The sequence below is a fragment of the Lutjanus erythropterus genome, chromosome 14 (genome assembly GCF_056507025.1).
Source record: "Lutjanus erythropterus isolate fLutEry1 chromosome 14, fLutEry1.hap2, whole genome shotgun sequence".
NCBI lineage: Eukaryota > Metazoa > Chordata > Actinopteri > Lutjaniformes > Lutjanidae > Lutjanus > Lutjanus erythropterus.
This window is the reverse complement of record NC_139330.1, coordinates 13,697,350-13,754,790: the sequence shown is the minus strand read 5'-3', so window position 1 is coordinate 13,754,790 and position 57,441 is coordinate 13,697,350. Positions and strand designations below refer to the sequence as shown.

At 39.8% G+C, this 57,441-nt stretch overlaps 1 protein-coding gene across 1 annotated transcript; it reads right to left on the bottom strand.

Moving 5' to 3' along the window:
• Positions 1-17,829: 17,829 nt before the first annotated feature.
• On the bottom strand, positions 17,830-38,855 carry valopa (vertebrate ancient long opsin a). Its single transcript, XM_084735375.1, has 5 exons — positions 38,166-38,855; positions 34,676-34,886; positions 27,318-27,435; positions 25,923-26,156; positions 17,830-19,762 (listed from the first exon to the last, which is right to left on the bottom strand). Exons 1-5 carry the CDS (start codon positions 38,527-38,529, stop codon positions 19,526-19,528), a joined length of 1,164 nt encoding a protein of 387 aa, XP_084591501.1. The 5' UTR covers positions 38,530-38,855; the 3' UTR covers positions 17,830-19,525.
• Between the last annotated feature and the right edge of the window lie 18,586 nt (positions 38,856-57,441).

Genomic DNA, 57,441 nt, shown 5'->3' with positions numbered 1-57,441 from the left:
CACAACAGCCCTCAACATTTGCAAGAATATATTCAGACAGCCCCAGGCATTATGAATTCAAGGACAGAGGTTCCTCATTTAGCTGCTGCACTATATGCAGTCAGACACTTGAGAAATGTACACCTTGAAATGGAGAGTGAACCCAACAGATGGAGACGGTGAAACCAAACTACAGGAGCTCTCGAGCACCCCGCGCCCTCAATTTAATATAAACCCTGAGCAACATGCTCATTCCATCTGAGAGCAAGTTACCTGTTTACATTTACATTTTTACTTAGATATTTATGGGGTCCTGGCAAAGAAAAGTAGGTCATTCGGGATGCAATCATTTCCAAAACGCTGCACACAATAATGAGGTCATGATTTCTTCTCGAAATGATGCCTCATGCACAGTGGCCACAGTACTGTGCCAAATCAAATCATATTTGCTTGTTTTGCAAAATTAATTTTAGTAGAGGAGCAGGAGATAAAAATCTCCTAAAGAATTCTCCATAAAATCCCCTTTGGTCATTACTGAAGGTCAAATTAACCTGATGGACTGTGGCTGCAGTGCCAAAGCAAAATCACCGTCACACTGGCACATGAGGAATGAAACTAAATCAGTCTAATTGGGTTTATTTTTACACCCCTGGCCAACATTGTTCTGTTAATTTAAAATTTCTTTCTCTCCTGCACCCATGACTAGTATTACCTGACAAGAATGTGATAAAGAAAAAGTTGCACAGACACTAAAATCCTATTAAATACGGCATCAGTCATAATGCTACTATCTCGTGTAATGAAAAACAGTAAACCAGTCTCTGCTGTGTTAGCCAAATTTGGATTTTTTAAGTCTGACAAGTAACAAAATGGCAAAGTAAACCTAAACTAGTATATACCTGTATAGTAGTAGTGCGTATTAGGGCTGTCCCCTGAAAGTAAAAGATTCAAATCATCAGTCTGAAACCCCTCATTTAACTGAGACGCTTCAAGTCGGGCAGTTGTTTTTCTTTTTCAGTGTGGCATACAATAACATGGTAAAACAGATAGAAGCTTGTAAAAAGGCACAGGGGTAACATTTCACTGAGGAATTAGAAATAAGGGGAATCATAAATATAGTATTTTAATATTGGCTGGTACACTTATTTAAAATAAAATCCATGTGAAAACATTTGGCTGTTCAGAGTGACATGGGTTGGATTCCTGGTTCAATAAGGTGAAAAGGTTTTTCTTTGGAGTAAATCAACACAATTTGCCATCAATCAAAGAGCAAAATGTAAATTCGAAGATGTTGACAATGAATTCCATTTTCTTCTGCATTGTCCTTTTTATAATGAGTTAACCTACATTAAATGAAACGTCTGTTCAAAACCCAGAATGGTCGTATAATGTATCCTTTAATGCTCATAAACTGTTGGGGAAAAAGTCAGGATGGTTTATTTGTTTAATATTGCTTATAATGGTAATGGTAATGAACTGGTACATTTTTCCAAAATAATGGTGGGAGGGGAAGGAACAGAAACAAACAGTGGCAAAATCTTAGTTTGTAAGCAGGTCTGTGCATTCCACTTTCCCTCTTAATTAAGTCATCATGTAGGATTTAAAGGGATTTATAGGATTTGTAGGGAATTACTTATATACTTAGTATATGTACAAAATAAACATGTGTGTGCCACCCAGGTCTTGTAACCGTGGCAGCCGGGACAAAGTGCCAGTGAGCTGCTGATCCTCAGAACTGCTGCATAATGTTGCATGGTGGTGGTGAAACTGAACTAATGACACAGTGACCAGAGGCATCCTGGGACCTCTGACTCAGACAGAGCAAATGACCTTTAAAACACACACTCACACACACAAACAGACACACATGCACACCCCCTTGAGTTCCAACAGGCAGTCTGCAGTGCATGGTCTCGAAGCTGCATTTTTGGCAGTTTAGTAGATTGATCACTAAAAATGCATTAACATAACAATTCACTTACTGTTTTAATTATTTGCAGACAGACACAAAATTCTAAATGTAGCTTACACTTAAACTGATATTTTTGTTTTTGGCGGCTAAAATATATTTTGCTGCCAACCCTGTCCACAGCAGTACATTGCTTTGCTTTCTACATTCGTGCCGCTTCCCCAAAAGGGGGGGGGGCTGTCGAAATAATCTGAACTATCCCTTTAAACTCCCACATCTGTACTGTTTTGTCTCAGTCTCCCCGCTCTCTTCAGTCTTGTTTCCAGCCACAGCAGGGAGCTAAAACTCTGTGTGAATCGTCCCTTTGTTTGTTAGTCATATCAACTTTATAAGACCATATTATGGCAAATGCGATTATGATGATCCGCTTATTGTGCAGTTCTGCACCAAAGTTGCCAAAAAAAAACAGACATTGCTTTAATACAAGTGCCACATGAAGAATTTTAAAAATGTCCTGAGAGATACAGGACATAACTTACATCAAAGATTTAAAAAAACATCTTATTCTTCCTTGTCTTTGTCACAACATTTTTGTGGGTGACTTACTTCTAACATGGTGTGATTGATTTTCATTTGACATACACTTAAAATTACAATGCCTTTTCACATTTACATAAAATTATTTAGAAAAAGAGAGTATAACAATTCCATTTGAGTCTTTTTATTCTTGTTTTCTGCTAGCTTTGGCTGTTGGCTGGTTTCTTTTGTGATGAGAAAAGAGATCAATATCATGTAATCAGCTTAATGATGTAATCCAATGATCTATTATCAGTTTAAGAGGAGTTTCCATTGACTTATTTAATTTGTGTACAAGAATAACACTCTGCAACATAACAAACAAACCAGACTGGGTTTAAAATCTCTCAGTAATACTTTTACTTCTGCTGTATGCTTCTTTCTTAACCCAGTGTTCTCTCTATGATAAGATTCACTTTCAAATAATCAATCAATGGCATTAGCTTAAGAATTCCATCACGCCAGCAAGTCCAGCTGCATTACTGATTAAATATGGGCTAGATGAGTCTGGCCTTGAGTCTGCCATGTGGAGATTGCATGGTACACCGTCAGAGTCCAACTCATTACACGCCTCTCTTTGGTGATGAGAAATGAACACAGTGTGTGGTGGCACCATTTCACCTCATCTTGTGCCGTCTTCCCCTCACTTGCCACCTGTCTTGGTTTCAGTCTAGCTCTGTAAATGGCGTGACACACTAATGGCAGTCTGTCAGAGATCATCCTCCACAGCAGTGAGTGTTAGTCAGGCCACCACGCCATGGCTAGTAAAGTGTAGAACCTCCCTGGTTTCTGAGTGATTCTTTCATTCTGTAAAGTTTGTGTTGATTGTAGTATTCCTTTTATATTTACATACATGTAAGCAAATCTACGGGTGGTGTTGGGAAACAGGAGAAGCAGGAAGTGCTGAGATCACTAAAGCTGCACATACACTGCGCAATTTCTGACCGGAGTCATTTTAGGACTGGATCGAATTTCATCTTTATCAGGCATCGTTTGCCGTGTAGTGTACAGGCAGGAGCAAGGACCAATCAACTTCTGCTTCAAGTCTTATTTTTGATGGTAGTGAAAATCATACTGTCAGGATTCCTGATACCCTGATGTACTGTAAGACCTTTAAACCTTTGGTCTAAACTCTAATCTCTGGTTGGTGTTTAATTTCACGTGTTTGTTTGGCTCCTGTCTGACCCTGTTTTGTACCTGTATCCCAGGTTCGTTCCCTGTCAGTGTATTGGATAAAGAATTTGGGCAGCTCATCAGCATCAATGTCACATCCATAAGGTTATCCAGATTGCAACATCACTATGTATTTTATAGTGTTAAGTGTTAATGCTAGCAACAGTAAATGCTCATTTTCACATGTGCGTCCAGCAGTGAGTATCACACTTGAATGATGTGGACAGGTTGAAATATCATTAAACAGTTGGTTGTTGACATTTCAGTGTGTGTACGGTTGAACTCCTCCACCAATGCCTGAAGGATCGCTCATACACCATAACAGTCATAATGATCCTTTTTCCCATCGATGAGTCAGTGTTTTCCAATTACAATTGCAATTGCAAAACACTCAACGTGTATCTCCCAAAACAGCACTCAGGACTAAATGAATGCTCAGGGAACACACATGACTTGTCAGCCATGTGCGTTCCCTGAGCATCTTAAAATCAATGGTCCACGATGGTGAAAGTGTGATTTAATAGATCTAAAGTAATTGTGTTTCTTTAATCATCTGTAAGACATGTTATTCTTTAATAAAATACAGTAGGAAGCACAACTGAAACAAATAACGCAACAAAAGCAGTTACATTATGAAAATGTCGCCTAATCCTCAGCCGTTTAGCAATTCTTGCTTCATTTCATGTCATACCAGCTGGTTAAAGTAAATATAATTAAATATAGTCTGAGGCTACTCTTGGATCAATTTGGCTGCTGCTCGTGGCAGGTGTTGAAGCACAAATTAGAAACTTCAAATCAAGCAGCTAAAGACAGTGGAGGCACAGGGATGATGAAGGAGCACAGCTGTGCAAACACAGTTAAGTGTCACCACCCGTATGCTTGGAACGCTGCTTCAACACTGTTATGCTGCTTTGAATGACACACATCAGGATTTCACTGAGATCCACAACCGCCGTCTACTTGACAACTGGTTACAGATGAGTTACAAATTGTTCAGTCCATCAGACTTGTATGCCTCCTAGCTAATCAGTTCCTATTATGCTTTTCTACCAGTTTTTTCTGGCAACGGTGACGTCGAACTTATGCATCTACGCTGCTGGAAACTGTCATCTGCCACTTATTAACTGTGTTTCTACGCTGTGTTAAGAGTCAGAGATGAAAAAAACAGCTGCATTGATAACGAAAACCTGTGTAGGCCTGTTTCAATGCAGAAAATTGATCAAGACATCATATATATCTTGCTGGCTGCAATATAGGTCCTAAACCCCGCCCCCTCCAAATTAGTAGATGGGACACAGGCCAAACTAAAAATTATATGTCAAATAAAAGTTTTATTCTAGGTAGTTCTTATAACACTAAGGTTTGTTTAAGTGCTCATTTATCTGATCAGTTTGGTTTTAATTCATTATTTGATATTATAAAAGTAGGTTTCACGTGGTGATTGACAGTCGGCTGGGTGAATGGTGAGACTACAGTACTGTGGCTCCAACCATGATCACTACTGTTATTACTCTGACTACAAATGTAGTCACCAGTGCATTTTTTGCTTTCATTTTTTACATTGAGAGAAAATGGAGACATGTCGTCCATCTTGGTCTATGGTCTAGCCTCTCGCTGATGGTTTACAAGCGTTTACATTAAAAGCAGAGTGAGCGACTCTGGAGGAAATTAATTTGTTGTTGAGTCTCATTCACAGGTTGTCAAATACCAACGTTTAGAGTTGGGTTGTTTGTTGACTCGCATTGTTTTGTTGAGTTGCTCCGCTCAAGCCACCAACTGCCTATGCAGACTTTAAGGTGCGTTTGATGGTTTATAAAATTGCAAAGTAGCGTGGCCCCATGCTCTCTGCACTCAGAGTACACGGTTCCTGTCCGTCCCCAGATTTAAGAAGAAGTCATCGAGCTTCAGGGCCTTTTTCCATCGTGCCCCGTTTCTCTGAATAACCTCCTTGCTGACATCAAACAGTCTGACTCTGATGAGGCCTTTAAATTCAAACTAATTCATCTCTTCACCTTAATTTTCAGTTAATCCCTCTTCAAATACATTTGGCCTGACACCTGTTAGCACTGAAGGAGAACTTTGGTATTTTTCAACCTGAGCTCTATTTCCTCATGTGTATGTGTGTGTGTGTGTGTGTGTGTGTGTGTGTGTGTGTGTGTGTGTGTGTGTGTGTGTGTATGTGACTGATGGGGACAACTTGTTTTGAAATCAGTCCAGTATTCGGGGAGACCGATGCAGGCAAGAAACGAGCTGCAACGTGATTCTTGGGGATTCTTGGTATTAGGCTATCAAATAAAATTGATTTGACTGGACACTGAAATGACAGCAAGGAGCCGTTAAATGGTATTTCAATTTGCCTACCTGATACAAGCAAGATTACTGAGTGACAGAACGCCTGAGCAGATAACCAAGTGTATTCATGGGGGTGATAATAATTATAAGCCACAGACGTGCACATAGAGAATGATAACGTCAAACAGATTCTCTTCCAGCTCAAACTTTTGCTGTGAACTTAGTTGTAATCAAATTGATAACAAACCAATTACAGGGTGGAATTTATTTTGTAATCTGTAATCTCTGCAAATTGATCGAAACGTACACAAATACTTAATTAACCCAGCAGAAAACCGTGCCAAGGCGTACCCGCCTCCCAGCAGGTGAAAGAGAATATTCATATAATCTCTCAAGACTAATTATTTTAGAGCCCAATTTAGCAAGTATTTAAATTCATTACCTATTTCAGCCAAAATCTATCACTGACATTCAGATTTATTTTTAGTTTCCATCTGAGTCACCCAGAGGTACCAACAACACAGGGCCTTTTCATTCAGGCTCATTTCATCAGGAGTCACAATTTTCTGCCTTTGCTTTTTTTTTTTCTCACCCGAGATAAAATATTAACGCCGAAGCTTTGACAAAATGATGACATCTTATCAATTAATGATGGGTTTAAAAGTGCAGGGGAAATAGAAAGCCCTAATGTCCTTTTTCATCTTGTGGAAAAAAGACTGATGTTGTGGAATATTTATACACCAGCAATTAGAGCCAGCCTTTTAAAGAGTACCAGCTCTGACAAATCACTCGTCATGTGAAAACGACATTCGGAGTGTTGTTTTGTGCAGCTGGGCTGCCTCCATTTCTGACTTATGAGAATGACATAATTTCCAGACCGGGTCTCCCATGCCTTTCTTTCTGTTTTACTTCCTTCTGTTTTTCACCCGACTCATCCCGAATTAGCTCAAATAAACTTATCATGTTCGGGTTGAACAAGCAGGCAAATCTGTTAAATATTACTAATACTTAAATGTTACTGTATCACCATCAAAGTGATGAATGTAGCTAGTAACATCTGTATACTACCAACAACAGCCACGGCAGCCGTGCCCCCTCTGTTTGGCATTATGTCCCCTCAAAATATTATATGCCCTGCTGCCACGGTGGCCTTGATGCCCCACCTGCACTGCCCCAGCTGATTTCACTGGTGTCTCCTCTGCCTCTTTCCTGTCAATACAGTTTTCAGACACCAGTGTTAAGACTCAGGCAACATCAAGTGAATTTCTCCTCATACAACCAGTGGTACCACTAGAAAACTGGTGATTGAACTGATTTATGATGATAGTTTGGCATGCAACTAGCACCAAAATCATTGTTTTATTTGATGGCCCTGCTGCCCTGGCATTTGGCCTCCGTGCCTTCAAAAAATTTACAATACCAAAGTCCAAATGATCTTACCTGTAAGATGATGAAATTACAGGCCTGTCTATACAGATGTGATATAATTGTTCCCAAAGGTGTCGCGATGCACCAGTACCAGCTGTAACTGCAATATTTTAAAAATGAAATGAAATGCACACCTTTTTACTTAAGTGTAATTGCAATTTTTGTACAGTTATGGTTAAAGACTCTCCACCTCCCTACACTCGTATTTAGAGTGTAATTCATTTGCCAAAAAACAGACATTGTACCGTTCTTATGTGACCTGGCTCAGGATTTAAAAAATTGTGTACAGGAAACTGCAGGGAAGTAGCAAGGTCCTGTTTTGGTGCTAATAAGGAACAATAATGAAACATTTTGATCTGTGTGTCTCTATGAGTTATGTAAGTTATTGAGTTGGATTCTGGAGCTTCTTCATTCGCTGCAGCTGTTTTAAGAAGGCATGGAGCTGTGCCAGCTAATTTGATGGATGTTATGTTTATTCTGCTGTGCCGACATGTGAACGACATCAGTGTTTCAGTACGTATGAGTTAATGCAGTCAAAATTTTAATTGCATGCACTAGTCCCCTAATCCTTTCCCATTATATCTTAAATTTTCATTTTCAGAGTCTGAAGATTAAAATGAATGTCACTAGCTGACTTTACCAGTCTAGTGACTGGTAATCTATTACAGAATTACAGAGAGTTGAACTCACTCCCAACTAGGTACTTCTATACTTATGTGGATGGTAATGTAGTTTGTCAGTTATATAGACCCAGTTCAAGTGTTGCTGTGTGCTGTAGCACAACAGTTTCACTCAATTGAGACTCGTAGTCAAAAATGCCAATGAAGCACAGAGAGAATGATGGAAAATTAAGTAGTTCCTGCTGTATATCACTCATCTTGACATGTACAAAATTGCTTTCACCATAGCAAATTTCGTTAGCAGCGGGGGATGAAAGTGATTTCAACTAAAGGTGAAATGCTATTTTCTGTGACTGGATTTTGCTCTTGAGAACAGCAGTGACCACAGTAATCTGGAGAAAATTCAAAACATACATGAAGCTCGATAACTAAAAAAAAATATGAATAGTGCACTCATTTTCCACAAATTACAGTCGCAGGCTTCGCCAGCTGTAGTAGATGTATAGTAGATTCAGTATGTACTTCAGAATCCTGCCTTTTGATTCCCATTTGCTGTACTTTTCAGCCTCCTGTCATGCTCTTAATTTGTTATGTGCAATTCAAACCCAGATTAGAGCATATTATTTTGCCATCAATTTCTTGATGTCTCTTTCACCCACTCTTTCACACACACACACACACACACACACACACACACATTTAGCCATCTTTATGAAAGACATTTGTACAGTGTATTTACCGTAAAAGCTTAAAATGGGAAGCTCACGTTGAATCTTCATCTGTTGGATGAATATGTCAGTCTTTTTCATTTTGCCCACTAGTTACCTCAGTTCAGCTGCTTTGTGAATAATGCCCCCCTTGACACTTCAGCAGCACTCTGTCATCTGCAAGATACAGTTTCATTTCGCTGGCAGTGAAGGATCTGTCGTGCCGAGCTTAGTGGGGAGACACACATCTGCCAGGAGGGCATGAACATAGCAACACAACTCCACAAGGCAACCAAACAGCCATTAGGTGCAAGTCTGATAGTGACCATCGTAAAAAATAAGTCTTCAACAATTCTGGCCCAATCAACGGAGAATTCCCTTTTGGCAGCTAAGCGCCACAGTGGAAGGAAAAAAAGAAACTTTCACAGCTCTAGAAGAAGCAATACAATTTGTCCTGTGTCATTCTATTTAGAGGGTGAGTCTGAAGCAGTGAGGAGCAAATGGATCCTAAATCACCTGTGAACTGCAGGCTTGCAAGAAAGGCAAATCCTACAGCTCCAGGCTTTGGTGTTCAATTGCTCAGTTAGGTCTTTGGGCTCCCGCTGAGAGTATAATGACACCCACGAAGTCCGTAAATGCAGCTATCAATCCATTGTTACTGTAAAGGGCAGCCCCATAATTAGTGAACCAGAAAAGAACAAATTGCCTCTGATATTTCCCTTCTACTTAAGCTTACTGATTGATTTTATTGATTAGCACCCAGGTTTTACAAGATCATGCTCTAAACATAGCTGGATTTTGTCTTCTTCATTTCTCTATCCCGTCCAACTGGGTCTTGAGGTCGAGCTCTCATGGAGAATGATCAATCACAGAGTAGATAGTGGCCCGTGCGCAGTGGGAGTCCCCTTGATAAACGATGAGGTATTCGATTTTGTGTCTTGACAGCCCCAAGGGTGCACCCAAGGCAGACGGCTATGAAAGATGGGATGGCCATATGTGTGCATGAAATGAGAGAAAAGTTGGGTGTCAAACTTTTTGACCCATCTGGATTTATTTTCAACAGTAAAACATAGATGGTAGAGTTGTTTGTGCAGAGCTAGAGAGACAGTTCGGAGAGGCCAGTCAATAATATAAAGAGTGATTTAGTATAGATTTTTAGTCATGGTTCTTCGGATGGCATTGTCTGCTGTTCAACTGCCGGTTGTCCGCTACTCAGATGGATTTCCATTTGTACATGTACAGATGGTCGTGGTCTCTTAATGATGAATCCTAATAACTGATTCCTCTAGCATCACCAGCACGTCTGTCAGCAAGTTTTCACGTATTCTCTGAAATATCTCAACATCTATATAACTCATTGGCACAAAACATTATACAGACATTCATGTTGTGTAGAGGATGAATCCTCATGACTTTGGTGGTCTCCAGTTTTCCTTTAGCACCACCATGGGGTTGTGCTTTTAATATGCGGTGTATAGCTCCACCTCACTATTTGGACTGTAGCGCTCATTTTTGGACATGCAGTTGTAGGTTTTTTGGCATAGTGGCCACAGTCAGAACTGCAGCTCACATGATGTCATCTGGTCCAGAAAGCAGCTGCTAATAAACCAAGCAGAAACCCTCATATATGTTGTGTTAGCCGAGAAAACTGAAGCCTGGAAAATTCAATATATGAGCTGGATGAGCAGCCTTCATTGGGATAATTTGGAACAGTGTCCAGTACAGAAGACTGCTGTTTTTTCTAAGCCAGTTTGATGTCTCAGCACCTCAATGGAGAAGACAGATGAGTTCAGAGCGCTGTCTGTAGCTCTCACCTTCATTCTCTAGCCACCTCTTGTCACTGTATGCACATAAATGATGGACAGCACCTGTCAATGTTTTGACTAGATGAGAGTGTGAGCCCTTACAGTGATTTATGAGAAGGTTAAAAAGTTCCCTGTGTGTGAATTATTAAGTGTGTGGAGAAGGTTTGAGTATCATCATGAAACAAAACACAAACACAAAAGATGTTGACAGTGATGATATTTTTTTACTTGTCCATGTTCATATTTACATGTGGATGACATGTCTATAATATAGTGCCATTAGCTTTATGAATCTGGTATCTCAACTGTCCCTTATTCAAACATTTCAAGGCATAGCACACATACATTTAAACAGCACTATTCTTGACTGTAGATCAAATGACTACATGTATGTGAAAGGAGTCGATCATAATGAAGATTTAAGTTCCTCTCAGCTCAGGGTTTTAGCCTTTTTCAGCTCAGTGTTTTGGTTTCATGTCCTTACAGTTTTGACGCAGTGTCACTGCTCTCATCATCTTAATTTCCAGCAACAGCATGCAGCTGTTTTCAATGGAAAAGCTCTGATAAACCAACAGTGTGCTGCCTGGCACAAAACAAGGAATGGACAGAGTAGCAGCTAGGTGGTGAACATAGTAGAGTGTTTAGAAGCTTAAGGAGTTGGTGGAGACTAAAACAGAGCTAAAAGGAGAGTGAATATCATAACATATATAATACATATTTGCCACAACAACTTCATTAGGCGATAATATGCCAAAGTTGTATTTACAGCTTGTTCCGCTGCCCCAATGTGGCTACAAAAGGTTAGGGCAGCTTAAAAAAAAAGAGCATTAAGAAAACCTGCTCCAAGTAGGCTCTGATTTATAGTTAGACAAAAATTTGAACAAATGGTATCAATGGAACAATAGCTGCATCTCCAACTGAGAACTAACAACTCATTTTCACCACTGCAAAGTAAAAAGAGTTAAGTATAATGAGATGAATATTGTGCAGCACCAGCATCATATCTGTAGAGAAGAACCATGAGGAACTTTTTTGTATTTTCCTCTTTGCAAAGAGATGCATTTATTTAGCGTAACCATATTTTATTGTTATCAACATACAGATGTCCTCTATCAATACCAACCTTTTTTTAAAAAAAAACTGGACAAATGAGTCAGATGCAATCCACTGTTTGCCCTAGGATGGGTCTTTACATTACAACTGTAAAATAAATGCACTTAACATCAACAAGACAGAGCAACATCATGAAATAAGAAGAGAGAATTGAGTTATTGTGCTGCATGAACCTGACAGCACATCGTCAGTGACTTCTGCACCTCAGCAATGGCAGAAACATGACAGAGAATGTGCAGAGCAGCAAGAGTCAGAAACAAGCACAGTACCTTGAAAATAATATTTTATAAAAAAATCTCTGATCATAAATCAGCTTTTTTTCTTTAAGTGCAGTGTTTACTGTGTTTGCAAGGACCATGTGATGACAATGTGATGTAATCTATTCCCAAATCACCAACTAACAACTGGAAAGCCCCCTGATGTTGCTTCTTGCTGGACCTCTCGGTTATTCACCTCTGGGACCACAACCTCTTTGACAATGTTTTGTGTCATCCTCCTCTCTGTCTTCGCCTGCATCTCAGCTGTCACGCACGGCTTGTGGTTTGACACCCTTTGTAAATATTTACTGTTTCTTCTGCATGATGGATACGGAGTCACTGGTGTCACTATTACTTCAAAGGATGGATTGAAAACTTTCCAGCGGGTGGAGGAGAGAGGAAAAGGCCACTTGAGAGCAGCAGAGATACTGATCAACAAAGACCCTTGAGCAAGGCACTGAATCTCAACTACTTTCACACAGCAGTTTGCTTCCACAGAGCAGCACTTTCATCCCTGCACTAGTCCACAAACCAAAAACAGACTCAAGCCACCAGTGACCCTTCCTTAGTCCCGCCCCTTTTTGGAAGTAGCTAACTAACTGGCTAATCAACATCGATATTTAGCAAGCTAGTTAGCTAGCTGGTGTTTGCTAACTTTACATGACTTAAGATACAGCCATACTGTAGCTAGTGTTTTGGCTACATTAGTAACTTAACATATGACTTTATATTTGTGGCATTTACAGGTCCTCCAGCAACATCTTTTAACCATCTTGAAAATGTGGTTCTCCTTTCAACGTAGACGAGCCCAGCACATAATCCAAGTAGCTGCAGGAAACAGGAAAGGAAAAAGTTGACTGGTTCTGCCATGTTCAACAGTCATTGGCATGTGGAGCAAAAAGGGGTGGGACTTAGGAGGGGTCAATTACAAGAAAACAACAAAAACTTGGAGATCTAAAAAGCAGAGAGAGAGAGATGCTTGATAAACTAATATGCCCTCAATCAATCCTCTTTTCAATTTTTTTTTTCATCCTGGCGATTCTGATATTTGATGGCTAATGCAGAGAAAAGGTAATTTGGTAAATATATCCCAGAGTTCAGTCTGATTTCCTGCATAAGTCTGTGTTCAGCAGATCCAAATATTATTCCGTCTTTACAAAATCAAAATAGTGAGACAGTGAATGAAAATTATAAAATGGTAAGTCAGAATTTTAAGATTGTAAATTGTAAAAAGGTGTTAAACACAGATAAAAAGGAATGCAGAGAAAGTTAGAGAGAAATTACCTAAGTCAAACTGGACTGAGTGAAGTTTATGAGATAGTAAGTCAGTTTTTTTTTTACTCATCCTGAGAGATTTCATTTCAGTCATGTCTAACCTTTCTTTTTTTCAGTGATGATGGGCTTCCATTTTATTGAGAAACACGTGGAAGCTTGCTCTTCCTCATTTAGATTTCTTTTTTTTATTAAGAGCCCAGTCTCTACAGTCTATATGATAAATATACACTGAATATATATTAAATATATATTCTATGTATGCTATTGCTGCAGTTTGTATTTGCATTGGCTGTGGATGTGAAGAGGGAGGAGAAGAAGGAGAGGGTGGACATGCCTGCCTGCACATCTGTAATGGACATAACACTCTTTTATCTACAACAATTTGGACACAGTATTATTGATGTTTCCTAATAATATCACCATAATAGGAGATGTAATGGGGTTTGGAGTCATTTCACAGGCCTCCCAGTACCTGCAGCATTACAGGGTCCGTTAATACAGTTCATGATGTGTGGCACTGGGTTTGGAACATGCATGTGGTCAAACATCCATCATCACAAGTAGGTTTCAAATATTGATCGCTTCAATGTGGCAGCAGGATGAGACCTTGAAAAGAGTGATCTTGAGAGAGAGCGAAGATGGAAAATCTTGGTTAAGTTTCAAAGCAGCAACCTTGACATATCAGAAGGATTATGCTCACACATTTCAAATTTTCTTTCTTGCTCTATCTGTTGTTGATGCCGTCCAGCTTTGTGATGCACTGTACAAAGTGTGTGCCCAGTACAGTGTAATGGAAAAAAAATCTATATCGTAAATAAATTCTGCTAATGTGATCTGCAAACACTGCTCGTGAGCCCAAAACATGAACTACAACATCTTATCCTATTTGTTGGGCAAATTTCCATGTTGGATCATCACAGATCAGCTCACAACTTGAGCTGCTGACAGAATTATACAGTGCAGTAATGACATGTTTAATTCTGAAACGTTAGAAACATTTGAACTTTATAAAAACACTTCAAACCACTATTCATTCATCATTGCTTACAGGCACAGCTGGCAAACACTGTGCCTGTACCTGCCAGCCATGGAGGGGTCACCATCAGTGGTGCATGCAAGGATGTTGGTGATTGGAATTGTCTTATTCAATCTATACGCATAAAGCACTTTAAAGTGGTCAGACTCTTGTCTGTTTCAATGTTCTTCACCATTTCCTGACTTTCAGCAGAGTATTGCTGTCAGAAGTGATTGTCTCATCCAGCTGAAGGCTGAGTGGAGTCCCACAGGATGGCACATAGCTGCTCCTCTGTATTGCTGCATTGCTAGTGGGATGGACCTTCACGCTCGAGATGACCTTTTTGACGGCAGGGAACACCAATGTCTGTCTCACTGTAAATGGCTGCACACATTTGGCTACCAGCAGGGAGATGTTACACAGCACTAGTAACCTACTATCATTCTGGCTGGTCTACATAGCAAAAAGACTGCTGTTGGTGCTCCTACAATGAGAGGGGCTTGGAAGAAGAGATGCTCCTTGTCTGCCTTGTCTGAGTGGATCTTCCTCCTGGATGCCTCCTGGACTTTCTTTGCATGCCCTCTTGGGGCCTGCACTGACCCTATTAAGAGGCGGTAATCCAGAGGAAGTTTAGATGATTGACTGTTGATAGTCATCCTGGAATTTTAACTCATTCTTGCCAATAGCAACACAAAAAAACAGTCGACTGAACCCTTTTAGAAATGTCTGTGCTCTGGCCTGCTTGTTTGTGTAGTTTGTCCCAACTGTTTTGTTTCCACTAATGTCTGCCTAACATTACTAACAGAATGTAACTTAATGCAAGATGCTTCCTATTAGCAGTAATGGAACGGATGAAGTAGCTAAATCAAGTTCCTGTTCCTGGACTGTTTCAGGAGCTTGGCTACAGATGCAGATCGTTGAATAACACTCATGTCATTGTCATTTTATTCACTGGCAAAAAAATGTAATACTTTTGTAATAGTTCTCATTTTCAAAGGTTGCTTTTCATTAAGTTTTAGTCTTGTTCTTGCCATAAAAAAGTCATCAATGAATAATTTTGCCATATTTTACATTGATGAAATTTGCACTAGCTCCACTCTTTAATTTGATCACAAAACTGCCACAGATTTTGATTAAAGTCAAAGTTGAATGCTCAGCATGCTGCTATAATCTTCCACAAGGATATTTATGGAGCAATTTTTTACAAACAATTTTACAGACCCCTCGGCTAAATCTGTGTGGACTGAGGACAACTGCGTGTAAAAGTAAATTGTAATTTTATAGTGGGACAACCCTGATCCATTTTTTAGATTTAGCGTGAATTCCGCATCATCTGTGGTGATGGATATTTTGATATTACATCAAACTGTACTGTGTTTAATGGAGCACAGGAAGAGGTGGAGTTAGTCCTGTCCAGAGCCTCTAATCACACCATCAATCAAGGTAGTTCCCATTTATTATTATTATTATTATTTTTAAGTACTGACAGAGAAACACAGTATAATTGCTTTTCAAAAAATATACTTTAATACAGACATTTTATACCCAGCGTGCATCTATGATCTGTAAACTCATGTAAATAAAACTTGAGACAGAAGTACTCATGACACAAAAAACATACAGCAGAACAAATATTGACATGCTTTTGTAAGTACAACACAACAGACAAGTGGAGCAGCTTGATATTCAGAGTTGGGAGATGTGAAATAGGAATTTTAATCCATCTATACATGTTGGAAGTGTTCCCTCCCCTTATTAGCATGCAGTGCAGTCTGTAATCCACCAAAATATAATACTGGCAAGTTTGTTTGATTTATATCCTGTCCGATCTTCAAGGTGAAGTCACTACTTCCAAAAGCCCCTACACACCTTCTGTATCTACGCCTGTAGATGGTTCTGTGTTTTGAGTGTGTGTGTGTCAGTAGTGGAAAGGTTTGGGAAAGGTTAAATAAACTGGTACTGACTGGCAAGGACAGTGTGAGTAGACACTTAAACACAAAGTATGGAATTTGTTGACACACCAGTAGATAGTCCGGTATGAGTCGCGGACCAGCTGTGATATTGATGCATGGATGTTAGCTTAGGTAGGCAGTGCTGTGGTTGTGGTTTTCCAGCAAAACATGGCTTTGTTATCCAAAAAAAAAATCTTCTCTTATTGATTTCCGCTGCTGGCTTTTTCTTTTAGACTTCACAGTATCTTGGAACAGTTTTTTTTTTTTTTTGTTGATGTAAACCAGTGTATTACTACACACTGAAAGCTGGACCATGCTGTGATGGCAGGGTGCTTGGAGCATTCACATGTATTTGCTGGCTGCTTGTGTGTGCTGCCGGCTCACTTTCGGATGAAAACCCTGTCTCACTGGGAGATCTGCAACCACAAGCCCGCCTGAGCTCATGTCCACACACTGATATACCTTAAACGATCTGAACTATCCATCTGAAAAGCAATATAGGACATTTATGACATGACACTTGTTATTTGACCTTACTGTAGAGGTCGGAGTAGAAGTCATACAAGCCAGAATTTATTGTAACTTTTACATTTGGACTTGACTTGTCTGTTTAAAACAATTTCCCCACACTATGGTGGTTGTACACTGCACTTCTGTAATTGTTTAGATTTTGCATTTTAAAGCAACAAACAAACATTTGGAAAAAATGTTTTTCCCTGCTAACCAAGAGGTTACATGCTGTCAAATTATGCATTTAAAAATTGTGCTTATAGAGTTTATACCCACACTCAATCAAGTCGTCAACCACTGATTTTTGTCCCATGAGGCTGCTTTATAGATCCACTTGTAAAACAATTTGGGAAGAGTTGAATTTAATTCTTATAATTCCAAAAACCTAAATAAATAAATTTTAAAAATTCAGATAATATAATTAGACGGAAAACACTGTCATACAACATTGTACTGCTGGAATTAAGCAATTAAGCACAAGGAGAAATGTGTCTTTTCTCTTACTTTTGCACACAGTTGCAGCAAGTTCTGACTGACTTAAGATATGGCTTTTAACATCAATAAATAAGTAAGTTAATGTTGAGACACTGGTATAATCACCATAAAAAAAACCATCTCTGAGAAATTTCTACTGGCAGCTGAACCACATTTCACATTATGTTCCTCTGAGTTGACTATGCAAGATATCTGGATTGCCCTGTGCCACAAAATATGATGTTTCTGGTTGTGTGAAATGAAAGCTGCATATACAAATTGATACATTTTTGTCCACTTGGGGGCAATGAATTGCCAAAACAAGTCGGCAGATACGCAGCAACCACTACAGCCTATGATACTGTTAATGGCTAATGTGGTTGCAAACAGTTACCTCCTCCCTACAGAGGAAGGTTAGCATTTGTTTGAAGTTGTGTTTCTGGTCACTTCACTGATGTAAGTCTAAAATGCATTCTCATTCTATTATCTGGGTCTTGCTAAGTGTTCAAGTTTCTATGGTCGCTAGTCACTAGCTTTGTATGTCCTCCATTTGTTGCTGGGTAGGTTGCACACATTTGGTTTCCTGATGTGTTTCTTGCTGGAAACAGCTGCAGGAACTGGGCTGAGGGGACCAGCGACTCTGAACCATACATTAAGTGTGCAGCTATAAAAGCAAAATTATTTGCTAAAGAGGCTAAAAAAAATCATCTGCTGAGAGGTGTGATGATTCTCTGTGACTTTATGGCACACGGAGGCATCAACGGCTAATACAGAAAAACACTGATTAATGCAGGTTTATAACAGTTATTTATAAAGTGTGGTTTTCATAGTTAACAAACAAGCAAAGCAACAAGGTGCATGAAAAAAACGAGCTCTTAGTTCAGGGACAGACTTGTGTGAGATGGAGGCTGGCTTGCCTGTCGTCTTCATCATGGTCTCCTGTTGTTATGCTAATTATAACAAGGCATCACAATTAATTTGGCACAGATGCACTGATGCTCAAAGATGCTAAATGTTACTCCTACCAGACTGGCCAAACATGATTGGAACACACACTCAGTACATTGCAAACAGACACCATACTGTTACTTTTTAACATAGTGAATCACTGTGCAGCATAAAGAATACAACAGTGCTTTGACAATTATCCAGTAATAGTGAACAAACATGCACCACAAAGTCAAGTAGAAGACATTTTAACACTCACTGCTACATCTATTGTAGCTAACATTGACATATTTTACTGTGTGACAGTATTTAGCTTTAATATTGCTGTTGACCTGTGCTTATAATGGGGATGCTCATTGCTTTTGTACATGGCTGCTTAGCTAAGCCACTCTTGTGCTACGATATTTATTGGTGCATCGTATCATCTTCACAGTGCCTATTGAGGGCTTATCATAATACAGGCAGTGAACTGTAATCTGTCGGTGTGTATGCATATATAGATATGTGCATACATGTGTGGTGTATGCATATGTGTTGCTGTTGTGTGCATGTTTACGTGTTTGTTGACACCCCTGCTTGCACTTCATGAATATGTTGTCCTCTTAAGTCTGCAACAGGGGCAACAGGAGACTGGCATCTCCAAGTCCCATTGACCATCTTCGCTAAAGATGAAAGCTTTGACCCAAACTAGTCTATGCAGGATAAACTAAAGTAAAAGTATCCAAATTCAGAAGACTGCGGCTGTCCTCTTGACGAGCGGAGATGAATGAAGATGCACTGCCAAAGCAAAGTACTGAAACAGCATAGAAAAACAACGCTTTCTCTACAGGCGCCATCACAGGGCTTCAAAGGAGAAGGCGAGGACGAGATGAAAGCATGGATGCATTGTGGTATTTGAAAAACACTGGCTAGCCCTCAACTAACTGATGTCAAGGTTTGCGTTTTCAGAAGTGTCTTTTTTCATTGGGATATGAAGGCAAATGCTATCAGGTTGAATCAAGTGCCCTCTGTTGTGACACACAACCAGGTGTGCAGTGATGATCAAGAGAACATCCAAGATATTCTCCAATATCAGGACAGAGTCCAGCAAGCAAATATTTACAAGACATCTAGCGGGTAAAGCTCTGAGCTTTTCTGTCTGTACAGTTCCTTCTTGTTCCCTCTGTTCTTTAAGCAAATATTGAACAAACTACTGAAACATGCTGGAGCGCAAAACTTTCTCTAGTTTTTGATGATTTAGGTCTCTTAATTACTTTTTCAAGTGAATTATAAAAAAAAGTGCTCAAATCATCAACTTTGAAAACCCTTCAAAAGTTGATTCTGTTCTTCACACTGCACCTTCCATCTCCGCAAGAAATGAACAAAACATTTAAAGTTCTTTCGTTGTCCACGAAACACGTTCTGAAACACACTGTATCTAGATTACAGAAGGTTATTATGGACTTTGGGGGTTAGAGAACAGTAACAGAACACCTATTGGGATGAGGTTCTGTTACATTGGACACACTTTGTTCTCTGGGATGGGCAGCTGCGCAAATGAGCCACAGTCGGTGGGAGAATCGTCAGACCTGGGCGACGCAGTGCCACCCACGGGGATGCGGGCAGCGATGGCTGACATTTCTCCTGTTTGGCTCTCTGCAGTAATTCCAGGCCGCTCTGAAGTTTGGTTCAAGTTACCATCCGGGATGGTCCCCATGCCAGTGAAGAGTTGGATTAGGCACTTCCGGAACTGGACAGAAAACAACAATAACAACATTTGCACTTAGAATGACTTAGTGACCACATTTGTAGAATTGATACCACTCTCAGTATAGAGTAGCTTAGCATAAAGACTAGATGCAGGCTAGCCTGGCTCTAGCAACCCTAAAGCTCACTAATTAGCATTTTGTGTCACTGATTTGTTTAATCTGTACCCAAACACAAAAAAATAGCAATTTCATTTTGGAGGCAGCTTCATAGTGTCATAGTGACACAATGCCTGTAAAGTCCATGTAGCCAGAAGCAGCAAATGAAATTGTAACCCTCGTTGAAAAACTGGTGCTGCAGTGCAAATTCAAACCTCAGGCAGGCTGCAAGGATACTGAACCTACATGAACACAATATTGTACTTGATGGCAAGCGTCATGTAATCTTTGATGACATACATGGTCATTTTATGATTTTGTGCAGTACTAGTTCATATTTTTCCTTTAAAATGTTCTGTTAAGTAATTTATGTTTGTAGCACGTTTCTCCCTCCCAGTCTTTATGCTAAGCTAAACTAATTGTCTTCTGTCTCCTGCTCCAAAGACATGAGAGGAGCATCAATCTTCTCATCTAACCTTTGGCAAGACAGCCAATAGTTTAATAGTCTCAAAATGTGACTGATTGTTACATGCCCCTTGCAGCCTTTTGGAGGCATGGTAGTGTCTGCAGATGCACACGACACACTGGATCAGTATCATTTAAAAAAAAATTTGTGCTGGTGTAGAATATCTGTCTCTACATCGACGTGCATAAAATCTAGCTATGTCTGCATTACCCTCTCAGATACACATGTACACAATGGCAGTGACAGTGAGCCCTGTCAATAGTTGTTCTTGGAAGAACAAAGCCATTTTAAGCCGGTCCTCACTAATAGCCCCACAATCATTGGTTTCCACATTACTTTAAATCTAAAAACACTAACTGACCTTTTTTCAGTGTTGAAGCTCCCACTCTGTGAAGCCCCGGGGAGAAATCATGACTCCTGACCCTTAATGACCTGTCTAATTTAACACGCAAGCCTCCTAACTGTTCCCCTTAAACCAGTAATGCTTTCAAAGAGAGGCAATAACGCTTCTGTTACAGTCTGATGTCATGAAAAAGCAAAAGGCTGCAATGTTGCAGACTGTGGCTTTGTTCACTCTGGGACACTAAATATGCTGTTAAACCCCTTACATCTGATACTTGTATAACATTTCCATCCAACTTTGAAAAACAGAAATTAAAAAAACTCCTGCACAGAGAATAAGGTCATAAAATGTCATCTTAATGGCAAAATGAATAGCCTGAAACACATTTACCCTGAACATCTACAGCAGATACCTCCATCAACTCTGTGATTTGATCACACAGCTTTCCCTATCCAAACCTTAGTATTTACCCATTATCCATCAAAGTCATTTTCATTATTGTGCAGACTTTCTGCCCAAAAGTATAAAATGTTACCCTGTGGCAAAACTATTCAGCAAATTAATGGAACAAATTACTGGAACATGCTGGAGCTTTTGCAAGTGAAATATCAAAAACTGTTAGAATCATCGACATCAATTCTTTATGGGTTTTTCACTATGCGCGACACCTTTCATGTTGCGCATTATATAATTTTTTTGTCCATTAAAAGAGAAATATGTAAAAACTGGCCATCTGTCAAGGATAACTCACTATATACATTGCAGTAATTATATTTGGTCGTGTTTAGTCTACTGGCTGCTGTTAGCTCAGTTTGCCCTGTAGCTACTGGTCCTTATTTGACCAGAGTTTGGCAGGAGATACACCTCAGAGAACTGGAGAGTCTTTCTAATCAGTGCAGGCAATGAAGCCGGGATCAGCAGTCTCTCAGTAAACACGGCCGGCCCGGGACTGACCATGGACCCCGAGAACGATGGAGGTCAGCTTGACGACAGGATATACTGTACCAAGGTGATTTAGAGTGGATTCAACCAGGACTCTGACTCTGGGAGCAATGAGGTGGATAGGAGCGATACGGTGGAGCCAGAATTTTTTCATATCTAACGCAGTGGATTCTGGATTTATTTTAAACCAAACCAGAGCTTGTGGTTGCTGAACAGAGCTAAAGACCAACATGAGACTTACCATTTTCTCATACTTCTTAAATTCGGCCCCTGAGAAACAGACTTTGTTTCATCTCAACCCAAGACTAATTTGAGCCCAGTTGAAGATCTTAAAATGTTCTTTTTGTCTCACTGCACTGATCTTAAATTAGTCTTTAATAATCAGCTCCTGAGATAACAGTAAGATCTAAAAGAAAACTTGGTGGTCTTAAATTTGTCTCAGCGGTCAAATTTTCAAAAACAAGTCTTGTTGCTTCATATGGTGGTCAAGGAGGAACGTCTGAGATGCCTATGAGCTCAGTAAAAGATCTGCTTTTCCTTTGTTTTGCTACTTTTTCCTCCTAAAGGGGGGTTAAGGAAAAACAGATGAGACTTCAGTAAACTCAAAATAAGATTCTCTTTTATTTTTCATAAGACAAAGAAAAGACAATTCTGAGGAACACAGTTTCCTTCTGGGAGCTCATCTTAGTTTGGCAAAAGAAGAAAGTCTACAGTTTATCACAAAAGTATAAGACATTGACCTTTTGTGAGTTTATTTTGTTTATTTATTCGACTATAAAAGCTAAGAGAGCTTGTGAAAGTAGCAACTATGCATAAATCTCCCACCTGAGACTGGACTGTCGCCCCTTCAGGCACAAAGTGGAATTACTAGACAGGATGGGACAGCGCTAGCTGGTTAGCATGCTCCCTTTTGCAACATGTCTCTGCAACACAATACATTGATTCATTTGACATAATGTTAAAACTGTTACTTCTTTACATACTGTTGATAATGTTAGTTCATTTTCTGAATGTTTTAAATTAAAATTCTGTTACACATTGCACCTTTAATGACAGAAAAATATTAGCTAGTGCAGCTTTAATATTCTTTTCAGACTACAAATTCACATTGATAATGTACTTTTAAGAATCCTGAATATTAGAATTTTTTCTGGCTACATTTCACAGAGCGCTGACTGTCCATTATGTTGTATGGATAATTTCCAGTTCCGGTGTCCTTTATGTTTACATGATCTTTGTTTTCTTTGTAGTATTGCAGCTCTTCAGGTTCATTGAGTACAGCCTGAGAAAAACTGACATCAGCATTTATCATCTATAGGTTAAATTTGCTTGGCTGAATTCAGCTGTCAGTGAATATGGCAATTATGAGTTTGCTTTCTGAACGTAAATAAGTGGAGAGCACTGAGTGCTTATATTGTACCTTTTCATCTTGTGAAAAATATCCAAGGACACATGCACTGGGACTGTAATGCTTTGAGCCCATAGATGTTTATGCATTGAACATCTCTACAGCAGTCATTCAGTCAGAGTCATTGGTGCTTTTATCAAATACAGGTTTGGGGTATGATGGGATTGTAACTGTAAACATTACAGTTGCTTTCAGTGAAGCCTTTCAGCTCTCAAACAGCTTCACTTACGTGTGACATTTAGAGAGCCAAAGCCAATGTAAGCATCATAAATGGATTTTCAATGAATTGAAGTGGCAAATAGACATTTCTACAAAGGGGTTTCAACCTCCGACCTTTTGGCCTGAAAGACCCCAGGCGATTGTTTCCTGCTAAAATTGTTACTCCAAGTGGCAGTAGCCATACATCATGGAAATCCCCTTAGACTCTGGATCACTTCATCTTGTTATGTAACACAGAGAGACGGCGAGAGAGAGAGAGAGAGAGAGAGAGAGAGAGAGAGAGAGAGATATCACAAGCAAGCACTAGAGGTCAGCTGACTTTTGTAAGTACCAGCAATTTGGTTGCTCTGCTCAAATCAGAATCTGCCTGCCAGTCGTCCCTATTTACATCCAGTCAGTGTTAGTGGAGATCCTCGTTGACCCATTTAAACAGTGAGTGAAGTTTAGGATTGGGGCAATCAGATGGACACGCAGACTGCATGTGGCTCCCTGGCGAGAGGTCTAATCTAGGCATTGTGCAACACATGTACGTATAGATGGACTTCTTTTCCTCCTGTCTGAAAATAGATCACTTTAAATTGTACTGTAGGCAAGTCTCATACTTAGTCATGTCGGTCATAACTTCCCTTGACAGTTTTAATGTTCACTCTACTGCCTGGATGAAAGAATCGTATTGAAAAAATAAAACCTGCCATGTATGATATAACGTTTGGCAGTGGAGCAACAGAGAGGAATACATGTTAACATGAAAAGGTTGTTAAAGAGCTTCAGGACTTAAGTTTTATATGAAGTGTGAATAGGGCTTCACAGGACAGTGACGACTGCAAATTGCAGTAAGAGGCAAAGAAATTAAACACAGCACATTCATGTTGGCCAGAGACGTTGTTGGAGTAGCTGTGCAGATCATCAGTGGTTTGCTAACGGACACTGTGAGGTTAATTTCTGCACACATGAATTGTTTTGGCTCAGAGTAGGATGCTGCTGAGTCTCCTTCATGCCCTGTGATGCATACGTCATTTTCACAGCTGCCATAGTATTAGGGCTGCCCTCTAATGGTCGACTAAACTATTAGTTGGTGAGAAGAGTCTTAGTCAGCCAAGGTTTTATTAACCTGTTAGTTAGAAACAAAACGCGATAACAAATGGAATCTTTGCTATTCTAACACTGAAGTCATCGGCGCACTGCTGCTAGCTGTGCTGAAGCTGCCATTAGCCAGCCAGGTCAGTTAACAATCCTATTAGGGGACACCCTAAAAACCTGGTATGTCACCTGGATGTGTGTTGTTTTGCAGGACATAGCAGTGCATGCTTTGGTGAACCATTTCAGCCTGTGCTCTGAATACATGAAAGAGTGGCAAAGTAAAGGCCAATTTTATTTCTAAACCTTGGAAAATTAGCAAAAACTAGACTGAATAATACACACATACACTATGAGATTAGTTGGGTTGTTTATAAGTTTATTTGGGCAAGATACTACACTGATATAAGAATGCAGACATAAATATATTTTTATTGTTGGACATAATTTAGTCTTGCACTATTTAGAACTATTTAGTTCAGGGGTGCAGTGGAGGGTAAACCCAGGTAAACTTAATTCATCCACGTCTTTGAAATGAGGCTTGAAATGAGTGTAAACACCTATTTTAAAATGAATTCAATCATTTAGAGGAAAATGTGGGTCAACTACAGTTCAGGTGACCCAGTTTATTTACTACACCTCTGATATAGTTACATTTTCCAGTATAACATTATGATTGTCAATTTGAAAGTCTAATGTCACTGTTGCAGCCATGCCAGCAGTACAAGGAGCTTGCTTAATGACTCCAACCTGTTGCTTAAGAATGATCTTTTATCAGCATGCATAAACACTTGATCTACCAAGGCAGATATTATGATGTAACACAGTCAAAATACATTAAAAACTTCAATTAAATACCTTTGTGGTTTCTTATGCCATACAAGCATGTAAGAGTCCAATTAGGCTGTCATATTCGTCAACTGTTGGGTATGCAGACTGCTCCTTTGAATAAAAATGTTTGTTTTACAGCAGAACCACTAAAGGCAATGTGGCTTAAATGTTCAAAAAGAAATTCAAAAGGAATCTTTCCCTTTTGACCAGGCCTTTTAACCGCAAGTCCCGTGTCACGTGTTAAAGAACTGCACATAATCACTCTTTCCTAATGGCTCCTGTCATATCATCAATATCTGCACAATCAGTAACGATTCTTCAAACAATGCGTGTCTCACTTACACTGAGAAGACGCGCTAGACAGCACAATGTAAAATTAAACAAAGTAAATGGCATGAAAAAATGTCAGCACTGGCCCTTTCACAATTGCAAGCCTCACAAGCATACAATAGGTGGCTAATGTATTTTTTAACAGAGCCACGCATGGACAATTGTACTCTGTGGATTTCTTTTATTCATACACCATGCATTATTAAGAGACAGGCTAACACCCAACAACAACAGAAAAAAACACATCTCAGTATTCTGCTCCAGCTTTCATCTGCTGCATACAGTGATGTGTCTCGACTCTGGCAAAGGAAGAAGTTTAGCTACCCAGCCTCCACACGGCTGTAACTAACTTGGGCAGTACAACAAAAAAGTAACCGAATAAACCAAGCAAGCAGGATGGAAATGCCTGAATCAATTAGCGTGGTGTACCTGTTTGTTCATGAAGACGTAGATGATTGGGTTGTAGACAGCAGCTGTCTTGGAAAAGAAGGCGGGGATGGAAGCCAGCCTGGGGTCGAGTTCAATGGTTGGATGAGCTGTGACCAGTATGGAGAAGGCTGCGTATGGCGTCCAGCCCACCATAAATGCCACAATCATCACCACCACCATACGGGTCACCTGTCGCTCTGGCTTCCTGGCAGTGGCCAGACGACCGTGAGATACCTGGAGGAAACAGAGAACCATGAGCTTTTCTATATATTGTAATTTAAAAGTTATTTATTAGGATATGAACAAAGATGGACTTTCAAGATTTTATTTTAATACTCCAATAGCCTATATATATATGATTTTTTCAAAAACAGTTACTGAGCCCCAAATTGCTGCTGATGGCGTGCTATGTGAGTGTTTGTGTGAATGGGTTTTTTATAGGTGAAGGTTGGCAGCATGCCATTAGTCTATGAATGTGTATGTGAATGGATGAATGCTGACATGCAGTGTAAAGTGGTTTGAGTAGTCAAAAGACTAGAGAGGCACTATACAAATACAGTCCATTTACCATTTGCATAATTTTGAGCATCTCTCAGACTCCCATGAGGCAATAACAGCTCTTATTGCCCTTATTGAACAGCTCCATCCACGTAATGCACTGTCACAAAAACTGTTACAAAAAGTCACCAAAACTTTACAGTTGGGGCCCTGTGAAGTGAGGGCTGCCCATTTTGCCTGGACGGCCATCCAGCCTTGAGTGCAACCGCCATCAACTTGTCTCTATATCCTGCATGATGGGTCTGATCTGAAGGCATCAGAATGCTCTTTTGTCTGTATACATGAACAATCAAAATGGAGTCAACTTAAAGTTTAAATACGATGTTTCTTTATGCCACATGTCAATATTCACATTACAGCATGCTTACTTTCAGCACAGCATGGTCAAAGCAGTGAGAAATGGAAGAAGCATGCAAGGAACATGTGACAAAATGTGCATTATTGGGAGTTTTGTGAATATAGACATGTTTTCTGGGGAAAAAAATCTTATGTCTATTCTGTCTATTCTATTCTTATTTCTATCCTTCCTAAACATAACTTATTTTTCTCACTGTTTTTTCAGGTCACTCTACGTAATAGTAAATGCTGTGTGATATTCATGTTTTTTTCATTATTAAGGCAGCCAGGATAATGTAGTTGTTTGCAAAAAAATATACAAGGTTTTAAGAACGTTATAATAATGCAACGCAGTGACTGATGTTTCAAAGGAGAGAAGCGTATAACTGTTTGTCACTGTTAACAGAGACTCCAGTCTGCGGTGTGGTTTATACTTAGGATTCATGATCAAATGTGTTTTTTCGATCCTGTCATGTGTGTTGTGTTAGAGCTCATACTGACCTTCCTGAGCTTCCGCAGGAGCTTTCCATAGCAGAAAAATATAACTCCGAGGGGCAGAATGAAGCAAGTGGTGAAGAAAGTGATGATGTAGCTGTGATCAGTCATGTTGGTTGAATACCTGATCAGAGGAAGAGAACAAAGATATTCAAATCTTATGAGCTTGACCAAAACCATTAGAAAACAGTTTTTAATATTTCTTTACTTGAATTAAATTTAATAACATGTATTGTAGTGAACTACCAATAAAGAGGTTGATCGATAGGTTGATGCATACACCCAAAAACATGCCAAACAACTGGTTTGATAACACTTGTGTCACAGTGGTTAACAGTCCTGTAATTTCACAGCTATGAGCTGCTGTCTGTGAAATGTCATTTTGACATTCAGAGGCTTTTATCTGGCTGGAGAGAAAGGCGACAGTTTTGCACCTCATTTGAGCTTCTGTTAAAAGGGAAATTTCACAGCTGAGACAAATCTCTGTGACACAATTAGGGGCCCAGAGGCCACTAATTTAGTTTAATTATGTCATTTCCATGAGAATACCTAGCATGGCGAAATGAAATAAGCTCCAGATTCATTTGTAAGAGACTACCTGGCAGACAGTGAGGTGATTGCATGTGTATGTTTTGGGAAATATTTGGCATTAGCCTTGATGAGCACACATTTGTGATCAGGGGATTCATACCTCACAATTTGTTGTCAAATGTTGCTGATGATAAAAGTTAACTCATGCTCCATAAATATTGCTTTTTATTATATTGCTTTTTACAACAAATCAGTTGAGTGGATAGTACAATACGGTGATTAAAAAGACACTGCAGAGTTTTGAGGGATTTGTTAGGTGCTGTATTTGTGCACAGAATAGCTCTAAGCAGGCAGCTATTCTGGGCCCCTTGACAGCAGCTCACTCGAGGCCCTGAAACTGTAACTGTAATCCCTGACATGTAGGACCCATGTGCAGCTCTGCCTGAATCATTAATTTCCCCCTTCGTTTAGCACCCCTGAAGGCACCACATGAAAATGCTCATTTTCGCTCATTCTTCTCCTAATTGCACCCCCACAGACAGCCATGCGCCCTTTGGTTGAGCTCAAGTGGCTCCGCCTCGTCTCCCCACATCTGCCTTGTGTAGTTTTATTGAAACATAATCTACTGCTGTGTCAGCCTCATGTCATTTTGTCTGTCTCTGTGGTCCTTGTGAGCAGAAAAAGCCCTGAAAACTTGGGGGTTAAACCCATCCAATTTGAAGGTCTTTGGGCTGTAGATGTACTATACATAATTGTATAATTGCACTGACTTAATATGTCACCAAATGCATCAGATTAAACCAATCTGGTCTCTGCATTTTACTGTATAAATCACTGAAATGGAGATCTGACTCTACTGATGCACTTGACCAAACGAAGCATTCGGTTTCCCCAGCAGCTCCATCTTTTACCCCAAACAATTCGAGAATTAGTGGCACAATGAGGCACTTTTTTCAGACATTATTTAAATCATATCCATGAGAGCTTTTGCCAGCCAAACTGTGATTTCTGATGAGGTGACTCACATGAATTGGTCCAGCCGATTCAGTCAAATGATCCCAAAAAGTCAAATTATTTCCAAGAATCAGTCTTCCTGCCACCAGCTGGTGTGCCCCTGCTCACCAACTGCCTGCTTGACTGTCAGACTAAATCAACTCATTGAAACTGGGGAGTTCAGTTATGCTTCACATTTCAAAGTTAAGGCAACACTGAGGATTTGGGAGGTATTTTATGATACTACCACTCGGGGGACACTAAAATATGAAATGTTTAAATTCTACACAGAGTGACTTTAAAAATGCAGATTTATATTGCAAATGTTTTAGATGAACAACATTAGCTATTTAAAGCTATGACAAGCTACTACTGCATCTCTGGACCCATGTGTCATATGCCCCTGTGTCTCTAATAAGCAGCAACTTACAGTATGTCTCTCCCAATGTTACTTGATAAATTTGCACACTTAAATTCATCTACAATTCAGCTGAACATTAGCCAAGTGGAGACAAAGCACAAGAACATGCAGGCCAGCTCACATTAACATTAGCATAACATTACCACAGTAACATTATTTGTAGTTAACATTAGTGTTACTTTTAGGTAGCTATCTTTTGTGTTCACAAGAGAATGTATTCTGAGGGTCCTATGTTCTATGCTAACACTAGCTCTATCCCATGATGTGCTATGCAGAGCTGGGAGACCCTGGGAACAGAGGACCCTGGGAGAGAACATTTGTAGAACTGGGGAGCCTGAAGCCTTTTATCGTGTTTCCATTATATTTCATATGAATCTGGGAATTGCATGACCCTGGGAACATAGGAAAGACCCTGTTCAGAGGCTATATGGTAGGAATGAGTGAAGGATTAATGGCTTTAGCTGCATGCTTCAACCTAAACCCAGACAGTGAATACAGGCTCTTCTACAGTGGAGAGCACAGGTACAGTGGCCGCAACGGAGAGCAACTCTGCACAAACAGCCACAGTTTATTTTTTATAGGGCAGTAGGTCTCTTGAAGGCTAGTAAAATCTTATATACAAGTAATGTGTCTTTTTGCTGAGTTTGTAATTACAAATAAGCATGGCAGCTGTGCACATCAAAGATAGCAACAGCTGTAGTCTCAGACTGTTCAGATGACAATAATGAAAAAGCAAATGAGACCACAAACTCACTGACAAACACCAAGCTACAATGTCTATAGCTTTTATTGACCCAAGCAAGACTAAAACTAACAATCAACAAAATCAAATCAACACTGCTAGATTGAGCTTAACTATTTACTATTTTACAGATGTTGCCAGTTGTTGCTTCCTCACTCTTGTGATTATACCAGTCATATACATACTGTATGCTAGTGTCTATGCTTCAGTTAACAAAGAGGCTGAGAAAAAGGTCAGCCTCCCAAAAAATGCTAATTATACTCTAATGAGTGCAGGGTAGAGGGTTACTGGTTTGTTGCGTAATTTATGCACATCCCAACAGCATCTGTGTGTTTTCTGGCAGTAAATGACATAATGCCTGAACACCGGAAGGGATTTGAAAGAGATTGGACACAAATATAGCCTATAGAAAGATATAATATAGCCTCCTGTTATTAGACTAGTGATTGTCTTACCCCTACAAAGATATCCCTATAGGGATAAGACAACAATTATGTAGTATATAGTTTATGTAGTTGTACTTGATTTAATTAAATAATAACTAAATTACTTACTTTACTTGTATATTATATATTTTTGGTATGTATCTATTTCATTATGTTTTATTTTATGAACTACTGATATTTAAATTATTATCATTAGTTTCCTGTGTTATTGTAATTGTGCTTTGGCAACACGTGAAATGTCACGCCAGTAAAGCCTACTGAAATGAACTGAAAGAAAGGTCAGCCACATACTGGCAGTAGATTGTACTCCAACCCCTCACCAAGGACGCAGCCACCTACTGACAGTCCACTGACACCAACTTCTTCTGCACAATCCTTCAACCTTGCGTGTATGCTTTTTAACATTCAAAAGCTGTCCGGTGCTGAATATCTGCATGTATCCGGAGATAAAAAGATGCACATAAATGAAGCTTTTAAAATGCATTAGGCTGTGCATGTGGTAACATTCTGGACCTCGAACACCTGTGCTGTTCGCGCTCCTGCTGTTAACCAAATGTTTTCTGACAGAGCTCATGCTGCATGCAGCCAGAGGTGGATCGGGTCATCTATACGCTGGGTATCTCCATAAGGTGATGTCTTAATTGTATTGTCTCAACCATTCATTCCCCTGTGCCTCATCTGAAAAATGGTTCCCTTACAGGGCTTGAGGCAAACACTCAGCCCCCTATCTGCACGCCTTTGATCAAAGCAGCCAAATAGCATTACCCAGATGACACCCTGAGGGCCAAGGTCAGAGCTGACCTGTTTCTTGCCTTTTTCCACGAGACACATTCACACAGTGTGAGCTAATACAGCTGAAGTCACAAGGATGAGTGTAGAATGTCTATAATCTTTATCTGTTTGTGGGCGAGGTGTGTGGTAAGAAAGATAATTAATACGGGGTTATTTCTGGGCCATGTTAGGTTGACTTACTGGGGTTGACATAAGGTTAAAGTCTGGCATTAAGCTTAGAGTTAGGAGTTATTTTAAAGCTGCTTAACATTTTTATTGTAACGTTGGGTCAAATGACTACATGTGACATAAAGGTGCTGCTCATAGTGGCAAACCCACAGAGAATTCTGCAGTTCCCTTCAGATCTACATAGCATTTTAGCCACTTCAGCTTATTGTTTTGGTGTTATCACCCACAACTTCACTGTTTTGGTTTAATCTCACCGCTTTCAACAACCTCATCGCCAGCCGCAGCCAGCAGCTATTTTCAGGAAAAAAGCATAGATAAACTCATACACTACACATCCAGTACCAAACAACAGGCAAAGTTGCTGGAGAACACAGTTGAGTATTTAGAAGAGCCAGGTATTTCCCAATAGAGTTGGTGGAGACCAAAACAGGGCTAAAAGAAGAGTGAATATTGGACTTACATTCCTAAGGTGGAAGACACACGACTCCAAATGAATGCTAATGTTGCTCCGTATCTGCTGAAAGTGTAAGCAGCAAACTGTTTGCTACCACATTAGCCATAAAAAACTTGATAATATGTGATGTTGTGTAGATTTCTGCAGAAGATGTAACACATGTAGACATGATAGTCCAGTGGATCCCTGAAACTTCACAGCATTTTTCTTACGTTTGTTGGTGTTAGCAAAGCAAATACTACCTATAGCAGACTAACACTCATCAACACTAGAAAAGGAAATGCAGGCATTGCATTAAGTTAACCAAGGTCTAACCTAAGAACATCCCACTACCCAGACTATGTCTAGCCAATGCCTAGTTCCAGAACAATAAAATGGATGAAATAAGTCTCAGACTAATCCAGCAACGGGAAATCACAGACTGCTGTACCCTCATCTTTACAGAGACCTGGCTCTAAAAAAAGCACTGATGGAGTGATTGCACTTGACAGACGGACCACACGTTGCACACCGACAGAACGGTATTTATATCAATGATGCTTGAAGATGTATTATTTACTTAGAGAAAGTTTTTCAGTGTTGTCATTGCTGCTTTTCACTTCCCTACATAGATTCTAAAAATGCAATACAGGAACTGTATGAGGTCATCAGTACTAACATGACAAAACAACGGCACAGTATTTTTGATTCTGGTGATTTTAGCTAAACAGACCTCAGAATTTCTTCAGCATGTCTTCACCCCAACCAGAGGAAATAATATCCTGGGCCATGCTTACGCAGACATTCCTCGCAGCTACAATCCCAAACCCCAACTTTGGACAATCAGACCCCATTTCTCTGCTTGTCCTGCCAATTTATACTCAGCTGATTAGAAGGATCAAACCATCAGAAAGAGTGGTTTAAGTGTGGAGAGATTAACCTACAGCAGCTGTGCAGGACTGTCAACCCCACTCATATGAAGTGCTTTGAGAAACTGGTTCTCATCCCAGCCACCCTAACCAGTTTGCATTCAGAACCAACAGCTCCACAGAGGATGCCATCTCTACTGCCTTCCACTCACTCCACTCTTTACTTACCTTAAAAATAACAACGCATACATCAGAATGCTGTTTGTTGATTATAGCTCAGCGCTCTGGGGTTGAGTGCCACACTCTATACACAACTGGATACCGGACTTCTTCACAAACAGACTCTGGACAGTTTGGATTGGCAGTCACCCCTCCTCCTCTCTACTGCTGAACAGCAGAGCCCCCCAGGGCTTTGTGCTCAGCCCCCTCCTCTTCGTGTTGAACATCCATGACTGACATCGCCGACATAGAGAGAACTGATTTGTGAAGTTTTCAGATGACACCACCATCATTGGTCTAATTACAAACAAAGGCTGGATTTCACACTGGGAGGAAATTAACTTGCCGAGTGGAGAACAGAGAGCAGTAGGTTGTCCATTGCTAAACAGCAGCAAAACTAAAAGCCTGATCCATTAATTTTCAGAGGAGAGAGGCAAAGACACACATCCCTGTCTACATCAGTATAACTGAGGTGTAACAGGTGAACAGTTTTAGGTTCCCAGGAATCAACATCACAGAGAACCAGTAATGAACATCACACATCTCCATCCTGGAAAGTAAACTCAGAAACATCTGTATTTCTTAAGGGAACTTCAGACAGCAAAATTCTTACACCAAGTTCTTGTAACTTCTACAGAGGAGCAATTGAAAGCATCCTGACTGGAAACATCACAAACTGGCATCATCAATCTGGCACCAGGACAGGAGGGCTCTACAGGGGGACATTTAACCTGCACACAACATTATTGGTGCCCATCTACCAAACATTAGTGATACTGGGGAGGTGAGGTGCCTGCACAGAGCGATACTAAAACACAATGCCCAACCTGTCCACAACCTGTTCACCCTGCTGCCATGGGGCAAGAAATACAAAGTTATCCACTGCCGTACCATCAGACTGAAGACCAGCTTCTTCCACAGATTTTGAGACTTGTCTCCTCCACAACATTATGCTACATTATGAAAACCACAGCTCTTCAGTTACCTTTGTACTACCTCAAGTTTTTGCACTATTTGATTGTTTTATTCTAATTTAAAATCTTTCAAAATTTGTTTAGATATTTTGTGTGTTGCATGGAGGGGACTTGATTTCATTGTGTATTTTATAATGACAGTAAAGCTGAACCTTGAGGCTTACAGCTTCTTGTGCAGCCCCCGAGTGGCTAAAAATCAACTACAACTGGTTTAGATGTTAGGTTTAAAGTTTGGTTTTATTTGAGATCAGGGAAGCATGATTTCATTGATTGATAATAGAAAAAATCTGGGTCCTAGCATGTTTTATAGTGTGAGAATAACAAGTTTGCTTCAGCACAAACAGCTGTAGCTCTAATTCCTCTATCCACCAATCAATATCTCTGAATACCTTACATAAAGACCTTATTTTTTCTTAATCATCCTACAATATTAACTAAAATAATTAACCACAAATCACAAATGTTTTTTCTAACTTACTCATTGTGGTATTGATACTGAGCCATTTTGTGTCCCCCAGAAATTTTGTTTGTCCCGATCAAAGCAATAAAATTACATTTTATCAGTTCCAATCAATAATCCACAAACCTCACTGTCACCAGCTTTGCTTGGGCTAATTTCTCAGGTCCTAAGAAATCTCAGCAAAAAAAAAACGCTGACGGTGAGGATGTGAGAAAACAATTTTTTGTGATTCAGGAAAACAGACTCTTTAAGATGCCACTTTAAACAGACATAGCTCTTTGTGGGTTACAGAGATAATAAAATACTCCTTTCTCACCAGTCAGGCTCACAGGTGGTTCCAATCCTGCTTACAGTGTATCTGTTCCACCCCAGCACCGGAGGGAAGGTCCAGATGAAGGAGAAGGTCCAGACGAACAGCAGACCCACGACCGCATGCTTCGCTTGCAGTCGGATGTTTCCCAGAGGCCGGCAGATCACAAAGAATCGTTCGAAGGATAGAACAGCGAGGGACCACAAGGCCACGATCCCTGAGGCAGACAGCAGGAGGTCAGTGTTTAGGAACTCAGTGGGTCAGAAACACACACCATCAAGTCCTGGAATTCATTTTTAATAACTATGAAAATCACAGCCACATGTTTTTCATTTGTTATCTGACAAAACGATAAACCTAAAGAAATTGTTTCTGGAATGTAACAATATTTTAATACATAATGTGCGTATTTGCATCTCTTTTTTGTTTTGTTTTCCCTCTCTCAACAGAGTATGAAATCTAATTAGCTTCTTTATATCTGCACTTTTGTAACTTAATCCAACTATGATCTTCTGGTTAAGATGTTCCCCTATACTGTATCCACATTTCTTAATTTTTGACAAAGTATCCCAATTCTGCACTGTACAGAGGTAAAAGTGGCGACACTGTTGCCCAAAATAGTTCAATGAACCCTGGTAGATGCATTAGGCTGCCTTCTAATGGGCTAAAAAAAAGCCAGCTTTAATTATGGTAATAAGTCACTCTCACAGACCGGTTAATTACATATCGCTCCACAGCCAGGTACTCCGAGTGTGTCTCTACTAGACTCACAGGAGAGCACAAAAGAGAGAGGTGGAAACCGGGTTGTTCAATTATGTCACACACATTTAAACAAGAGCCTCTGCAAAGGCTCAGTAATAAAATTAACAACAAGACTTCAATTCTGTTTTTGGAGCTTTTTTGAGTGCACTAAAACTGACCATCAAAGAGTACGCTTTTCTTGAAAACCGTCAACCCAATAACTATTTATCTGTAGAGCACAGGTGAACATAGATTGGAAAACTAAAAATAGCCAGAAACAGAAATTTTCTTACCCTGAGCAGAATATTAAGTGGAGCATTGTTCCTGCTCATCGAGAACAGCTACCTCAGCTTAATCGCTTTCTAATTTACTCACATACTCACACACACACCCCCCTCACACACACACACACACAGAGGTAATACCAATGCAGCACAGCTGTCAATCACTGAAACTGCAGCTGAGACCAAAATTGGAGTGGCTTTCCACCACAAAAGCCCCTTGAAGATGTAAGCTTCACTTCAGTGAGCTATTGATTATACATCAGCATGGCTTCCTCGATCATAAGTTAATATGTCAAACGGTTTCTTTTAGTGCCATGCCAGCTTCTCATTCTATTCACAGAAGTGTTTTTGTCTTGCAGTGTGCTAGAGCACTCTTTGCCCTGTGATATTTGTTTTCGTACGGTGCTTAATCATAAATAATTGCACTCTTTTGTATGGTAATTCATAATGCCCAATACACCAGGACCCACCATGTATCATATCCACAAACATTCAGACTTAAACACCATATTATAGCGTATGTTATGTCCTAGGGATTTTGTTGTTATTTAGTATTGTTATGTTAAGTCTATTTCCCACGCTAACACACCATGTAATGCAGGTCTGGCAAAGACTCATATGGGATGTTGTAACTCATAATAATGATCAAAGCTGTCTCAAGTCCCACAAGTTAAACCATTTCCAGTGAAAGTAATTTGATGATAGAATTTTTACGAGACACATCATATTCTCATGAACATTCATTATAAATGAATATTTTCTCATGGTATTAAAATTGGCAGTTAGAATAAAGACATCCTGGGACTTTCCATGTCACTTCTCTGTAAGTTGTCCAAGTTGCCAAAATTGGATCTCACAAAGCTTGTGACCAAATCCAATAAGTAGCCTTTGCCTAAACTAATCAAGTCTTCTCCTAATTTTTTCTCATACTGCAGGCTACTCACCAGATGCCCAAGACTCCACTTTGGGAACCTCTGTATTCTATCTTTAACAGAGCTTCAGAGGAGACCTCAAAACCAATCTTCTGACTTAGTTAAATGTTATTGGTGGTCACGGTGTTGGTAACCTACTTATGGCAAGTCATGCACTGCAGTGTGTGAGGAGGCTCCTGAGCGTGGCTTTGAATTCTGCCTTAAAGGCTCACAACGGGCTTTTGTTACTGATCCTGCAATATGTTTTTATGCGCACATGGCGCCAGAGCAGCAAATATCATGCAGGTACAGTTGTCAAAAATCTGTCACATGAGCTCATAAAAATACTTAACACTGAGTCAGACACTACACAGGCTTTTTCAGCTGCTGCCTGGACTTGATCAAGTTCATTTAGAATCATCCAATTCAGAGTTCAACACTAATGTTTTTTTTTTTTTACTTGCCCAGTTGGACAGATGGGTCAGAGTTGTGAATTTGCCCTCTACTCCTGTATATATTATTTTATTTATTAGGGTTTATCAAATAACAACAAATCTAGGTTAATCTAGGTCTGCAATGTCAGGAAATTGTTAAAAATGTCCATCCCAAAGTCCAAGAGTATGTCTTTAAACGTGTCCTTTGGTCAGTCTAAAATCCAATGACATTCAGTTTAATATGTTAATAAATGAAGACAGGTGGGAAATCTCCATTTTTGAGATGCTGAAAACAGCATTTTCTGTCATTTGCGGAAAATTTTTAACAATTAATAGATTGTCAAAATATTTTAATACACAAATTATTTCTTGGCAAGTGAGTTGCCAGATTTACTTGCCCAACATGGCATTTAACTTGCCCCAGCCCACAGATTAATGTTAGTATTGGTATTATTGCTTTTGTCTGATGTGTTTTTAATGTGTTTGTATTTTAATTGTGTCTTTATGTTTTGTACTGAACCACAAATTCAATCTCATGGGACATTAAAGTTTGTCAAAGTATAAGTCAGTGATGTCTTTGCTCCAGTTTCAGTTATGCTACATAATAAAGATTACATTTGCAGAGCTGATTATGGGTGGTAAACTTAAAACGGCTTGAATAGACTGACCAAATTATTTTCTGGAGCTGATTAGTAAAATCATATGTGGTTACTAAGATGTTTTTGCTGCACTTTTACTTTTTGAATTGCACTTAATGTTCTTAACGTGTACTCAAAGTATTACTTATTACTGTATGTTCCTCTGACATAGTAAATAATTTCTTATTTTACACATAAATAATAATTTCAAGAAATTAGCTTTCAACTTTTTCACTTTGGTAACAGCTGTAGTGAAACTTATTTGTCACTTTTATTTTACCTCCCAGATGCCCTGATTTATGAACAGATGTTGAAGTGAGTGCTGATGGATGAGGATGTGCCATGTGCAGCTCACCCTACACTCAACACACATCTTCACCACATGTGCAGAAAAAGCTCCAACACTGACACCTGCAGTTATGGAACTTGCCTTTTGCAGTTGCGCAAGTAGAGTACCAGGAAAACAGAGGAAAAACAGACAAACCTACCGAAAAAAGTAACAGCAAACCCCTCCAAGACGCAAGCCCACTTCCCGAGGAAGAAATAACCCCTGGCGTTTGTCAGGAAACTTATTAGTCCACCGGTGAGAGACACCAGAAAGTCAGCGATGGCCAGATTGACTATGATATAGTTCAGGGGCTGTCTGAGTTGTTTGTACTTGAAAGTGACAAACATAACGAGGAAATTCTCGCTCAGAGACAGCGAGGTGACCACGAACATGAGCACGGCCAGGACCGTGAAGTTCCACGGCGCGATGTTCTTGATGGGTCCATTAAATGGATCATCGGTGGTGGTGAGTTCAGCTGCCACAGTGTAGGACACAGCGTTCACTGACAGACTCAAAGTATCCATTGTCCATGCCCAGAGTGGAGCCTACTTGCTTGGTGACCCTAACAAAGAGAAAAATCCTGTTCTTTCTCTTTTTTCTCACACTCACAACTTCACGTGGAGTGTGCGTTAGACGCGCTGCTTGCGCTGCGGAGCATCCTGCGCGCCCTGGGACTCTTCTTTGACAAAGTTCTGGTGTTGAAGTCCGCGCATGGCTGGAGGACGGGAGCGAGAAATCCGACAGAAATGTTGAGCTGAGCTTTGTGAGAGCGTGGGTCTACATGTGAGAGCGGAGTAGTGGCGGAGCACGCGTTGAAAGTTGCGCGGGCAGAGGGAGGCGATGTCTTGAAAAGCGCTGGCAGCGAGTGCATGAATGACCGATCAGTGGCATCTTGGAGGCTCTTATATAGGCGGCTCACTGCACCGCTGCCCCTCAGGAGAGGCGACCTCTTCCTTTGCGCTTCTTTGCGCGCTGCGGACACCGACGAGCTTACAGCCGCGATCACTCCCACAGTCGTTTTATCACTAATCAATTATCACAACCTGTCATCATTCATACACTGAGCAACGGTCTGTTTTGCGCGCGTTGAGATCTGCTTTGCCTTCTCCAGTACGCAAACATCAATCATGCATAATTAGGCGCACTAGTCTGCTGATTGTTTGTATTAATCAAAATTAAGTATATGTCCACTTTTCACACATTACCTGCACAACTACAATCTACTGCATATAGGCAGCTCTGAGTGATATGTGTCAGACACCATGCAGGTCGCTTCAGTCAAGCCTTTCAGTCAGCTTGTATGGTCTCCTCTGCTCTGTGCATGTCTTTTCAGTCTAGTAACGACACTGTATCATATAGCATAAGTATAAAAATGCATTGTCTGCCTGCTGTATGATCATTACAATCAATAGCACTTATGCAGCAGCTAAATGTGGCATCAAGAGGTCAAGTCTCACACCAGGCTGGACTTTGATTATGTTAGACTGACCCCCCACCCATCCCGCAACCACACTTAAACACACCACCATAACCACCTGCTCACTAATCATCTTACAAGTTTTATGAGGGGACACACTTTACATTGCAATTCCTCTCCTGTCTTTCTGAAAATCTAAAAATGTAAAAAAAAACAAAAAACAATAATTTCTTCATGTTCTCCAAGCAAACATCAGAGTCATTATTCATTGACCGCTGTTCCATAAGCTTGCTAAGTAATGGATGAATGATATTCATGTGCTGAAAAGATGATCCACTGCACTTGTTTTTAAAGCTGTGGGATGGCTGACTGAGCATAAACACTGCTTCGCTCTGCACCTCACATTCACACCTTGCAGCTGCACGATATGGCCACCATTGTTGTAGAAAACTTTGTGCGATGAGCAGAAATTCTAAAGCAAAGACAAAAATCATAGAAATAATTTTAAAACTGCATGAAAAGGTGCAGCAAATGCATAACTTGGACACACCAGATCATCTGTTACTTAGTAAACTGATAAATTCAGACAAATACAAATAAATACACTCAAGATTAAAGATTTAGGCGGGTAAAATTGGTTAGGAAAAGGTTATGGGAAGGTTAAGTGTCTATTCACATGCCTGTCCTCACCTTCACCTGCTTAAGATACTAACGGCAAATTCTAAGGCAACTAAAACACAACTGTTCTTGTTTTCAGGTAATTATACACTAACAAAAACATACTTGTGAATATTATATTCAATTTCTGCAATATTCTGCCAATAAAACACTATAAATCTTACACACTGGACCTTCCTTCCTCACTTTCTGATGTATCCAACACAAAAAAAATATATAACATATGTCTAGTGTTTTTAGATGTTTTAATGTTGTTACATGTTATAGCTTTAAATGCATCATTTCACTTATTTGGAGCCACAGCACACTGGTGTCTCACTCAAGAGCATTGGCAGTATATTTTGGTTGTTCAGATGAAAGGGAAGGATTTTTTATTTAGACTCCTGCCAGCATTTCCAACCCTTTCTATGTAACTTTTTGGCTACAGCTGTCCAAAACTGCTCCTTTCAAGACAGAAAGGAAAAATGTGTAGTGTCACTGAATGATGTGAATCATACCGGGAATTGTCTCATCAATAACTCCAGTGGCCTGACTGGAGGTTAAGACCCTGAGACATTATTAGTAGCTCAAAGTTTGGAGAAAACAACTCCAGCAAAATAGGGTTGAAGTGATGATATTGCAAGAGCGGTGCATGGCAATCATCCTGTGCACTTTGAGGCGCTGCACGAAGATTCAGAAGGATCAGGAGTTTCAAAAGGATTAGCAATCAGGGATTTGTTTCAGGTTTACTCCAAAGTTTACAAGCAGTCATTTATATTTTAGCTTCCACTTTCATGTTAACTTAGAGGCAAAACTTGAAGGTCAAGTCCACGTCTGCGCAGAACTTTTCCTCAGAGGTGAATCACCTTCCTGCTGTCTCCATCTCTGCCCAGTTTTTGATCTAGTTCCCTCCTGTGGAAGCCAGCTTGTCACACCTCAGTGACCATCACGTAAATGAGGATTTATTGCTTGCTGTGCCTGTCCAGACCTCTGTATGACTGCTTTTTGTTTGGCAGGTGTTTGAAAGTGCCACTGCCAAGTTCAAGCTTGCTTAAGAAGAGTCAAGAGAGCCAATTAGTTTCAGTCCAATTTTCTGTTAAAATACTGATTTTCTTTAAACATGGCATCATTCACTCTGCAGCAGCACTATTTTGTATTACACTTGACAAAATTTGCATGAAACCCACAAGCTGGCATGGTGAAATCATTTAAACCCCAAACAAGCCTGAATGCTAACAATATTGAAAAATCACCGGAGGTTACAACGTTATATCCCTGTGGCACAAGAGGTTTTGCAGCAATTCTTGTTTCCAGGCTTGTTACGCTGACAGATAACACAATCCCATCTCATCCCACCTCTGCATTACGTTTGCCAGGCTTCCACCAGGGCAGTGACCTGTGGAATTGGCTGGTCTTGCCGTTTCACCAAAGGCTTCAGATTAAATGTGAATACAAGCCCATGGGGGAAATCTTAAGAAGCGCTGGCAACTGAAGGACAGTCCTCAAATAAGGTAGTTAGAGGTCATTGCTTCAACACTCTATTACAGTGTGGAAGTGGTAAAAATGGAAGCGACTCGTTCACATTAGCTGGTGGTGCTCTGATCCAATGAAAAACTATATATAGAGGTAGAAGAAACCTCCAGTTAAAGGGTAGCATTGCTATTTTTCAATCTGGCCCTTATTTCCTCATATTTTGTAATTGAGTGAGACACCTGCAGCCATCAGCCGCAAAACAGGCTGCAGTGTAATCCTGGGCAACTGGGAACCACTGGGAGCCACTGACAGGCCCAGGCTGATAACATTATAGCATCCCTACAGAAATAGACCTTTTTTTAAAGAGTAAGATATGTTTTGCTCGACCAGAAACAGCTAATTAATCACTCTTGCCAAACTAAAAAAAAAAAAATTATTTCTGTAAAACACACTTCATTCAAACTTGACTGAAACAAAATAAAACTTACCAAAGAGGCCTTGGTTCTTCTGTCCACTGCTCCCTCAGTCACCAGCTCTGGTTTGGTTGAAATAAACCCTTAATTCTCTGCATTGGATGTGAAAATATTCTGGCTGTACACGCCGTTTCTCCAAGCTGCTTCTCTGATATCTGACATCCTTCTCGCTCTTCTTCCAAAATTTTCACATGGAGCGTGATGAAAATGCCCCTTTGACCCTTTTAGATTATATCCCCAGTCATATTGTGCATCCTGACAATACATGCAAAAACTATGTACAAAAAGACAAAAAGACTTCTGATATGATTTGGTACTATATAAATAAAACTGATTTGACTAATATAAGGACTAACAAGCTCTACACTACACCTTTACATATTGTGCATATTTAGGGCAGGGCTCTCATTTTAAAATGAATCAGTTTGAAAAAAATCATCCTCACAGTTATCCTCAAAATCTTAAAACTTATTCAGCAACTTTATCTCCTTTCGTGCTCTCGTGTTCTCTTGTCCTTGCCTTTTCACACCAGGTCAATGCACGGGACAGCACTCTGTCAGTCTGCAGACTTGCGTATGGGTTTCGTCTGTTTCCCTGGCGGACAGAAGACAGAACTGTTTATTTCACTTCCCATGCACCAGATCACCTGCAGTGAGCAGAAACACCCTGCAGCTCTAAAGCTTTTTGTGTTGCCGTGTGTGAGTGCATTCATGATAACGTTGTGTGACTTATTTAGGCTGAGTTTAGACGTGTGTGCTACACTCCGGCCCTCTGCTTGACGATGCAGTGAAAAATACAAAACAGTTTGAAGACTCTGTGTTGAATTGTATATCTAAAGCTTTCTAAATCTACTGTCGGGCACACCGGTGACACAGTCTCATCCCAGGATCTGAAGTGAAATATTAGACTACATACACAAACACATTCATACAAAAACATACACCTTGCTCTTGAGAATTTTATATTCATGGAGCATAGATGGTGTATTCAAAGTTCTCTCACAAACACGTCTGGTTATCAGAAGCTGAATAAAAAATAAAAAGGGATTTCGTGTACTGAGATTTCAAAGTGCAGGGTTATATGCTGTAACTACCAAACAAACAAACATTTCAGCCTCTGCTCTGAACAAAATTCCGATACCATACACATCAGACATTTGAGATCACAAACCCACTGTGAACATCTACCTTAACAGACCTGTTTACTGTATGTGGCACTGGAACAACAAGTGTGTCTCAAATGTCAATAGTCGAGCTTGTACATCTAGCATTTTACCATCAAATATAGCCACGAGCAACAATGTCAGGGTTCATGCCAGTAATTACGACCACTGGGAGAATAAATGTTTTACAATGATCTCACTGTATCTGAACAAAAGCCTTATCTAAAAACAATGCAACAGCATGTAGGGAAGAAACTGGCAGCATGTGGAGTCCAGAGCGATGCAGTTCAAACTCTGTCAGGTTCGCAAAATTGTAAATGATGTCGCCCCAAATTGCCTTTTCTCTCAAGTCAGCGAGGCTCACAGGCACGATACCAGGGCCAGTGTGAGAATCAGTGGCTAGCTTTATTGTGACATATACAGCCATATAAAGTACAGCTATACAGTCAAATTCAGTCTCTGCAGAGGGGAGAGCTGCTGTGCGGCACCCGAGGACCAACTCCAGTCCTAACCAGCAGCCAGCACCTCAGACTGATGATCATACAGTACATGTTGTTGTTGTTTTTTTTGTTTTTTTTTTCAAGTGGGTTAAACCAGTGATCTGTGATCTAAAATTTCCAGATTCTCAAACTTTCCCGTGTCAATGTCCTATTTTTTTCCTGTAAAGTTCAAGATCAGTCTTGGTGGTGAGACCAGTCTCAAGACCACTTTTTGAAGGCCTTGGTCTTATCTTGGCATCGACCGCATTTTTACTCTGTCTTGTCTCGGTCTCATACTCTGATTTTTTTTTTTTCTTTAGTTATGTTTTTGGGCTTTTCTTGCCCTTATTAGATAGGATAGCTGAAGAGTAGACAGGCAGCAACAATAAGACCAGAAAATATGGATTATTATGTAGTAGGGGGTCCCTGCTTCATCTCTCCATCAACTAAGGGGTCCATGGCCTGAAAAACATTGAAGACCCCTGCTCTGATTCATTTTGGTTTTAGCAATACGACACCCAATTTCTCTAAATGAGCTAAAGGCAAATAGGTGAACTCATTTGCACCCGAGGGCTAATTTCCATATTATTCACAAATCATACTTGCATACTGGGGTCTGTTTTTACTTTCTGTCTCATGAAAATTACTTTTGTATATTACAATATTGTTTTCATATTTTCGTTGTGGTAAAACATAATCGCTGCCTGGTGTTCAGAGACGATGTTTCTTTGAATGAATGAAACACTTTAGTCAGAGAGGGGTGGCTGGGGTGGATGGCAGGCATAACAAGAGAATCCAAGGTTTGTGTCCAGGTTGTTAATGTTAGGGCAAGATTATGATTTCAGTTAAATGTTAATAAAATATATGTTTCAAGTCACTCCTGACTTTTTCTGTATTAGTGCCAGTGCCTAAAATAAGCATAAAAAGCATTGAATGCTACAGAGTGGACAGAGTATTGCAAAATTTCCTATTTTGGCAGGAAACAAAATGAAATATTTTGTCACTAAACATGTTATTGATATATTGACATGTTTGAAATTTGCCAGGTACATTAATTAACATAACATTTCCTTCATGATTAATAGAAAATGTCATGTGGTCGGCAGTAAAATTCCCTCAAAAATTGTTTACTGTTGCAAATTAGTTATATATAAACCTCAGTTAGAAGAGACAGGGCTGGTTTTTGCCTGTGCATTTAATGAGGGTTTCTAATTACTGGAAAGCTTTGTGTACATCAAAAAGCGGTTTTGCCTAGATATGCTGTTGCCAGGTGACATGCATGAGCAGATCACACCTTCATTGTTAAGGAGAGTAGAAATGATGTGCTCTAAGGTGAGGGTTCGTAGATATATCATATGAATGCAAAGCATGTGAAGGAGATTCATGTGTAGAGACACTTACAGAGCGCTTCTGAGGACAAGCTCTCCACTGTTTGCTCTGTCCTTGTGTTGTGTAGACAAACAGCAAAGCAAGTTGAAATATGTCAGCTATATTCAGATTTTACAGCATCTGGGAAAGTCCTTTAGCCATTTAGCAGTGAAATGTTGTAGTTACCATGAATTATACATTTTCAAGAGCCAGAAAAAAGGTTGTGTTGTTTCTTGTTGCCTACAGTCAAGCACTGTCTGCAAGGAAGTTCAACATATTACATTTTAACCCCCAATAATTCACTGTCACTTTAAATGTTTGACATTAAAGGATGAGGCTGGTCTCAATTTTTATTGGCAACAGATCTCATGACAGGATCAAAAGCAGTGAATTTATTCTTGTCTACAAACTATTAAAAACACATCAGTGAGCCACGCTGTTGTACTGAGTGACATGCTCCTTCATTACCATGAACACACTTTAATTTACTTCCTGTCAGTCCCACTTTGACAGTCCTGATGCTGAAAATAAAAAAGCAGACTGACTGTGGGTTAATCCATGGAGGGGAAAAAAACAGTTCATAACAAATGTGAATGATTTGTTTTGTTCTGTTTTAAAAATTTCTTTTCATATATTTATATCAGTTATATTTGTTGTTGCCAAATTTTGACGTGAAAAAACAGAATAACAGCATCAGATTAGTAACACAAAACATAACTACAAGAGTGCACTCAGCAGAGTGCAGATTTCCACGAGGAAACCAAAAAATAATATTTGGATGTAACCCCTTTGCCATCACCACAGGTTACAATTATTTTGAAATTTAATTACCTGTAACTAGTTACAGGTAATTAGTTACTCTCCAGCACTGCTAGTATGCCATTAGACATTAGAATGCAGGACTTTTACATGTAACAAAGTATTTCTACGCTGTGGTGTTGGTACTTTGATTTGCGTAAAAGATCTGAGTACTTCTTCTACCACTGAATATTCTGGCAATGGCAGATAGGAAACCAGATGAGATGGAGTGAAATCTGCCTCTGCCACCAGAAGTGATGCCTGTGAGTCCGACAGGGGGGCAATTTCCTCTTTATGACATAAAGTATTAAGGGTTTACAGGAAATGCGGTTCAGGTTCTGAGAAACAGCAAAAGTACCTGAGGGTACCAGCCACCTCATCGCTGGTCTAATTTGTTTATAGACGTAATACTAGGCATTACATCTACAACACAGCGGCGTCATGAGATGCAACATGTACCACGTACAAGTTATGATTACGTTTTAATGGTTATGAGTCCATCTTTTAGCCTTCAGAGGCAGATTAATCCTTGTGATTGATACAATGGTCCTATCTTTGGCATACAGCTGTCAAATGGAGGTCACATTCTTTGTGAAATCAAAATCAGGCAGATCAATAGTTCCCACCAGCCTCTGTGGATATGACCTCTGTCATTCTCCCCGCCGCTCCGCGCTTTTCCAAGAATGCGGCTCTAAACCGAGTTTTGAGTAATTACTTGGTGAAAGGTCTTACGTTGATCACTCTTGAGAAGTAAAAGCAGCAGACCATCTGCAGGGCTCACCAGGGAATTGCATCACCCCCAACACACAAGAATACACACTGATTACACACAAATCCCCAAAGCAATTTCTCCTGGGTTACCTGTTTTCTTTGGACACAAATGTCATTAAGTGACTAAAGTGACACCATTTGGAAGAGGGATCATGCACACTATCGACACTACATCCCCATCTTTCAGTGTAATTGTTCATGTGTCTAAAATTGCAAAAGTATTTACCCCGAGAGACATTTAATGCAATATAAAAATCAGTTACAGAAAAAAAAAATCAATCAAAGGCAGAGCCAGTTAGAGGAAAGATCTGTCTAATCACAGGTTGATTTTTAGGATAGGACTAATCTGATCATCAGATATCAGTTAAATGTGAGTTAATGTATCTTTTGAGATGCTATTGTTGTGTTATTAGCCTACTGCACACAACCCGTGCTCCTCTTTAAAGGCACAATATACATCAGATTTTTTGTTTAAAAATAATGTCAAAAATAATGTCATTTGGATTCTGCAACCCAAATAACTACTTTTCTATTAGAACTCACACAAATCAAAGACAACTCCAATAACTGTCTCTAAAGATGAAACTTGAAAAGCTTGAAAAACTGCCAAAAAGTGCCAAAGCCTCACTGTTGAGGATTTATATATCTCCTCACTGCTCTTCTTTTTGAAAGAGGCATTTTTATCAAAAGAAAAACATATCTGACTGTCTGCAGCAATACATAGAAATGTGGCTACAGCAAGATTAATGATGTACGATAAAAAGGCACAAAAGGTGGGGAAATGCTCAACAAAAGCTTTATAACATGAGTAATGTTTGGTTTATTTTTGACCTAATAGATCAAATAAATTACCTGAATTTATCCTCTCTGCTGTATGTGCAAGTGTGTGTTAATGTATGTGCGTGTCTCTGTGTTCTTGACACTGCAGCTGTACTTTTTTTCTTAAATGTAGGACTTTTCTTTAGGGGTTAAACAACATTCAGATTGTTTTTTCTTGACAAAAATCAAATCCAATCTCTTCATTAAAAGATTATTCAGGGAAGAACATGTTAGAAAATTTTCAACAGTGAAGTGAAAATCCCATCCATATTCTGAATGTAGGATTTAGAATATTAGCAAGAATATCTGTATGATCGCAACCTTTTTTAAGAAAAACATGTAGCATATCCTAATAATTTCTAAAAGCTTATTTTGAATCTCTGCTTATCATATCACGAGTGTGACAGAGTGAGGTGTAAGATCAGAGGAATGACACAGGATAACAGTTTAATTTCAAGTCCAAGTGAGCTCATTAGACACAGATTGTCAGTCTGGGAGACAGCGTGCACAAAGAGAGGCTAAAACTGACCTGAAAACCCTGAAAACAAACCAAATTCTCTGATATTATAACAACGTGGCTCAATATTTGTCCTGAGTTTGAAAGTTTCTGCAGACTCAGAGGGAATTTCAACTTGACTCAGCCCCTGCAGATCAACCAGGGAGAGTTGCTCAAATCAAATTTGCTTTGTACTCGTCACTCTGATTTCTCCCCCTTTGAATGAACACCTATTGACTTTGCGAGCCTCCGGTATGTGAAGCAAAGATGACCTATGACGGAGTGTCAATATCATTTCTGCACCTTCAGCCTCAGCTAATTTCTTCCCACTCTGTGGACCTTTTGGAGATCAAAGAGCCACGGCCCTGACCGCGTGTGTGTCTGGTCTGAGAAGGGGGGGAGGCCGTGACAGAAGAAGATTTTGGCGACTTGTTTTGATGCCACTCATCCTGGGACCTTTCTTCATATGCCAGTCTGCCAAATGGCATTACACGTTTCTCTCTCACAGTTTATTTGCCTACTCTCTTATCTGCCACATGAGAGGTCCAGACAACCCCCCATCAGGAGACGAATGATAATTGTCAGCGCCTTTCCAAGAAAACGCAGGTAAGGGAAATGGACTGGCATTTATCCCCCCCATTAGTGTATTGGTCAAGCTGGAGAAGAAATCGAAAGGGATCCAGGCTACAGGCAGCTGGAAACAATCTGATTGTGCCACTCTTGCACACCCGAGTGCAAATCACAACCTCAGCAGCTGCATTTCTTTCATGAATAAGAAATGAAAAGCTGTGAAAGTTCAAATTCTTTCCTTCATCTAATTTCCATTCTAAACTATTAGACGTCATGTTCACCAACATATGTTAATTGGTCTGTAAAGTGACATAAAAGCAAAGTGGGACATAATTGAACACTCTCATTAAGTCATACATATCTGTGGTAATCAGAACCTCAGCCTTTACCCCTCCTGTAGCTATCTTAATCATGTTCCCCTGCCACACTTGGAACCTATATAAATGCTAATTGCTCTTTTGTAATTGTACACAATGCCAGACGTTCCCTGCACATGCTAATAATATGCAACAGTCCCATGAAGCTGCAGCAACCTTTGCGATCGCGCAGATAAATGACTTTGGTGTTAAACTGTTCATTTGTTGTAACCTTTCAGCACTATGCTGAATCAGAGAGCACGGATTATGCTGTTCATTTGGTGTAATGTGACACTCACGCAGGCGGGCCTCCACTGGTGTTGCAGTGGCTTGACCTTTCCAAACTACTCTCCGGGGGCATGTCTGCAAATGTCGGATCACTTCCTATTATGAGGAAAAAGTTACTCATATCTCACTTCTTGTTATCCGTTTTTTTTTTTTTTTAAGATATACAGAGCAGGTATACCCTACACACTACGGTGCGACAGAATTGCATGTACAAAAAATAAAAATAAATCCTGTGGTCATTCTTTGCTGGATGTTCACTGTAGCCAAAGTAAAAAAGACACAATAGCCAGGTTTTCTTTAAATGTTTCAGAAATTTAACCAAAGTAAATCAACAAAAGATAATGAAAGTTTGTTTCCGTGTACTACAGTTATGAAATTATTCGTAGTTAGTCCATTGAAATAAATAGTAAATCGCAGCGATTTTCCAGTCATAAAACCATTAATCAAAGCTAATTTTCGGGGTTCGTGTTTTTCTGAAAATAGCCATTCAGTGTATTTGCATTCAGTAAATAATATCACAATATTTCAAGGTATTCTGCAATAAAGATATTCTTGATAATGTGCAAAAAATGCTGAAAAACATTTTTAGTATAGAACTCACATTAACTGTTGAGCTCTCCTTTCGCTGTACTCACACTCAACCAGCTGCTTCTGCTTGAAATGGTGAAATTAGTTGTTTTATTACCATCTTTTGTGTTACAGTGGTTTCCATCTGATCTTTTGTAACAAAACCACTACCACACTAGTTGTTCCCTTTTTGGAACCAACTCCTCCACTGTGAAACGGCCATTATCACAATATGACAATATAACAATATATAGTTAACGATGTAATATGGCACTCTCCTAATTCAGTAATTACCTTTGTATATCAGTAGTGGTGGAGTCCACAATTCTCACACTTGATCCAGGTTGCTTACCTAAATCTATGGTGAAACAGCTACAGGAAGTACAACTTTTGTGTATTTGTCTCTGCTAATAGCGTTGACCATGATCATTTATCAAGAAAATTTAGTTGTACTTCAAGAAATAATTAGATATTTTGAGAAACGGGGAAACAGCTTAACTTTGTCTTAAGGTAAGCTAACAGACTTTAGCTTCATACTCACAGACATGAGAGTGGTAATTGTTCTCAGAGAAAAGAGAGAGTAAGTAGTTTCACTAAACGTCAAACAATTCCTTTAAAAGATCAATAAGTCTGAACAAAGTTTGGCTGCACAACACGAGTTTGTTGTTCCACGAGTGGGTCAGTGAGGTTTAAGTGAAGTGAAAAGCTTTTACTAAAATCTGAGCTTTCTTTTCCAAATAACTACTTCACTCTATGGTCAGGTCAGAGCCGGGCAGGAAAGGTGAAACCACTGATTAGAGGGATGTTAGCTCCCCATGTGGCTGTTCAGAGTATCTCAGTGTTGCTAAATGAGTGTGGCCTAAGGTGAAGAGTGTGATGGAGCAGCTGGCTGTCTCTCAGGACCTTCAGCGCCGCTGGAAATTCAAACTGGATGCCCCTGATGCATGTCTCAGACCACAGACACTTCTAAGAAAGTCGGACAGATTTATCCGCCCCTCCCTCTCGCTGTGTGCATGTTTGTGTGTATGAGTATGTGCTTGTTCATGCTTACGCGCAAGTAAAAATACATGGATGTCTGCCCTGTGTAAGCATATGGTGCACTTTGTGCTGACTGAAGCTGACTGAAATGTGCTGAAAAAAGATTCTCCAACTTCTACAGGGATACTCGTTTTCCTTCAGAAACCAGTATGAATCATTTCATGCATATATTGTATACATGTATATATACTTATACAAATACAGTATTGCTTTAATTATGTTTGAATCAATCAGTCAGACTTTAAATATACAGCGCCTTTCATACAAACAACAATAACCCCGCCCCCACACACACCCATCCACACACACTACCCATAGTTTTGGTTGTTCATGAGGTCAAAAGTAGCAGAAACATCATAGGAACATCATGTGACTACAAAAAAAAAAAACTCTCAGATAAAACACTCCAGATTAATAAAAAATATTTAAGGCTTAGCTCCTTTATACTCCTCAAAAGGCAGCAGGGATGCAGTTGTAATTCCAAGGTCACAAGTTTCTCCGTCACGCTAATGAGGCGTGCTGCAAATTTGAGATCAAACGCAAATCACGTCGGGAGGGCAGCAGGGAAGGGTGAGGCAGGCGAAGACGGAGCTCCAGAAACGAGTCCAGTCTCAGCTGTTCGCCTGGAGACTCGAGAAGGCCAAAGAGATGTTGATCTGTCTGCGCTGAGAAAAACCATGTGTCACCTCAAAAACACAGCCCTCCTCCCCCTCCATCCCACTGCGACCACATGGGGACCGGGCAGACATGATGTTTTTCACTTCCTCCCCCTCTATTACACAACGTGACCTACTTTATTCTGGTCGTCCAGATAAGATAAGGTCATAAGGTCATAATGGCAACAGGCTATGTACTGGGCAGAGTTTTCAAAGACAAAAACATCAAATAACTGATAACATGAATTAGATTATTATCTCTCGCAAAAGAAATAAATGAATATTTTGAAGATTTTCCAGCTGTTTAAGTGAAGACCAAACACGTAGCAGTTCATTTCCAGAAGATCTGCTGCTTTTGTGAATTTACCTCTTCTCTTATCTTTTTTAGATCTTTTTTTAGGCTTTCTCCAAACCCACGCTGACAAGAAAATGAGTATTTCCTATTAACTTTGATCTGGACAAACTGTCTGGACAGAAGTTGCACCACCCACAACGATCAGAAGGAAACTGTTGATGCCCTACAATGTTGTGCTTAAATGTGATTTTGTTGAATCATTATTAGCAGTATTATTATGGTGGTCTCACTACATGACTTTCACTCATCAGATAGCTGTACTGTTCGCTCTGAACAACTTTCTGCATCTTGAAGTCGGTGGGGTTCGAACCCTACAAGATGTTTTCATCACAATCTCAGACAAGTCTGTCCACTCAGTGTACAGCATGTGACACTAGTTCTGCTTCTCTGGCTGCTGCTCCGGTGCTCCTCTGTCTCTCCTTCTGTCTTTCTGTCTCGACTCGTCCCTGAGCCATTGCGTATAAAGGCTTTAATTGTGAACTGAACCAGCCACTGACTGGCACAAACTAGTGATGACTCACTAATTATTAATTGCTGAATCAATAGTTACTGTTTTTGTGTCCCCTCAAGTGATGCATCATCCTAAATAGCTACTAATGGACTCAGTAATTATCAATTAACAGCATCAAAGATATATAAACATGCCACATGCCACAAGAGAAGGAAGCTGCCTAAAAAGCTCTTATTCTGGAAACCCCAGTACATCATACCAATTTTTGTTTTTTGTTTTTTTTTTTTTGTTTTTTTGGCTTAACATACTTCAATGAAATGGCTCAATCATGATGAGTTAAAAGTTCAAGGGGTTTTTCATGTTGTAGAGACATGTGTGCACTTCACCACATACAGCTGGAGCATTAGATCATTTCCCACTGAACAAAAAAGACATCATCCATTAATCCACCAGGACACATCAGGTAGTTTTTCGAAAAAAATAAATAAATCATGGCCTGCACTTGTTCTACCGCAAAACCACTATAGGAAAATAAAGATACATGAGCAGTCAGCAGCCTAACAGATTGGCAGGACAGGCGAGTGTCCAAGTTAGGAGTTGAAAAGAACAGCTTGAAGGCTAATGAGCCAGTCAAGTGTATATCCTCTAGAAAAATATGTCAGGAGCTGCTCTCATCTCAGCGATGTGCTCAACTGAACTATGGCTTAATTCCTCTTTAGACACACAGACTCTTCTTGGAATCTTTAGACTAACGAAGCAGAATAAACCTTTTAACCTGTTGGACAACATGTGAAAAATACCACATCACTACATCTATCAAACTCAGAAAAATCCCTGTGAAAATATAGAAGGAGGAGCAGTCAGGTGTGCAAGAATTTATACAAAGATCAAAAGTGGAATATATAAACCATTAACTGTAAAAGGCTTATGTGATTTAACACTGAAATGCAGATTCACTTTACATGTTGCACTTATTTAAATGAAAGTACAGGGATCCTGTTTGCCCATTCTTTCAGATAAATGAACAGGAATGTAAACTACCCATAGTTCCTTCTGTTTGTCGCCTGTGCACTTAGCAGAGGTTATAACCTGCTCTGGGGACAACAACAGGAAGTCTACCAATTTGACTGGCAGGCAGCTCTTCAGCCTGTGACATGAAGCCGTTAATGCAGTGCTGGGATACACTTAAAGGTATACTATGCAGTATTTTCCTATAAAACAGAGACAGTAATTATATGCACATCACACAGGTGCAAACCTATTCATCAGAAAAAAAAACTATATTTTGTCTTGTCTACCTTGTTGTAATGTGATCTGGCTACATGTGCACATGTAGACATGCATGCAAATAAAATGCATTTTTTTCCTCACAAACGAATGTACCAATCTACACATTTGAGCCTATGGTCCACATCTCGTCTGAAGGTAAGTTGAGTTTATTTTTTCTCACATACCTACAATGTGTGACCACCCCTCAGCATGTGATACTGAAGCACAAGGTACCCTTTAGCAGTTGTACCCAACGTGGCCAGAAAGCTGTTTTAATGAGTGATTAAAGTTGTGAGACAGTCATGCAACAAGTTGTCCAAGATCACTTTTACAAGCCACTTAAGATCGAATCTGTTCATTTGAATGGTTTTTGCATGAGGCGCATTATATAGAATTAAAATACACTAAAATGTCAAAATTTGTCCTGAATCAATCAAAAACACTGCCAAATGCCCATATACACTGGTTTTCACCTGACAAAAAATGCTCTTGGGGTTTAGTTGCTCTTAAGGTTCTGCAAGCTGAGTTTCAGGTCGGTTTTCTTCCTTATGACTATGCATTTTGTCCCCATATCGTTTATGTTGAATTTGTTGTAGGAAGGGATCTCAGGCCAGACAGTTCCCAGCAGGATACCAGCAGCAATGTAGCATCACTGGATTTATTTAAAACAACATATTTATCATTAACTAACCATGAATGGAATTGCATCATTACTTCCTTGTTTATTATCAGTCTGTTGATTCGGTCCTTTGCCGAGTCAGTGAGATTTTTGAGGAGCTGGAGCGCTATGGAGGCAAACTCCTCTGTCTGCTGTGTGACTGATGAATATAGGCAGTGTTCCTTAAGCAGAATCCAGCATACCAGCCTCATGTGAATTCATGAGGGCAGAGGAGTGGGAGTGACTCTCTCCTCATGGTGACAGCTCTCCTGGAGTGAATCACTAAATGGGCCGTGAGATCCCCGGGGAGAGCGCTCACAGTGAAGCTGCTGAAACACATCCACAACTCCCAGCAGAGGGGTCACCTGGATGAGGAAATTCAATCTAAATCCTGACATTGTTTTATAGTAAAGCAGAGATAACAGGCAGTATAACTCTGCATCTCACTATCAACTCAGATGGCCACACTTGTAAAGAAAAAGCTCAAGGGGGTGGTGGGAGAGGGAAAATGTCAGGGATTAATGGCGGTTCTGCGTCAGACACTTTTATGACTCTCTGAGTGTTCTGCTGTGGACTGTCACCTGCTCTCCTGCAGTGCATCCACATGCAAATGTCACCTGGAAAACAGAGCTCCACGTAATAAGTCAAAGTTACAACCTTGGTTTATCTTTCTGTGTTTAAGAGAAGACAAACAGCAGCATTTCCTCTCCTTTTTGGAGACCTGGTGCTGACAAGTGTCTCATTACTGAAGCGATATGGCAAAAGATCTGGTGAGGCTTCAGAAGATGCACAGGAATATAAGCAGTGTTGAAATGAAAATCTATAGTCAAGTGAAAGACGAGCTACTCTAAAAAAAATAAAAGTGGAAAAAATACCTGATTAATAAATTACGGTTTACTGCAATTATAAAATGTAACATTAATGTTGAAGTTGGCATTAAGATGAGTTAAAAGAGAAATCTGCAAAATATTTTCTGCAATAAATCACAAAAAGACCATATGTCATCAGAGATTAAGGAAACATGATAAACTGAAGTACTCATTTCTCTGACAACAATGTTACAGATGTGGTGTCATCCTTTGAAACTTCTATTCCAACCCGTAACTTGTGTCATTGTTTGCATGTTTCACATTAGTTAGAATTCAAATTAATTCCAAGTGTTTGCCGAATGAGTAAGTGTCTGTTTATGAGTCATAAGAAATCATTAATAATCTTTTAAAAGGAGGAGATATTTATAACAGCAGACAGTAAGACAGACAACCATTGAACTCATTGTGTATTTTCAGAGCAGTGTGTTTTTGTTATCGGGATAACAGACAACTGACAGTTATAGACAGCTGATCAACTTACAGTGTAGGACTTGTCGTCACTTGTCAGAGTCAAATCACAATGCTGCGCTCATCTTGCATTCCTGCAGTGATCCTGCAGCCTGCCTGAGCTTCCTCAAGTCTGGGGAGGAGGGGGCGGGGGGAAACAACTTACTTCAACCATAGACTGTATATCAAAGAAGATTTCAATCTATTTGATATACGATCTGGCTCCACCTCACTTTTTGGACTGCTGTACTCATTTTTGGACATGTAAGTGTTGCATATTGCTCCTTTAATTTCAATAACATTAAAGATTAACATGAATAATTAATATAGCTAATGTTACTAAGCTAACAACATTAAAATACATAAATTACATGCACACTAGTAGAACTCTCCCACCAGTCTTTGCTGCGGACCTTCATCCACTCATTTCTGGTCTTGGTAGGAGGCAGGGTCAGTAAATTTATGCATTGAAGAGTACTATCATCAAGAAGGCCTTCTTGTGCTCACATTCTCCCCTTCACTGCTTGCAGTAATGTGTCGTTATCAGTCTGTTGTTTGATTAAGAGCAACACAAAAGAATAAAAGAATGAGTTTTGAAATCCTGAAGCAAGCAAGCATGTGCCAAAGAGATACTGCTGAATGGACCGGTGGTCAGAGTTCACTGTTTGGCATGTCGTACTTGCACAAGTCATAGAGCTGTGCAGATTAAATGTGTAAACAAGAAACTGTATTAGATTACATCCCACGTGAACAGTTGACCTGACATCTTCAACTGTACTGAAAAACAAAAATGTGCTTGGAACAGCTACCTTTTAATCATTGAGCATTACTCTGATTTATTCAATTTAAACTGTAGATGAGCAAAGATATTGTCATAATAGAGTCATCATGTTTTGTTCTCGCTTGACTCACAGGTTTATTGTAAATTCCACTTTATTGGGCTGATAATCTGAAACAAAATTAGTTTCTGATAATTTTCCACAATGATTTTTTCAGAACTTCCGTGAGGCACTGTTTTCATCTTTGGCTTTAAAAGCCATGTAGTGATATTGATAATAGCTTAAATGTATTTTTGTCTATATTTGTCTGATTCAAGCTTTCCTTGATTTAGTTACTTTGAAAAAAGCGAACAAGTTCAGTATTTCTAAGAGTAATACACATGTGGGTCCAATATGTAAAATGATAAAGAAAAAAAGGAAGAAACAAGATATAGATTGACAATGAATCTAAACTCTTACACAATAAAGCCTTGTGCTTCTCTCATTAGATAAAGAAATTGTTTGACATTTTAGGAAATACTCTCTCACTTTCGTGCCAAGAGTTAGATGACGAAATCGATTAAAAACATCTGTAAAGCTTGCTAATCAACTTGCATTATCTCAGTTGTTTAGCTGTCAGATGTTTTGGTTCTCTGCTCCAGCAGAGGTTGAGAGTGATTCTTTTCAGGGCCTCTGAAGCTGTACGGGACAAACTCATTTGCTACCAGAAGCCTCAGTGTTCATTAAGAAATTGACCTTGCAGGGTATGAAGAACACAGCAGGGAGCAAAGGCAATATTATGGATCAGTTGTCATTGGTGTCACGCACACCTCCTGTGGACATTGCAGTGATTACTTGACAAAGCCACAGGAGCACAGAAGAAAGGAAAGGAAACGGTTCACAGAGAGGCCTGTGGGTTATCTTCTTAAGCATTTTTTGGTGAGAGATCTGTTGTGACAAATGAACCTTGAAAATGGGCCAAAGATAATCTGGACTCGATGCCACAACACTTATCAAAAACTCAGGAAATAACTTTATCTCTGAAGGTCTTGTTGAGTCAGGAATGGTGACAAAAGAAAGCTCACTGAAGAAGAAACAAAGTTCGCAGCAAAAGAGTTTACTTGTGCTCTTCAAGACAGCAACACTCGAGTCGATCTGGGGATCAGACTGACAAAAGAGACTCAATGTACCTTCATTTATACCATTTCAGAGACTTTGATGAGTCCCTTCCCCTTTTTACA

What these genes read in the sequence shown, in the direction of transcription:
- valopa (XM_084735375.1), bottom strand. Translation starts at nt 38,529, where the DNA reads ATGGATACTTTGAGTCTGTCAGTGAACGCTGTGTCCTACACTGTGGCA. An exon ending in ACCACCTGTGAGCCTGACTG is followed by an intron (nt 27,436 to 34,675) that starts GTGAGAAAGGAG and finishes TCCTCTGATCAG; the next exon opens with GTATTCAACCAACATGACTG. An exon ending in ACGTCTTCATGAACAAACAG is followed by an intron (nt 19,763 to 25,922) that starts GTACACCACGCT and finishes TTTTCTGTCCAG; the next exon opens with TTCCGGAAGTGCCTAATCCA.